At 38.2% G+C, this 72,089-nt stretch overlaps 2 protein-coding genes and 1 long non-coding RNA gene across 3 annotated transcripts in view; 1 reads left to right on the top strand and 2 right to left on the bottom strand.

The window, feature by feature from the left end:
- Positions 1 to 1,646, bottom strand: part of LOC142520176 (uncharacterized) — a 3,717-nt gene extending 2,071 nt beyond the window's left edge. Inside the window, exons 1-3 of the mRNA XM_075623176.1 lie at positions 1,514 to 1,646; positions 500 to 1,366; positions 165 to 304 (exon numbers count right to left, since the gene is read on the bottom strand). Of these exons, the coding sequence (XP_075479291.1) occupies positions 165 to 304; positions 500 to 1,366; positions 1,514 to 1,646 (1,140 nt within the window). The remainder of the gene's footprint in view (positions 1 to 164; positions 305 to 499; positions 1,367 to 1,513) is intronic.
- Positions 1,647 to 11,587: 9,941 nt separating this feature from the next.
- On the top strand, positions 11,588 to 12,136 carry LOC142520175 (uncharacterized). The gene has a single exon (XM_075623175.1). It carries the CDS (start codon positions 11,588 to 11,590, stop codon positions 12,134 to 12,136), a length of 549 nt encoding a protein of 182 aa, XP_075479290.1.
- A 27,457-nt stretch (positions 12,137 to 39,593) lies between these two features.
- LOC142520482 (uncharacterized) lies at positions 39,594 to 60,559 on the bottom strand. The gene is made up of 3 exons (XR_012813930.1): positions 60,463 to 60,559; positions 60,330 to 60,372; positions 39,594 to 39,734 (listed from the first exon to the last, which is right to left on the bottom strand). It is a non-coding gene; the product is annotated as an uncharacterized LOC142520482 (long non-coding RNA).
- Between the last annotated feature and the right edge of the window lie 11,530 nt (positions 60,560 to 72,089).

The following is a 72,089-nucleotide window of genomic DNA, read 5'->3' as shown; positions in this document are numbered from 1 at the left end:
AAACAGTAATGACAATAACCAGCAAGTCTATCAAGAATTTGATCAATAAAAGGCAGTTGAAAATGATCTTTACGTGTGGCATTGTTTAACTTACTATAATCAATACATACTCGCCAGCCAGTTACAGTACGAGTAGATATTAGTTCATCATTTTCATTTCTAACCACAGTTATTCCACCTTTTTTGGATACAACTTGCACAGGAGACACCCAACTACTGTCAGAAATAGCACAAATTAAACCAGCATTTAACAATTTCAATACCTCATTTTTCACAACGTCCTTCACGCTGGATTTAACCTCCTCTGATGATCCACATAAGGAGTATAAGACTCCTCCATCAAAATTTTATGCATGTATATAGTGGGAGTAATTCCCCTAATATCAGAAATTGACCATCCTAAAATCAGTTTTAAATTTCCTCAATACTCTCAATAATTTATCTTTTTCATTACAAGTGAGAGAGGAAGAGATGATTACCGGATATGTCGACTCTTCACCTAAAAATGCATAGAAAAGGTGGCTTGGCAGCTCCTTCAAATCAGGGAAAGGAGGTATTACCTTTGTTTTCTCATGTACCTCCGATTTTTCAAGCGGTGCATCTGTTTTTCTCTCTTTCTTTGATTCATCAAGAGCCACAAGTTGCTCTTTCACTTCCCAATCATCTTCATCAACAGTGCATGCAGCACCTATCAAACAGCTCTCCAAAGGGTCCCTAGTTCCTGCACAATCAAGAGACATACATGAGTTTATAGCATCGATGCTTTTACAAGTACTTACCTCATTTGAGCTCTTCATGACATGATAGATGTTAAAAATGACAGCTTCTCTACCAACTCTCAAGGTGAGTTCACCCTTATGCACATCTATCAATGCCCTTCCAGTCGCCAGGAAAGGTCTCCCAAAGATTAATGGGGTATCATGATCCTCCATATCTAAAATCACAAAATCAGCAGGAAAAATAAATTTATCCACTTTTACCAGTACATCTTCCACAATCCCACGTGGATATGTGAGACTTCTGTCTGCAAGCTGTAGTGTGATAGTGGTTGGTTTAGCCTCTCCTAGCTCCAATTCCCTGTAAATAGAAAATAGTATAAAATTAATACTTGCTCCCAAATCACATAAAGTTCTACTACATTTAGAACCACCAATAAAGCAAGTAATATCAAAACTCACTGGATCTTTTAATTTTTGTGGTAGCTTCTTTTGCAGAACGATGCTACACTCTTCAGTCAGCTTCACAGTATCTAACTCCTGCAGCTTCCTCTTCTTAGACATCACATCTTTAATAAAATTTGCATAATTCGGCATTTGCTCTAAAGCGTCAGCAAATGGTATGTTGACGTGTATCTTCTTAAAAATCTCTAAGAATTTTGCAAACTGATCATTCAAATTCTTCTTTTTGAACCTCTGGGGGTATGGAAGGGTCGGCTTAAATACTGGAGGTTGTTCAACTTCAACTTCGACCTTGGACTCCTCAGTTTTATTTTCTTTTCTATCCTAAAACTCACCCTCTTCAACAGTCTTCTTCTTGTCTATTTTCTCCGTGGACTTTTGCACCTCCAGTTCTTTTTCACTTCTCAAAGTGACTGCCTTGCACTGCTCTTTCGGATTAATTTCTGTGTTACTAGGAAATTGACCCATGTTCTAAACCCTCAAAGCGTTGGCCAACTGTCCAATTTGCATTTCCAAAGATTTCATCATCGCACTAATATTTCCCATGTGAGTCTCCATATTGTCAAGACAATACTCAGTCCTTGCCATCCTTTTTCCAGATTCAGCAACAAATGTTCCAACTAAATCCTCAAATGAAGGCTTTCCTTCCCCTTTTGATGTATTGAACCCCGGTGGAGGATTCAACACATTTTTATTATTCGCATATGAAAAGTTTTCATGATTTCTTAAACCAGGATGATAAGTGTTAGGGGGAGGGTTACCTCGATATCCTTCAAAGCCACCAAAGTTTCTGTTGTTGATGTACAATGCTTCTTCAGGAAGAGCTGGTTCTTCAGCAACAGACAATGGACTCTCAGTCTCTGATATGCTCACCTTATTCATAGCTGCAATTTGAATGGTCAATGCAGATACCTGAACAGTGAGTGACGTAATAGGATCCACAACATAAACTCCAGCTGTCCTCTTTACTCCCACCCTTACAGACGGCCACTAGTAGCTATTTATCGTCATCTGTTCAAGCAAGTCATAAGCTTGCTCGGGAGATTTAGCAAAGATCGTGCCACCAGCTGCTGCATCCATTGTTCCTCTTGTTTGCCCATTCAGACCGTTGTAGAATAATTCAATTTGCACTCAGTCTTCAAAACCATGGTTCAGGCACTTTCTCAACAATTCCTTGTATCTTTCCCATGCCTTGTACAATTGTTCAAAATCGGTCTGCCTGAAAGTGCTAATCTCAATCTTCAACTGTGCAGACTTTGCAGGGGGAAAGTATTTTGCTAGAATTTTTTTCGCCAACTCCTACCATGTCGTGATACTTCCCAAGGGAAGCGATTGAAGCCATCCTCTTGCTTGGTCCTTGAGAGAAAACGAAAACAAACGCAATCTAATAATATCATCAGGAACATTATTAATTTTTACCGTATCCGTTATCTCCAAGAAAGTCCTCAAATGAACGTGAGGATCAGCAGTAGCAGTTCCTGCAAATTGGTTCGGTTGGACCATATTTGTCAGTGCAGGCTTCAACTCAAAATTGTTGGCGTTTATAGTCCTTCGAGCAATGCCAGAATAATGTGCATTGATCAAAATTGTTTTGTCTGTCATTCTCTCTGTTTTCAGCCATTGCTTGGATCTCTTCTCCTTTTGCTTTTCTCAATCTTCTCGCAGTTCTTTCGATCTCCGGATAAAAAATAAGCAAGTCAGAGTTTTGCGATCTTAGCATGCATTGTCAAGCAGAAAAAAATGAAAAACTCAATCAATATAAAATAATAAAAAAAACTCTAAATTAAAATTTAGACTAATTGGTAACAATACTGATATAAATTCAAATTTTGACACTCCCCGACAACGGCGCCAAAAACTTGTTGCGTGTTTTCTTGATTGCTCGCAAGCGCACGACGTCAAGTTATAGTAAAATGTATTTTTGAGTACGAGTGTAGAACCCGTAAGTCAGTAGACGTATAAGCCGTGCATAATTCTAGATTTTTAAATTTAATTGACTTCATTGCATGATTATTTTAAATGCATTTATTTGAAGTTAATTATTTTATTATTTCAGTTCAGTAGGTTGATTTTTAGCATTTCAGTTATTTCAGTGAGGCCGGACCGGAGTTGGAGTTTTGAGATAGAATTTAAGATTCGAGAAATATTTCCAGAAGTTAATTTAGCTAGCAACCAAGTTCATTTAAGTTAGAAAGGGAGGTTTGAGGATTTAATTTAATTATTTGAGGTGATTAAGAAATGAACTCATTTAAGTTATTAAATTAAGGGGTTAGCTCACTAAAATTATTTAAATGGATTAGTAAGGCTTTCAAGGATTATTAGTTGACTAGATAACCAACATTTCCCCTTTATTTTATTATGCATTTTTCGGCCACCCTTAGTTGCTAGAAGATTCATTTTCGACCAATTCTTTGCATGTAATTAGTAGGATAATTCTAGGATTTTTGGGAGCACAATTTAATTAATTAATGGACATATCCTAGACTAGAAAACAAGCTAATATTCGGCCACCTCATCCCCAAGTAGACTTGATATCAAACAACAATTCAAATTTCAAAGGAGAGTGGACTTAGTCTTGATTCATTCCTTATATCTTGCACCCTTTCTCCTCACCTTCCTAACCATTTTTCCCCCTCTCTTTTCTTTCGAAATCTGAGTGAAATTTTAAGCTGAGAACCGTGGGAATCCAGTAGGAAAATAAGGGAGAGAAATCGAGAGCAAGAAAGGTAGACAAGAAGCGCTCCACCTCCTCCGTGCCGCGTCGTCGTCGTTTCGTTCGTTTTCTTTCGAAACGAAACCAGGCATGTCTAGATCTCTTTCAAACCTCAATCAAGTCATATTATTAATTATTTTTCAGTACATGATCAGATTTTATCATTTCAAAAACCGAAATTTTCAGCAAAACAAGAAAGAAAATTCTGCACAGATTTTTATCGACTTCCATGCTTCACGATTGGTATGTTTTGTTTCGATTTCAGGGATGGATCGTTCCAGGGGCTCGAGGCTTCTTATAGACATGTACTAGGACATGTTAGGGCCATGATAGATCGTGAGTTTCAGTTCCATACATGCTGGAACGAGCACATGACAGCAACCTCCCCATTAGTGCAGAATGTTGTTCGAAAAATTCAGTTTCTTGTCATGGAGGAAGGATCTGATCTTGGCTGCCCCAAGGGCCTATAGCCATGGTTGGATCACTTCCCTAGCATGTCTAAGACGTGACTAAGTTGCCCTTTTGGTGGCTTGGTCCATGGTTCATCGGTTTTTAATAAAAACGTCAAAACAGCCCCTATACCCCTTCGGCTTCTTCATTTGTTCAGCTTTTGGTTCGTTCTTTTGTTGCTTGGTATGGATCTTGGTTGGCCTATGGCCCTTAGCCACGGTTCATATCATGCTCCTAGATGTCTAGATCGTGCCATGGTCAATCAAATGGCCACTGGAATGACGCAAGACATCGATCATAGCATAAACACTACACACGCATTCAAGATGCTCTCGGTTGGACCCTTCGGTTGAGTTATGGTGTGATGCGGATTGTGGCTGGCCTAGGGCCCTTAGCCATGGTTCAAATCATTCCTTGGGATGTTCTCTGGTTGGTGGTTCACTCCCCTAATGGCCGATAGTCTCGAAACCAACGCAAGTCTTGTAGTTGCGCAGCTGCTGGAAATTACAGCAAGTTGCTGTGTCGGTTCAGAGGCTCGTTCGAGTTCTTGGTTGGCTTTTAGCCCATGGCCTTAGACTGGACAGTGCCTCATTGAGTTAGGAAGGTCATGTTTTTGACCGTTTGTCATTTGGATCATTTTTGAGGTCGTACGAGAATTTACGGTGCAATGTGCCAAATTGACTCTCGAAAGAGCATTTCGTGTTTTGGCCTCCATTCCACCTAGATTTCGACCCTATCATTTTAGGAACATTATTTTATGATTTTTCAGCGTATTTTAATCATGACTATACGTCGGTTCAGTGTCGGTTCAGGTTGGCTCGGAGTCATGATTAAATGCGAAGTCATTAGGCGTCATAGTCGCATCTTTTGAACGTAAATTGCATAGTTGGTCAAGCTTAAACTATTGCATAATTTTCATGGCACATTTAGGTTGCAGCGAGCCTGGGAACGATCCAATCCAATCCAGTTGGTAAAATTACGGGACATTTTCAATATGCCAGTTAATTATTTTACGTGCATTAAATAGAAAATGATTATTTTTGAGATTTATGCGATATGGCTTGTGGTTCATTCACTATGTGGGAGTGTTATTTTATACGGTCGCCAGTGACCGATCAGTTCAGTATGGTACCACCCGGTCGCCAGTGACCGGCCAGCTCAGTTCAGTTTCAGCCTCCCCGGTAGCCAGTTACCGATCAGTTCAGCTTAGTGCAGTGGCCACAGGCGTAAAACATAATCTCAACAGAAAATTTTACCAGATATTTCAGTACAGGCTCCAAGGAGCAAATATTTTTACAGTGATTTCCAGTTCAATTATGCACGTATTATAATTGCTCAGTACAGATTATTTTCAGTATGCCTCAGGACAGGATATGTTAACTCATGCATATTTTAATTCAGATTTTTTACTCGTTACCTGTGATATATGCATGCTGAGTCTTTAGGCTCACTAGACTTGATTGTTGTAGGTACTGATGAGGCCAGGGCCGAGGGCGGGGACCAGTGAGCCAGCTTAGGTCGGCAGTAGTGGCACCCGAGGACCTCAGAGCAGCAGTTGTTATTTTTTTTTTTCCGCAAACAATTTTATCAGTCGTTGGATATTTTTAAATCGTTGTTGTTGGCAAAACTTTAATTTTCTTCCGCTGCAATATTTTGAAATATTGAACTTGATTCACCAGTGATTTTATGAATGAGGCCATTTAAGTTCTTTTAAAAAGAAAATTTTAAATTTTCCGCAAATTTTCAAGAAAGGAGTTTTAGGCCCTTCACAACGAGTGTCGAATCCAACGAGGAGTGTGTATATAAACGTAAATCAGTGCTTGTAATTAAAATGGTCTCGACTTTATCTAGAAAAATCAACGGAAGTTTGGTTTGTTTAAATCAATTCAAATTCAAATAAATAAATAATCTAATCACCGAGTTGAGAAATAACAATGAGAGAAAATATCTAGAGAAATGATTTCACTAAATTTCTACGACTATTATTCACAGTTAAATTTATGTTCATGAATTCCAATTATTAAAAGGCCAAGAACACTTGATTATTATATTCCCCTTTTTCAAGTGACGAATAAACTGTATCATTCAAACCTCAATTCAAATATTCCTAATAAGAATCTAAGTTTAAATAATAAATGCAAACGATGTTCTTGTCTAAGCCTCGCTAAAGTTATATGCCTTCCGAACGATATAAATATTAAACGAACTGTCTCTAATGATCTATAATCCTAGTTCCTCTCCCGAGTTGTTGAATTAATCAGACAACGCACAATTTATGGCCAGTAAATTGCAGTGAAATAAACACAGAGAACACGATTAAACAAAAGTGGAATTCAATCGAATAAATCACTTTGTCAAACCATCGTTTTAACAAAGCTACGTCATTCTCTATATTAGAAAATAAGTTCATGACGGAATCTAAATAAAAACAACGCACGTACAAAGATTTAGACATCGAAACAATAGAAAATCAAGATGGAGGAATCAGATAACAAATTCGAAGTGGCGTCTCCGTCCCCAGATCCGTCGTTCTTCGTCTTTTTTATCGTTCTTCGCACTCTGGATCTTCGTCTCTTGTTCGTGCTTGCTCTCCTGTCAGATTTGTCTCAAAACGGCATCCCTTAACTCTGAACCCTTGTTTTCTTTTTATCCCCGGCGTCGGGCCGTGAGTTGAAGCCCATTTAATCGTGTTTCGCCGCCATTGGCGCCGCGGCGCTGCGTAAGTTGCGCTAGGCGCTCGTGCTTTGCTCCTGTAGGTGCCGCGACGCTTGTTGTTAGCGCCTAAGCGCTTGTTGTTCGGAAATTAGGCGCTGCGGCGCTTGTCCTTCACACAAATGAGTGCTGCGGCACTGCGGCACTCCGGCTCTCGTATATCGCAGTTTCACGCTCAAAAATACCTCTGATTGCTCAAAACCTTCAACTAGTTGTTTATCCCCTGCACGACATAAAAACAACAAAAACCAAGCATAATTCTGTTCGAAACCAACATAGATCATATGGATTAGCATATAAATTAAGTGCAATTCTTGCACTTATCAGTTATCCATTTTTCCAGATTCTTCGGAAAGCACAACAGTTTGAGTGGGACGAGAAGTGTGAATAGGCTTTCCAAGATCTTAACAGCCATCTGGCCGAGCTCCCTGTAAAGGCCCGAAACTCGTATTTGAAAATTTGCGGAATAATTTAAAATTTTCTCTTTAAATAAATAAATTGCCTCATTCATAAAATATACTGATAAATGATTCAATGTTTAAAGTAGCAGCGGAATAAATATTTGTTTCAAAGCAACAAATTAAAATAATTCATCGCGATAAAATGAGTTCGCATAAAATAATAAATAAACTGATAAATGAGATCCTCGGGTTCCTACTACTGCCGACCCAAGCTAGCTCACTGGTCCCCGCCCTCGGTCCCGACCTCATCAGTACCTACAACAATCAAGTCTAGTGAGTCTAAAGAATCAGCATGCATATATCGTAGATAACAAGTAAATATATCATAAAATTTCATGCCGTGTAAAGATATCATATCGTAAAGCATAACGTGAAAGTATCTTGTCATGAGTAATTATAAATACGTTCATAACTGAACTGAAAATCGTAAGTGAAATGTTTGCTCGATAGAGCCCTGTCATGAAATAGCATATAATAATTTTCTGTTGAGAATATGTTCTACGCAAGTGGCCCATAACATGAACTGAATCGTCTGATCAGACTAAACCACAGTATACTGGGCGGTAGAGATCATCACAGCCCTTGGACTGGATATCCGTACCAATACATGAACATGAACCGGTCAGTGACCACCGGATGAAGTAATAATCCCATGATAAGCTGCAATCCCATGAATGTGAGGTGACCACAAACAATATCGCATATATCTCAAAAATGAACATTTTATATTTTTATGCACGTAATATAATTAAATGTCTTGTTTTATTTTACCGAAGGGGTTGGATCGTTCCTAGGCTCGCTGCGACCTAATTCTAACATGAAAAATATGCAACTAAACTTAACTTGACTAACACTTCAAAATCGACCCAAAAACTAGACAATTACGCCCAACTAACTTAGTATTCAACCATGGCTTCGTACCAACCCGAACCAACATCGAACCATCGTTTAGCCATTGTTAAAATACTCTTAAAATACTAAAAAACATAACCATAGGGCTGTAATATACGAAAATTGCGCAATGGAGGCCAAAATCATGAAACGCTCTTTCGAGAGTCACTTTGGCACATTGCACCGTAAATCTTCGTATGACCTCTAAACTTAACCGAATCACAAACGGCCAAAAACATGACCTTCCTAACTCAATGAGGTACTGTCCAGTCCAATACCATAGGTTAAAAGCCAACCGAGAACTCAAACGAGCCTCTGAACCGAAGCACCAACCTGCTGTACAGAAAATTACAGCAGTAGCGCTTGCGCTTGCATGCGTTCTTTGCGAGGCTAATGGCCATTGGGGCTTGAACCACCAACCAGAGCCTCTTACCAACATCCTAAGGTGTGGCTTGAACCATGGCTAAGGGCCCTAGGCCAGCCACAATCCAAGCAACACCCGAACCATCACCACGCTTCCAACTGAGAACAAAACTGCACGCATGGGACGTCTCGTTTGTTCTTGCTGTCAAGGAAGGATCCAATGGTTATGAGGTTAACAATGGTCCATGCTAGACATGCTAAGGTGTCGTATGAGTCATGGCTAAGGACTATAAGCCAGCCACAACCCACTTGACACCCTAAAACCGAAGGACAACTCACGCAACCAAAACCAGAAAAATGAGACCGATGGGGACTGTTCTTGTTTATTTTTAAAACCGATGGGAACATGAACCAAGCCATGAAAGGGCATCTTGGTCACGTCCTAGACATGTCAAGGAAGGGTTCCAACCATGGTTACAGGCCCAAGAGCCAACCACGATTCGAACCTCCTTGTACAAACCGAAAACAAGAAATTTCGAGACACCAAATGACATGCTTGGAGAGTTGCTGTCAAACGTGATGCAAGGGGGGAAAGGGGGCTGAAACCAGTGAACATCTCCCTTCCTAACCCTCCCTAAATCATTTCTAAAAGCAGCCTTGAGCCCCTGGAAATCTAACCAACCCTGAAACAACAAAACAAGCCAAAACCGTGAGGTGCACAAGTGAAGAGCCAAAAATCTGTACATGCTTTCGAAAGTAATATTTTCTTGATTTCGGTTTTGCCATAAAATCATGATCATGTAATGTTTAAAAATGTTATTATAACTTGATTGAAGAGCAAAGAAAGATATAGACATGCCTTGGATTTGTTTGAAACGAAAACAAATCGATTACGACGACACGGCGCGGAGGAGACGGAGTTGCTTTGCTTTTCTACTTTTCTCTATTGATTTTCCTTGGACTCTCACGATTTATCTCTACTGAAATGCTCTGAAATTTTTGAAATTATGGAGAGGGAAAATGGCTAGGAGAAATGAAGGGAAGTCTACTAATTAAATGGGGATAGAATGGCAAGGTCAAATCTTTCTATCCTAGAGTTTGAGAGATAAGGGAATTGATTTGATTTGAGAGAGATACAATGAGGTGGTGACCGATTTCTTGCTTACAAATATGGGTAGAAATATTGCTTAATTAATAATTATTGAATTTAAATGGTTAGGAAGTTATCTCCCAAGAAAAGATAAGGAAATGAATTAAAGATGGAGGGTTGCCAAATATTTTAAATGCCATCCAAGGAGTGGCCGATTTCTACAAAAAAATGAAGGGAAAATATTACTTAAATCATTAATTATTGTTGATTAAAAATGAAGGGATTATCTACCAAGGATGGATAAGGAAAGAATCAAAGTTTGTGAGTTGCCAACTAAATTCAAATCTTCTACAAAGGGGTGACCGAAAATCTTATAAATTTGGGCGTAATTGTCTAGTTTTTGGGTCGATTTTGAAGTGTTAGTCAAGATAAGTTTAGTTGCATATTTTTCATGTTAGAATTAGGTCGCAGCGAGCCTGGGAACGATCCAACCTCTTCGGTAAAATAAAACAGGAAATTTAATTATATTACGTGCATAAAAATATAAAATGTTCATTTTCGAGATATATGCGATATTGTTTGTGGCCACCTCACGTTCATGGGATTGCAGCTTATCATGGGATTATTACTTCATCCGGTGGTCACTGACCGGTTCATGTTCATGTATTGGTACGGATATCCAGTCCAAGGGCTGTGATGATCTCTACCGCCCAGTATACTATGGTTTAGTCTGATCAGACAATTCAGTTCATGTTATGGGCCACTTGCGTAGAACATATTCTCAACAAAAAATTATTATATGCTATTTCATGAAAGGGCTCTATCGAGCAAACATTTCACTTACGATTTTCAGTTCAGTTATGCACGTATTTATAATTACTCATGACAAGATACTTTCAGGTTATGCTTTACGACACGATATCTTTACACGGCATGAAATTTTTATGATATATTTAATTGTTATCTACGATATATGCATGCTGAGTCTTTAGACTCACTAGACTTGATTGTTGTAGGTACTGATGAGGTCGGGACCGAGGGCGGGGACCAGTGAGCCATCTTGGGTCGGCAGTAGTAGGAACCCGAAGACCTCATTTACCAGTTTATTTATTATTTTATGCAAACTCATTTTTATCATGATGAATTATTTTAAGTTGTTGTTTTGAAACAGATATTTACTTCCGCTGCTATTTCCACATTTAAAATTTTTATTCCGCTGTTACATTAAACTTCAAAACTTTTATTTAGTTATTTTATGAATGAGGCATTTTATTTATATAAAGAGAAAATTTTAAATTTTTCCGCAAATTTTCAAGTACGAATTTCGGGCCTCTACACTCCCTGTCCTGGTAAAGCCAGAGCCCGGGGAAAAATTATTCATCTATCTTTCTACTGCAGAGTATGCTGTCAGTTCGGTATTGATAAATAATGAAGGCTCTGAGCAGAGGCATGTCTATTATGTTAGTCATGCTCTAAGAGGCCCCGTGCTACGATACAGCGAAGTAGAAAAGATAGCTCTGGCCTTGGTTATCACCGCCGGAAACTGCAAGCTTTTTTTCTTTCGCATCAAATTATTGTTCGTACTAATAGTCATCTCGGGAGGATTATGACTCATACGGAAGTATCCGGGCTGATGATCAAGTAGGCAGTGGAGTTAGGAGAATATGATATTGAGTATAAGCCCCGGGTTGCCATAAAAGCATAGGCCTTATCAGATTTTTTATCCGAGATGGTTCATCCCGAGGAAGAGGAAGTGTGGAGAGTTTTTGTGGATGGGGCATCTACCCTTGCTGGATGTGGAGTAGGGGTGGTAATAATATCTCCCTCGGGAGAAAAGATTAAGCTGGCCTTTAGAATTGACTCCCGGGTAACTAATAATGAGGCAGAGTATGAAGCTGTTCTTGCTGGTATCCGAGCTAACCGGGAGGTTAGAGCTTCCCGGATTATTTTGTACTCTGATTCACAGTTAATTACCCAGCAGATAAAAGGTGTTTATGAAGCTAAGGATGACAGGATGCTTAAATATCTCAAGCTCATAAAAGCCCAGTCAAAAAATTTTGTGGATTGGAGTAGTGAACAAATACACTGGGAAGAGGATGAGGAAGCAGACGCTTTGGCGAAGATGGCTGTTTCTCTATCAAAAGTTAGCACTCGAGAAATACTGCATGTGTCCCGGCTAATCCTCTCTAATGAAGAAGAAACATTGCCAATACCTGAGGATTCCTGGATGACACCCCTGATCAAATTCATTGCAAGAAATGAGATGCCTGAAGATTAATCCCGAGCTCAGAAGATCAAGAGACAAGCTCCTAGATTTGTTCTCTTAAATAAATTCTTATATAGGAGATCATTTCAGGGACATCTATTATAATGCTTACCCGCGGGGGAGGTGGATTATGTCCTACGGGAAATTCACGAAGGGTGTTGTGGCGAGCATTTAGGAGGAGTAGCATTGAACCGAAAAACAATGCTTGCCGGATTCTGGTGGCTTATTATTAACCAGGATTCTGCTCAAGTTGTTCGGGCTTGTGAAGGTTGTCAACATCATTCAAATTTCCAGCACAGCCCGGCTACTCCTATGAAGCATATCTGGGCTTTTTATCCCTTTGATCAATGGGGCATGGACTTCGTGGGTCCCTTTCCTGTTTCCCGAGCTCAAAAGAAGTTTCTCTTGGTGGCTGTAGATTATTTTTCTAAGTTGGTAGAAGTCGAGCCCTTGGCCAAGATCACTGAGCAGAAAGTTTTAAAGTTTCTATGGAAGAATATTGTGTACCGATTTGGAGTCCCCAGGAGACTAATCTCAGACAATGGAAAACAGTTTCAGGGAAAGAAGATTACAACTTGGTGCCATGAAATGAAGATCACCCAGTCATTCACCTCTGTTGCTTATCCTCAGGCCAATGGACAGACAGAGGTGGTAAACAGAATTATTGTGCAAGCCTTGAAAACCAGGCTACAAGGTAAGAGAAAAGACTATGTGGAGGAATTGCCTAGTGTTTTCTAGACGCATTTTAGAGCGCAACAGAGAGGAGGAGCCTCGCCGAGAAGACAGGGAGGAGCGTGGACCAGAGGGAGACCTACCACCTCCTCCACCGCCCCCACCGGACATGAGTGCCCAGATGTTAGCTGGGATGGCACAGTTCTTCGCACAGTTTGCGGGGGGCAATGCCGCAGCCGTAGCCGCAGCCGCAGCCAGGCCGACAGGGCCCGAGGCTGTGTATGAGCGATTCATGAAGATGCGCCCGAAGGAGTTCTCTGGGGCATCTGACCCCATGGTTGTCGAGGGATGGATCAAATCCCTCGAGGTTATCTTCGATTTTATGGAGCTGGAGGACGCAGACCGAGTCCGATGTGCCACCTACCTGTTCATTGGAGACGCCCGCTTATGGTGGGAAGGAGCTTCGGTAGCCCTGACATTGGCTACACTTTCTTGGACCCGCTTTACGGAGGTTTTCTACTCCAAGTATTTTGCTGAGGAGGTTCGCACCAGGCTAACCACCGAGTTCATGAGCCTGAGACAGGGGGATATGTCGGTTACGGAGTTCATCTGTAAGTTCGAGAGGGGCTGTCACTTTGTGCCCCTGATAGCAAATGATGCCAGAGCCAAGCTGATGCACTTCCTGGTGGGTTTACGGCCGATCTTGCGCCGGGATGTTAGGGTATCTGACCCTGCTACTTATGAGGTTGTCGTCTCCAAGGCCTTAGCCGCAGAGCAGGATCTGCGGGATATCGAGAGGGATCGCCAGGGCAAGCGCCCAGTCCAGGCACCGCACCGCCCTCCTCCTCATCAGCATCAGCAGCAGAATAAGAGGCCTTTTCATGGACCGCCCAGGAACCGAGGCCAGCAGCAGCAGCAGCAGCAGCAGCGGGGACGCCCAGCCCCGAGGACTCAGGAGCACCCAGTTTGTCCCAGGTGCTCACGTCGCCATCCTGGAGCATGTATGGCTGGCTCAGGAAAGTGTTTTAAGTGTGGCAGTCCAGACCACATGTTGCTGCAGTGTCCTCAGAGGAATCTGCCTACCCAAGGCAGAGTTTTTGCTCTCCATGCCGCGGAAACCAACCCGGAGACTATGTTGTTGACAGGTACCTTTAAACTTTAAGTTATTCTTCGAATTTCCGCGTTTTGGGAATCGGGATTTAGATTTTGAACTTAGAACTGTTATAGGATTGCATGCTCTACTCAGATTTATTTCGGGGAAATTAAGCTAGAGGAACCTAGACCTTTGCATGTCTATAAGTTTAGATCTTGTAGTGGGATTCAACTTAGAGCTCCGCTCTTTCAGGGAGAATTTTTATATCTGGTTCCGCTACCAAGGCCTTGATAGATTCAGGGGCCACTCACTCGTTTATTTCGGAGATCTTTGCAAACTTTCTCAAGATCCAGACCATTGGGCTAGATACAGCCTTTTCAGTAGTGTTGCCGTCAGGCGAGGAGATGGCAGCTACCAATGTTATCCGAGATATAGACCTTGAGCTGCACGGTAATCTTGTTTATGCGGATCTGATTGTGCTACCGATGCCGGAATTTGACATCATCCTAGGGATGGACTGGCTATTGAGGAACAGAGTGTTGATAGACTTCCAGCGGAGATCCGTTCTTGTCCGACCGCCTGGAATGGAGCAGTTCTTATTTGAGCCGGACAAGTACTTTCCTTTACCGCGCATTATTCCTTATGTTCAGGCTAGGAAGCTCATGCATAGAGGGTGTCGGGCATTTCTAGCAACCTTTTTATCTGTCCCCGAGGAACCCAGCCAGTCAGCCTCAGATGTTCCGATTGTCAGAGATTTTTTAGACGTTTTTCCCGAAGACGTCTCTGGTATGCCACCCGAGAGAGAGGTGGAGTTTTCCATTGAATCCAATTGGGAACGATCCAATACCTGAAACTCACAAACCATTGGGAACGATCCCAATACCTGAAACTCACAAACCAAAAGAAACCGTGAAGCTTGCCAAGGAATTCGAAAATTCTGCATGTGTGGTTTCAAAATATTTTGACATGGATCTCGATTTTTACTTGAATAAACATGATCATGTACTGAAAAATAAATGATAATATGACTTGATTGAGGTTTGAAAGAAATCTAGACATGCCTGGTTTCGTTTCGAAAGAAAACGAACGAAACAACGACGACGCGGCACGGAGGAGGTGGAGCGCTTCTTGTCTACTTTTCTTGCTCTCGATTTCTCTCCCTTATTTTCCTACTAGATTCCCACGGTTCTCAGCTTAAAATTTCACAGATTTCAAAAGAAAAAAGAGGGGGAAAAATGGTTAGGAAGGTGAGGAGAAAGGGTGCAAGATATAAGGAATGAATCAAGACTAAGTCCACTCTCCTTTGAATTTTAAATTTTGAATTGATATCAAATGAGTTGGTGGATGCTTCTAGGAGGTAGTGGCCGAAATTTTGCTTATTTTCTAGTCTAGGATATGTCCAGTAATTTAATTAAATTGTGCTCTCAAAAATCCTAAAATTATCCTACAACTTACATGCAAAGAAATGGTCAAAAGGTTGATGAGTTGGCAATTAAATTTTCTAGCAACTATGGGGGCCGAAAAATGCATGATAAAATAAAGGGAAATGTTGATTATCTAGTCAACTAATAATCCTTGAAAGCCTTACTAATCCTTTAAATAATTTTAGTGAGCTAACCCCTTAATTTAATAACTTAAATGAGTTCATTTCTTAATCACCTCAATTAATTAAATTAAATCCTCAAACCTCCCTTTCTAACTTAAATGAACTTGGTTGCTAGCTAAATTAACTTCTGGAAATATTTCTCGAAATCTTAAATTCTATCTCAATACTCCGACTCCGGTCCGGCCTCACTGAAATAACTGAAATGCTAAAAAATCAAACTACTGAACTGAAATAATAAAATAATTAACTTCAAACAAATGCATTTAAAATAATCATGCAATGAAGTCAATTAAATTTAAAAATCTAGAATTATGCATGGCTTATACGTCTACTGACTTACGGGTTCTACAATCCTTCCCCCCTTAAATAAATTTCGTCCTCGAAATTAGAACTCACCGAATAACTCAGGGTATCGACTTCTCATCTCCGGCTCAGACTCCCACGTAGCTTCCTCCTCTGAATGGTTGAGCCATTTGACTTTGACTCGCTTAACCAACTTGTTCCGAAGTTTCTTCTCCTGTCTGTCTAGGATCTGCACGGGTCTCTCCTCATAAGATAAGTTCGGAGTAAGCTGCAACGGCTCGAAATTCAGCATATGCGAAGGATTTGCCATATACTTCCTCAGCATGGAGACGTGAAAGACATTGTGTACTCTGGCCAGATTCGGCGGAAGAGCCACACGATAAGCAAGCGTCCCAACTCTGTCAAGGATCTCAAACGGTCCAATGAATCTCGGACTGAGCTTCCCTTTCTTGCCAAATCTCATGACACCCTTCATAGGTGCCACTTTCACGAAGACATGATCGCCCACTGCAAACTCTAAGTCTCTCCTCCGCTGATCGGCATAACTCTTCTGTCGGCTCTGAGCAGTCCTCATCCTATCACGGATCTTGACTACTACATCTGCTGCCTGCTGAACAATCTCTGGACCCAACTCTGCTCTTTCTCCTACTTCATCCCAATGAACAGGAGATCTACACTTGCGGCCATACAGTGCTTCATACGGAGCCATAACTATAGACGACTGGAAACTGTTGTTATAGGTAAACTCTACCAATGGTAAGTTCGACTCCCAACTCCCAGAGAAATCAATGACGCAAGCACGGAGAAGATCCTCTAAGATCTGAATAACTCGCTCCGACTGTCCATCTGTCTGCGGATGGAAAGCTGTGCTAAACAGCAACTTCGTACCCAAAGTCGAATGCAAACTCTTCCAAAACGAGGAAGTGAATCTGGGATCTCTGTCGGATACGATAGAAACTGGAATACCGTGGAGTCGGACTATCTCTCGGATATACAGCTCTGCATACTGAACCATGGTGAAAGTCGTCTTAATAGGCAAGAAGTGCGCTGATTTGGTAAGACGATCTACAATCACCCAGATGGCATTCGATCCTCTGGCTGACCTCGGCAATCCGGTCACAAAGTCCATGGTAACATTCTCCCACTTCCACTCGGGAATAGGGAGAGGCTTGAGCAAACCTGCTGGTCTCTGATGCTCGGCCTTCACTAACTGGCAAGTCAGGCACTCGGATACAAAACGCCTGATGTCCTTCTTCATTCCTGGCCACCAATACAATAGCTGCAGATCTTTGTACATCTTCGTACTCCCAGGGTGAATGGAGTACGGGGACGTATGGGCCTCTGATAAGATGTCTGCTCGGATAGAATCACTGCTAGGAACCCATATCCTATCTCGGTATCTCACAATACCGTCGCTGACTGAATACAAAACACTGCCCTTGGCTTCATCTCTCTTCTTCCACTGTGCCAACTGCTCATCTGCTGCCTGACCGCTGCGAATACGGTCAATAAGAGAGGACTGGATAGTCAAGGTAGATAAACGAGGAACTCTACCTCGAGGGTAAGTCTCAAGATCAAACCTCTGCATCTCAATCTGAAGAGGTTTCTGCATCGTCAAATGAGCCATCACTGCGAATTTCCTGCTCAAAGCATCTGCAACTACATTAGCTTTACCCGGGTGGTAGCTAATGTCACAATCGTAGTCTTTCACAAGCTCCAACCAACGCCTCTGACGCATGTTCAGCTCCTTCTGCGTAAAGAAATACTTGAGGCTCTTATGGTCGGTAAAGATCTGACACTTCTCTCCATACAGATAGTGCCTCCAAATCTTCAAAGCAAAAACTACGGCCGCTAACTCCAGATCATGGGTAGGGTAATTCTTCTCATGGATTTTCAGCTGTCGTGAAGCATACGCTATCACTCTCCCATGCTGCATCAAAACTGCACCTAAACCAAGCTTCGAAGCATCGGTATAAAGGACAAACTCGTCGGGCCCTGATGGCATGGCCAAAACTGGTGCTGAAATAAGAGCTTGCTTCAAAGTATCGAAGCTCTTCTGACACTCCTCGCTCCACACAAACTTCACATTTTTCTTTGTCAGTGCTGTGAGTGGAACGGCGATAGAGGAGAATCCCTGGATGAATTTTCTGTAATATCCTGCTAGCCCAAGGAAACTGCGGATCTCGGATGCATTCTGAGGCACAACCCAATCTCTGACTGCTACAACTTTTGCGGGGTCTACCTCAATACCACTGCTAGAAACAATGTGGCCCAAGAACGCCACCTTTTCTAACTAGAATTCGCACTTACTGAACTTTGCGAATAGTTTGTGCTTCTGCAATGTCTGCAACACTGTGGTCAGATGCCTGCTGTGCTCCTCCCGATTCTTGGAGTAGACGAGAATGTCATCTATGAACACTATCACAAACTGGTCGAGGTACGGCTGAAATACGCGATTCATGAGATCCATGAAGATCGCTGGCGCATTCGTCAGACCGAACGGCATCACAAGGAACTCGTAGTGACCATAACGAGTCCTGAAAGCTGTCTTCGAAATATCAGCACCTCTCACCCTCAACTGGTGATAACCAGAACGCAGATCTATCTTGGAGAAAATCGAAGCTCCCTGCAACTGGTCAAACAGATCCTCAATCCTCGGCAGTGGGTATTTATTCTTCACAGTTGGTATCAGAGCGGTGGTTCTGTATAGGGTTTCACTACTACTGACCGCGAGAAGCTCACGAAGCAGTCCTTCCAGTCGAGATTGGACAAACTTCTTCCCGGGTAGAATCTTACCCGGGTGATAATGATCAATGTCAGGCAATGGAATTGGATTTAGTGGAAGAAAAGAGAGAGCGGGCTCTGATTCGAATGGAAGCTTACCGAGACCAGGTCATGAAATCATATAACAAGAGAGCCCGACTCCGAGACTTCCAAGTAGGAGATTTGGTTATGAAAAAAGTTTACCCAGCTGGAGATGTGGGAAAATTGGAAGCTCGTTGGGAATGACCTTTCAAAGTAACCCGAAAAGTCAGCTCTATAGCTTTTTATCTGGAAGATGTTCAAGGACGTTCTCTCAAAAGACCCTGGAATGTATTTCATTTAAAGGAATATTTTTCTTGAAAGATGTAATTATTTGTTTGGAGATATAATGAAAAATCTGTTCTTCTCAGAAAGTGTATGAGTGTGAATTTTATATCTTAACACGGGAGGTATAAGACCTCGGTTTATTAATAAGCCCAAGGCACTACACCCTGGCTCAGGGCACCACACCTCGACCATTTCCAAGTCCCGGGACATGCTCCCCGGCCCAAGGCTCCTTACCTTGGTTATTAATAAACCCAGGGTACTACACCCTGGCTCAGGGCACCACACCTCGACCATTCCCAAGTCTCGGGACATGATCCCCGGTCCAAGGCTCCATACCTTGGTTATTTATAAGCCCAGGGCATTACACCCTGGTTCGGGGCACCATACCTCGACCATTCCCATGTCCCAGGACATGCTCCCCGGCCCAAGGCTCCTTACCTTGGTTATTAACAAGCCCAGGGCACTACACCTTGGCTCGGGGCACCACACCTCGACCATTCCAAGTCCCGGGACATGATCCTCGGCCCAGGGTTCCGCACTCTTGTTATTCATACAATACAAGGATTATTATTCGTGTCCAGGGTAAATCATCCCGGTTACTCGCTAAGGTTCCCGGTTAATTCTCAACACTTGGAAATTTTTGTGATCGTTTGTACACAAGAAGTTCTATTATCCGGGTTTTGAAGATGTATTAAACCATTATCGAAGGCACAATTGATGAAATGAATAAAATTTCATTAAAAGCCCGAAGGCAGAAATTACAATGAAAAAAAAAAAAAAACAATCCAACTCTAAGTCTATTGGATCGGACCCTGGCTGTTCTTCTTCGTTTGGGGAGTCTGTCTTCTCCTCTTCTACATCTTTTGGGAGAGATGCAATGGCCCGGCGAAGTCTGGAAAGTCTTTCTTATCCTGGGGCAAGATCCCGGCCTCTTCAAATTATTCCCGGCATTCGTTAAAACCGGTCTTGAAAAGGTGGTATGCCTTGTCTACCACGGCCGCCTTGAATTCTGGAGAAAAAAGGAAGGTGGTTTGCAGTTGCTCCCTATTCTGTTCAGCTTTAGCCAGGGCCCTCTCAAGAGTGTCGGCCCGGGACATTTGTTCTTCCATACCCTCCATCATGGATTTGTTCTTTCCTTCAAGGACGGAGAAGTGTCCCTGAAGGATCTCCTCCCTGATGAGGCCCTCGTTGATAGCCTCCCGAGACTTCTCTAGCTCTTTTTTGGCCTTATCAAGGTCAACACGCAAGCCAGCCACTTCAACTGCATGAAGGGCTCGAGCCCGTGACAATTCTTCTTCAAGTCACTCTTGGATATCTTGGAATTGTCGGGCTCAGTTATTGGTAACAGTGACTGTGGTGGCTACCTCTTCAAAGGCCAAGATCATCAGCTGGACGCCCTGTGCAAGGGAAGTGAGTAAAAAAAAAGGAAGAGACAAGGCAAAACAACTTACTGCCAAGATCTTGTTGGAACCTTCGAAGAGTTTTGGTGTAGCCCTTGAGCTCCTTAGGTGCGCCTCCTCATCAGGGATAAGGATTTGCTTAAAAACATTGAGCCTGATTGGAGTAGCTCCCTCCAAAAAGATGTTGGCCTGGGGGGAGGAGTAGAAGTAAGAGGCCCTTGGGAGGGCTCTGAGATAGGCTGTTGGAGGGGAGGGGTGGTCGATTGGCTTGCTCGGGAGGATCCTTGGTCTCCTTCCCGGTCACCCTCAACCAGAATCAGCTCGGGGCTTGTTACAGCCTTTCGCTTCCTCTGGACGAGAGGAACGTGGTCTTCAAAGTCTGGGGATTCCTCCCGGGGTACCTCCCTTTCTTGTTCAGTATTTTCCCGAGCTGTTTCCCTTGCCTGGGCCGCCTCTTCCTCGGCCTGCCTTTTCTTTTCAGCAGCCGCCTTTTGGGTTGCTGGCTTCTTCTCCTTGGCTCCCTTTTCAGCCGCCCATTTCTTGGCAAAGGCCTCTTGCATTTTTGAGTTATCTCCACAGAAAGGAGAAAGAAGAGGTCAGTAAAAATTACAAATAAGAGATAAAATGATAAAGTAAGAGACAGGAAAGAGAAGAATTACCGGGTTGAGAGCCCGAGCCAACCACCTCATCGATTACCCGGTCTGTTGGGTCTTCAGCCCTGGCACTCAACTCATAGGCAATTAAATTTTCCTCTGAGATGAGGGTGGAGGAGGAGTATTTTTTACCCTCCACCAAGTCTTGGCTTCGGGTGTAAAAATCCTCAAATTTGTAAGATTTTTGGAGGGAAGGTTGAGTAGGGAGGGAAGAAAGGAAATCGGTTAGACAAGAGAGAGGGGCCGGGAGTTGAATATAGAAATATCGTCCTTTCCATCCCTTCTGGCAGAATAGATGTCATCAAGGAACCGGGAATTCAATCTGGCAGACAGGGAGAAGGCATTGTCTCCCAGTCTGCAAACAAAAAGTAATGAAGGACGAGGGGGTTAATGACAAGATTGTGCATCTTAAAGAGAACATAGGCCGAAGCCATAATACGGAATGAGCTAGGATGAAGTTGATTGATAGGCACACCAAAAAACTTGAAGACCTCGATATAGAAGGGGGGGATAGGAAACCGGAGACCATTTCTAACTTGGTCCCGGAAGAAGGTGGTAAAGCCAATGGGAGACTGATCGGCCCTATCGAAAGGACCGGGAATCAAAATAGAAACGGTGGAGGGAATCGAGCCAGGACTCGGAGTTCCTCGTCCGCCCCTGAACGCAAGGTGCTGCTCATTGAGGAGAATCAAGGAACCCCCGGGGTCTCGGTAGCAGTAGGGTCAGAAGCTACCCTTGTTTTTTTAGAGTTTGGGAGAGGCCCGAGGAAAAGGGTTTTGAAGAGGAGGGTTTGGTTTGATGGGATGTGGGTTTTTTAGAAAAGGGGGTAGGAAGACGGCGTGGAGGAGGGGAAAGAGATGAATCAGAGCGCAGCGCGGTGGACTCATAACTAGATGAGCCTCGCGCATTGGCTCCTGAGTTAGAGGTGGTAGAATCAGACATTTTAGAAAAAGAAAACTTACAAGTTTTTGAGGAAGAAGGTGGTGGCTGTGCATGCGGATTATGCGACTAAAGAGGCTGCAGTGGTGGAAGATCGCGGAGTTGGAGGAGTTTGCACATCGGAGAGTTGAGAGAAAAATTTACAAGAGCTTGGGCAAGATTTTGAATTTTTAAGTGATTTAAAAAATCTGGTGAGCTATTATGTATAGGGGGGAGAGTTAATCTCCACCATTGATCTGAAAGAATCGGATAGTCAAGATTGATCTTGGAAGTTGTGCATGAATATGAAAGGATAGGTACGGTTATCGAGACGTCAGGCTAATTATTATCTCGGAATACAGAACGCTTCGGACTGTTGGAATGCTAGGGCATACGTCATCATGACATCAGCCCTATTACCCAAAGAATACTAAACGATAAAATATTTTAAGCCCAGGAGACATGAGGGCCCGACATTTTATTTCATGTCCGGGAAATATGAGGCCCCTGGCATCTTATTCTAAGTCCGGGTGATACCAGGCCCCGGCATGTCATCCCATATATGGGATATTTGAAGCCCCCGAGGCTTTGACGAATTCTGGATTATTTTTCTATTGGAGTTCAGGCATTACTGATCGGGACAACAAGTAAGACTGTAGCCCGACTATTTAAGGGATGAGTGGTGAATACCCCCATAATGACCCGGGTCAAGAATGACCCGAGAAACTAATTGGATAGGCCAAATCAGAGCCAAGATGCCGGGAACTATCCTCGTCATCCGGGCACATATTCTCTTCCCAGGCAAGCAAGAGCCCGGGTTCTCATACAAGCTCCTGGGAACTTCCTATCCAGGCTACCTCGAGAATTGCACAACACTCGAGTGTGATTGATATGGGCAATCTTATCTATCATAACAACATGGGTTTGGCATGTGAGAAAAGTCATCAGAAAGTATAGGCAGCCGTCTTACCATATTTAGCAGGTGGCATTGAAAACAATGTAATGATGGGATTTACTCCTATAAATAGCAGGTACATTTCTCATTTACAGATTCTGGATTTTTAAACTCTCAAGAATACACATATATTCTGGCATATATCACTTGTTTTCTTCATCTTCAACCTGCTGACTTAAGCATCGGAGTGGCTACGCCGGACACCCCTCCAGCGCCCATTCACGAGTTCCTCTATTTGTTTGCAGGTTACAGTCGAAGCCATTATCTTCACTCATTTTCCTAAACACAAATCATCCTCAATATCTGGTGGATCGCCAACTTATATCTAACACGATTCATACGGATAACATCAGGGGATATACTCTTTTATTCAGGGAGAGACATTCTTTTGCTCATGGGGAGCTACAGTAAATGCGAAGATGAACATTTGTGTCGTTTTTGGAATGTTGTGTCCAGAAATGCAAAAAATGAGAGATTTAAAGGAATATTTTATTCCTAATTAATCTTTGTCCTTTATTTAAATTGAAAAAAAAAATAAGAGTTTTGCATTTCTAGACTAATTTGACTTGATCTAATAATGAGATTTATTCCTTGACTTGGTTGACCTAATCTAATCTTTGTATTTATCCCCTATGAATTGTTTTTTGTATTTATCCCTAAGATATAATATCTTAGATTTGAATATAGTCTTATTCTTAATAAACTCTTGTTTCCATATTTGTACGATTTTGCTCTTATGAAAAAATAATTAGGTCAAGATATATAGATCTATATATACAGAATACTGAGAGAAGAACAATGACGACTTCTAGAGGATTTTTACGCAGCTGCTAGAATTTTGCTCTGAACTACCCGAAGTTCAGAGTTGAAGATTTTTATGTTGAATAATTTGAGTGATTGATTCACGTTTATGCCGTGTTTCTGATTAGTGTTGAAGACACGTGAAAACAACACTGACGCAGAGTATTGATCCAATAGTGTTCTTCTGTTATTTGTTTTAAGCAACTTCGTTTTATGCATTTAGTTTTTAGTTTTATTTATTTTGATACATTTTAATTTTTTCGAATGTCAATAAATTTGTTTTTGTTATTTTCACTAGTATTGTTTTGTGTAAAAGTTTTAAATATTTTCATAGTGAATTTTGTCATGAGACATTGCACAAGTATTCGTGTTTGTGCATAATTTAAATATGGCCTCTATTTCTTAAAGTTATATTTGTGTGTCAATAATTAATTTTCGTTGCATGTTGTGAGCCGGTGTGGACAACAACTGAGCACAACACTAACATCTGATACACATATAATAACTTATTTCCTATACGTTCATGATCAACGGCCCTTTCAGAAGAATTACATAATCAACAATGCATATAAGAAGGTTATCGAATTCGAAAGCATTAACTCCTATTATAGCCTTGATTGGGTTAATCATAGTCTTAACTGTGTTCAAACTCAAATTTTTCTTCGCAAAATATTTCTTCAATTTTTCCTAAGCTCGTTTTAACCCAATTAAGGCTACGATTAACCCAATTAAGGCTATAATAGGAGTAAATGCTTTCGAATTTGATAACCTTTATGTAATTTTTTTTATAGAAGCATCTACAAATTTATATTTTCAAACAATTTGGGTTAATCATTAAATATTTCAATACATTTTGGTTGAGCTTTTTGATCTGCTCTATGGTCTACGAGCATAAAATATTTTGTATTTACTTCTTTGTAAAAATATATTTTATTTTTCTCCCATCGCTGATATCCTCATTTCTAAAATAGTATTACATGCATCGATTTTCATATACTAAATACAGCTTTTTATTTCATAATTATAAATAATATACTAATAAATCTGATGTAATTTATAGAATTCATAACTAAAACAAGTAATTTAAAATATAAACATTTTATGCATTCATACATAACATTGATTTATTATAGTACACGGATAACGCATGTGTCCTGATTGCTAGCTAGTATAATGCAACCCAACAACATTATAATATATTAATAAAACTTATTTATATGACTATTATTATTGTTATACCATATGAAATTTGTGATAAAATCAACGAACAATATTAAAACCTCAAATAAATGAAAATTGTTATAAAAATATTACAAAAACAAAATAATTTCAATATTTAAAAAAATATAATAAATAATTACACGTAAATTAAAAAAAAAAGCAAACTACGAAGGAAAAAGAAATTCTGAAACCGTGAGAATTTAGAAGATGCTTGTTGCTTGAATAAATGCTAAAACAATTTTCCCCGTAGTTCAAATTGCATATCACTATATTTAAAAAAAACAAATATTTTAAAATATTATACTAATAAATCTGATATGATTTTGTAGAATTCATAACTAAAACAAGTAGTTTAAAATATAAATATTTTATTCATTCAATACATAACATGATTTATTGTAGTACATGCATAACACGTGTGCTCGATGGCTAATATAAAAGAAAAGTCGGCCTCTTCTTTCCAAATGTAATCAAACTAGATTATATGTGTGTGTGTGATGAATGATATATGTTGAATGAACTTAATTTGTGATCTTCGTCGAGATCTAGTTTGACTACATCTGGAAAGAAGAGGTCCGATATTCCATGTCTTAATATGTTGGTGTCTGTTGGTATATGTATCACGAGAAAAAACGTCGAAGAATCATTAGATTAAATTATTTGGGGTCTCCGTGCTCAAAAAAGATCTCGGTTGTCACCTACTAATAGTAATAGAACTACGTGCGAAGTTTTTTTTCGTGATATGAGTTACTACTTTTGATCATTTATACCATCCGAAACATCTAACTATTTTTTTAACTGTATGAATGAAAATTTATGAGATCGTATTATAAAACACTATCTGTTTGTATTGGTCTTTCGTAATTTATTCATACTATGGATGTCATACACATTGCATATATAATATATGTTTATTTGTTTATGTACAATATATGTTTATTTTTCAAATAATTTTTTAAAATATAATTTTTTTAAACGTAGTCAAACTAGACTTCTCTTGAAAAAAGGAAGAGTTGGCCGACAATTTTGAAAGAAGGAAAAATCACTTTAATATGAGATCGACTATCTCTCTCACTCTCATTTTCTTTTCCAACAATACATCATTTCATATATCAATGGTAGAAATTTGTCCTTCTCGCGGAACTGTTCGGTGATCAACCCATAATCTTCTGCTCAGTTTGGGATGCAATCTTGAGCTGGAGTCTCCGGCCTAGACATCTGAGGTCCGATATTCCAGCGAGCAGCCTACAGCTGCTCGTCTACATTCATCAGCGAGCTGCTCATCTGCGGGCGCAACAGCTTGTGCACAACAACGAGATGCTCATCTTGCGCACAACAATGAGCTTCTTGCATGCACTCTCAACAACTTGCGCATAGCGGCAGAGCCGTACCTGTGTTGAATGAGGCCTGAAACGAAAATTGAAAAACCGTCCTCTTGTTGCAATAATAAATATAAAATTCAATTTTAAAATAACAAATATACTAATAAATACATAAATATACCAAAATCAATATATTACATCAATAACAGTTCAATAAATATTTAAAATAACTACACAAATAATACTCATCTAGCAGTTTTAGAGGCGAAAATATTTATTAAATATGTGTAATCCAATTGTCGGACCATTTCTTTCTCAATCAACAGCATAGCTAGCTCATTTAGTCTATTTTGCGATATTATTGATCGAAGATAATTCTTGATTAACTTCAACTTCGAGAAGCTTTTTTCTACTGATGCAACTGTTACTGGTATGGTTAATAAAATCTTATAAGAAATACAAGTATTTGAAAATAAACTATGCAGTTTCGCCAAACAATGCATCATATCAATTGCTCTTTTTTCATTTGTTATATAACATCTCATGACCATAAACTCCGAAAACAACTCATCATCATTAATGTCTAAATATTCACCGTGACTCAGAAATTGTTGAAGCTCCATATAAGATTTCATCAAGCTATTTAAAGGCTAATTCTTTAATTTGTTCAAATTCAATAAAAACCCAAAAGACTTTTGATATTGTTTAAATTGTTCGAACCGAACTTTAAGAGAAGATCGAGCTTGATCAATTAGAAACATAAAATACTAACTCTAAAAGCCTCTTCACCTGATTGTGTCACATTATCACTGTTGCTTTCATCAAATTTTTTTTCTTCGAATGAGGTGTTTTTCTCTAAATTTAGGTTTGATCCCCATTTTACTTGCCATTTGTGTAGCTTCATCTATGGCACTAGCAAACCCCTGTTCTCTAAACTCGTAAAGAAATTGAACAAGCCCTTATAAAATATCGATCGCAATATCAATATCTATTTTTTCAGATTGAATAAACTTACTCACATTATTTATTGCATGTAACAAGTTATACCAGATTATCATTCCAAGGTAGAACTCAAAACTCTCAAAATCATATAGTGTCAAGGTCTCGGCATCACTAATTCCTCTCTTTCTGTTGTGCCAGTTCTAATAACAATCCTCATCAGATTGTACCGGATTCAACAATTTTTTATTTATTAAATTTTAAATATTATTTTTTAATTTTAAAAAAGTAAAGGAATTTTTTGAATCTGGGACAGACTGCAAACTACCACGAATTTCACTCTGTCCCGGATTCATCTTCCGTGTGTGCTATAAATAGCGGAGCTTAATTCTTTGCGTTGAAATAATTTACGTTGCTCTTTTGAAGAAACAACGTTGGGGAGCTTAATTTGTTGCAATGAAGAAGCAGTGTTGGTTCTTTTTAGTTCTAATTTACGTGTATGCAGTAATTATATAATTTTCTTATTATCAAAATAATTTTATTTAAAATATTTGTTTTTTTTAATATTGTGATATGTAATTCAAAACTACATGATTTTTTTTTATCATTTCTTCAAGCAACAAACATCTTTTAAATTCTCACAGTTTCAACATTTATATTTCCTTCGTTATTTGTTTTTTCTAATTTACATGTAAGATACTTATTATATTTTTTTGAATATTGAAATTATTATTTTTGTAATATTTTTGGTAATAATTTTCATTTATTTCAAGTTTTAATATTATTCGATGATTTTATCACAAATTTCATATGACCACTTTTAAATTCAGTAATTATTTTTTTGTAATTATATTATTTGTAATTATGGTATTACAATAATAATAGTTATATAAATAATAATTGTATTAATAGAATTATAATGTTGTTGGCTTGCATTATACTAATAACTATAATTTTGTTAAATATTATACTTTTAATAATAATCATGATAGAACAATAATATTAGTAATAATAATAAGACAACTAATAATAAATAGAAGTTTGTGATTTTTAAAATATTTTTCAGTGTTATTATTTAAATATAATTATATTATTTTAATATACAAAATTGTATTTAATATGTCAGATTAGTTAATACATATGAAACATTAAAATATTTAATCACTTTGTAAAAAAAAATTTACAAGTGTTTAGTAAGAAATAGTATATAATTACGGTATAAATTTGGTCAATTTAATATAACTTATAATATTCTAAATTATGTTCATGTTCCTACAAAATAATATAAAGAAAGTAAAAAATGCTAATTAACATATTTTAATGCAAGGATATGTTTCGAATTTAACATACTTAGAAAGCTAATTTAATTAACTAACTTATTTTTCCAGGACAAATTTGATAATGGGGTTCTATAAAAAAGGCTATTTTAAAAAATATCTCTTTATATTGTAAATTGAAAATGTTTGGCCATTCATTTTGTTTTATTTGTTTAGTAAATTTATTAATACTTTTAATTCTTAAAATAATTAATAGAAAAATTTTAATATCTGTAGAAATTATATTACACAAGTTAAAAATATTAATTTTATAGTGTTAGTCATAATATATATTTATTATTATAAATACAAATATAGTTTTTATTTAAAATAAATTAATTTATTAAAATTATTTGAAATTACTTATTATAAATATAAGATTTTTTAAAGTAAAGTATATCACAATTCGAACCATCAAATATCACAATACACTTTTGTCAAAACTGGAAATTTATATTGAATAAAATATTCATTTTCTAGAAGATCTTACTTAGTAAACACAGAATAATCACGGCTTATGGAAAAACAAACAATAAAGTTATATTGTGACACATTTTGGGAAAATGCGTACCATTAATTTGAAATATCTTCACCAAATCGCTTTCGCGATAAAAATATATTTATTTACAACGTGATAATAATAATTTTACTTAGCCCACCAATTTTGATCTTGCAACCCAATTTGATGAATTGATGCAAATTCATTTTAATGATGATGATGGAATCCATAGTAGTTACTTCTTGGTGCACATTAGGTAAACATGTAACGATCTGATACTTCAAATAATATTACTTTAATATTTTTGAAAATTTAATTTTTTTTCTTATTATATAAGTTATTACAAGCATAACTCTTAAAATAAAATATTGGTTACCAGACATTGAAAAAAATATAGTTAATAATAAAACTCCAACACTCAAATACCACAATCATAATATTCTTAAGTTAAAAACGACTAATTTAATTTGGAAAGTTTGTTGAATATGATGATAGCAATAACTCATCTATATGGCGAAATTTTATGAGAATTCGAGTTACCGTTGATGTACGGGAGCCATTGAAACGTTTTAAAAAGATTAGGAAACAAGGAGGAGATTGGGTGATTGTTAACTTCAAGTATGAAAGATTGACATAGTTCTGTTTCATTTGTGGATTACTTGGCCATATGGATCGGTTCTGTGACATGCTTTTCACCACTCCTGAAGCGGATATTACAAAAGAGTGGGGAGCATGGCTTCGTGCACCAACAAGGAAAAACACAAATACAGAGGGAAGTCGATGGCTTCGGGATGTTGTTTCCGCCGGTGAATCAACCAATCAAAGTGCTGGATTACGTCCAAGCCATAACACCGGTTGCAATGTGAATGACATGGTAAAATTTGGAAACAAACCTTATTGAAGCGTCGAATGCACAAAGATTGGGGAGTTTGAATTTAAATCACCGAACAATCAGGGCGGATAACAAGGAGGATTTCCAGGGAAATTCAAAAGGAGGTTCAAATCAAAGTACACGGTATGATTCGGAAGTGTGTATTATGGAAATAAATGAGGAGCGAAAAAGAAGACGTGGAATTGAGCATATCACGGATTTACAGGAAAATATGGAAATGGGTATCGATATGCAAAGAAATGAGGCCCACCAGAGTATACAGACTAATGATAGCAACCCAAAAAACTTCTTATCGGCAGGTTCTGGATCCCAGGCCTGCCAAAACCTATGATCATTTTAAGTTGGAACTGCCGAGGTTTGGGCAACCCTAGGGCAGTTCCTGTCTTACGTGAGTTAATCAAAACTCACAATCCTGATATTATTTTCTTATTTGAAACTCTTGTCCATGCCCAAAAGTTAGAAGACATGCGTATAAAAATTGGTTATGAAGGTTGTTTTGCTGTAAACCGAGACGGACGCAGCGGGGAAATTGGCGTATTTTGGAGACGCTCTTCTACCTGCCATATGCTTACTTTCTCTAATAATCATGTGGATATGGAAGTTGTGAATAATGCTGCAGACCGCTGGCGATTGACTGGCTTTTATGGCTATCCAGAGAGACATAGACGAAGAGAATCATGGCGCCTGCTTCACACCATTGCTGCTGCATCTACCTTGCCATGGTGTGTTAATGGAGATTTCAATGATTTGCTGCAAACTGAGGATAAAAGAGGATTGGTGGACCACCCAGAATGGTTATTCAGAGGGTTTTGAGACACTATCGATGAGTGTGCGCTTCAAGAACTTAAACTACAGGGGTATTCTTTCACATGGTCTAGATGCAAGGGTAAGCCAAATGCCATTGAAAATTGTCTTGATCGTGCGTTTGGTAATTCAGAGTGGATGACTCTATTCCCAGAGGCCCAACTAATTAACCTTGTTGCACCTATTTCGGATCATTAACCATTACAACTCAAAACTGCACCTCCTGAAATCGTTCATCGTGCAAGAAGGTTTCGGTTTGAAAACAAATGGTTGAGGGAACCAGGATTTCAGGACTTGGTCTGTGGGAACCCGAACCTAATTCATCTTCTTAATCATTATTAGGATCATTTAATTAATCTGGGTCTAAATTTTTTTTTTAAATACATAAGTGCGGAACATAATGAAATCTATCTGATATACATATCAACATAAAGTACAAGTCTTGTACAACATATGTTTATCTAAACTCAAATTCAGCCACTACATCAAGTACTGAAAATCAATATACTCTAAGTCCGGATCTCCACGCTAATCTTGAATCTCTCACCTTCTTCGTGACCCTGATCCTGTCCCACCTGTTGTCATGCACACATACAAACACAACAACAGCCGGATAACTCCGGTGAGAATATAATCCCAGTATAAACAATGTATACAAGCAATCATATAAACAGATATAAAAGCATGAAACAAATATCAATAACATGTATCAAAATCTGAAAGACATGAATCGATATAAAGCTGTAAATAAACTCTTGACTCGTCATCTCAGAATCGACTCATCACTAATCTAGGGATCCCGGTTCTTGGACATTGGTACATATATCGAATCTCAGCGATATGAATGAATCAACTCCTAAGAAAAATCGATATAAATCACACATCCAGTGTCTTGGCGACTCAGCCGAAGACTTGGCACATCAGCAAAAGACTAGGCACATCAGCCCATGACTCAATATATGCTGTATTATAAATCAATAAACTAAGCATATCAATTTCATAAATTGCAAATATCAATGCAATAAAGTAAAGTATGTGGTTTTTGGGAAACTCAAGTCAAATCAGACTCGAGTCGTATCTTCCCGGTTCGACATTGATTTATACCTTTCTTTCGTTGGGGTTCGGCTCTGATCTGTCTTCGAAACCTTCGATATCAATCTGGAATGGCATATTCGAGGAATACAATATCAACGTATATTTCCACTCATCAGCCATCTCAGGTCTGAATCTCACAATCTTCTGGAAACAATCAACGGTAGCTTTGTACTTGGTCAGCATATCAATATCGATAATACAGTCAAAATCAGACAACCCAAGTACGATACAGTCTAACTCAATCTCATGACCGTCATACTGTAGTACACAATGTTTAACAGAATTCACTGAAATCAAACATGTTCCTAACGGAGAAGAGACAGATACTACAGCAGATAAAGACTCAACAGGCAATGCATGAATCAATGCAAATCGCTCAGAAATAAAAGTATGGGATGCACCCATATCAATCAACATGTAAGCATGATAACCACATAAGGAACAGTTACCTGCAACAACATCATCTGGTGCTTCCTGTGCCTGTTCTTCAGTCAAAGAAAATACTCTGGCCTGCTGTCTAGGAGGCTGGCTCACAGTCTGGCTTCCTCCTGGCCTCTGCTGTGACTGAGGAGTAGTCGGTGGTGGCTGAAAAGAGTGAACAGCTGATGATCGTCTATCAGTCTGAGCCGCTGATACAGATGATTCTGCTCCTTGGGATCTTTGAGAACTTCTCTGTGGACATACTCTCGCAAAATTTCCATGTTGTCTGCAGATGTGACAACTACCAAATACTCCTTGGCATTGCTCTGTGGGATGTCTCCCTCTGCAAGTTCTGCAATAGACCCTGTACTACTCTGACTCTGTCGGGAACCACCGGAGCTAGATGAACTGCTCCTTGACTTCTTGAATTGTTTTACTCGGGCTTTCAAGAAATCTTTCTTCCCACCACTGCTACTGTCACTCTCAAATCTGGGAGGGGGTTGTTGGAATTGAGTAGAAGGTGGTTGTTGTGGTCTCGGTGCTGGAGGAACATACGAAGCTCTTTTCTGTCTCATCAGACCTGCTTCTGCTCCTTTTGCTCTATTCAGGGCATCAGCAAAATTATTCGATCGCCCGGTGTTTACCAATGTAAAGATCTCAGGATTCAGCCCATTGATGAACTGATCAGCAACAGCTTCATCATTGTCGGCAACATGTGGAGCAAAACGCAACAAAGTAGAGAACTTGGCCACATACTCTTCAATGTTCAACTGACCCTGTCTCAGATTTGCAAACTCTGCACCCTTGTCTTTTCTGTACAATACTGGGAAAAATCTTTGATAAAATTCATTCTTAAAGATGTTCCAAGTAATAGTCGTACCTCGATGCTCCAAAGCCCTCTTAGTCGTGATCCACCAATTCTTTGCAACATCATGCAATTGGTGTCCAATCAGTCTGACCCGGCGCTCATCTGTGTAATCCAATGAATCAAATAGCATCTCAATGTCATCGAGCCAACTCTCACACTCAATAGAATTCTCTGTACCGTTCAAAGTCGGCGGTTTGAACGACTGAAATCTCTTCAGTAGGATTTCCATCATAGTTGCTATAATATCCATCGGATTGGCTGAGGTACTGCCCTGTTCTGGGATTCTTCGAGGAGGCATATCTTATTATCAAAACGGTTAGTAACCAGATACAACAAACCTGTTTCAGTCCTCCTCTGATCATCTTACTGCTGATCAAGAATCGGTTCTGATTCATTCTCAATAACACATGTTTCCAATCAAATCAGATAATTAAGTAAACATGTATTTCAAAGCAGTAACACATGCTAGCAATCAAAAGCAAGGAAAGAAAACTCATTCTACCCCGCTCACTAGCTCCTATCTCCGTCTAAGGAACCTACTGCTCTGATACCACCTGATGTGGGGACCCGAACCTAATTCATCTTCTTAATCATTATTAGGATCATTTAATTAATGTGGGTCTAAATTTTTTTTAAAAAATACATAAGTGCGGAACATAATGAAATCCATCTGATATACATATCAACATAAAGTACAAGTCTTGCACAACATATGTTTATCTAAACTCAAATTCAGCCACTACATCAAGTACTGAAAATCAATCTACTCTAAGTCCGGATCTCCACGCTAATCTTGACTCTCTCACCCTCTTCGTGGCCCTGATCCTATCCCACCTGTTGTCATGCACACATACAAACACAACAACAGTCGGATAACTCCGGTGAGAATATAATCCCAGTATAAACAACGTATACATGCAATCATATAAACAGATATAAAAGTATGAAATAAATATCAATAACATGTATCAAAATCTGAAAGACATGAATCGATATAAAGCTGTAAATAAACTCTTGACTCGTCATCTCAGACTCAACTCATCTCTAATCTAGGGATCCCGGTTCCTGGACATTGGCACATATATCGAATCTCAGCGATAGGAATGAATCAACTCCTAAGCAACATCGATATAAATCACACATCCAGTGTCTTGGCGACTCAGCCGAAGACTTGGCACATCAGCCAAAGACTAGGCACATCAGTCCATGACTCAATATATGCTCTATTATAAATCAATAAACTAAGCATATCAATTTCATAAATTGCAAATATCAATGCAATAAAGTAAAGTATGTGGTTTTTGGGAAACTCAAGTCAAATCAGACTCGAGTCGTATCTTCACGGTTCGACATTGATTTATACCTTTCTTTCGTTGGGGTTCGGCTCTGATCTGTCTTCGAAACCTTCGATATCAATTTGGAATGGCATATTCGAGGAATACAATATCAATGTATATTCCAATCAATACCAGATATAATCAAACTCACTCTAATTCGGTTCCAATGGCATAACGGCATAATCTCAATATACCCAGCAATACAATATCAATCAAATATCAATTCCCAATACTCAGAATCGATAACAATACAAATCTGATATCCAATGTCAATCAAATCCATTCTGAAAATCATAAAAATTTCATATGATATCCGTTCTTCGATCTGATTTCAATTATACGATGTCTAATATCTCAAAAACACCATATATCAGTCATATAAAGATTTCTTCAATACCATATTTCAAAGCATAACCAAAACATAAGAAACTTACGTCCAGTTGAAGCTCTTCTCGATATAAACTGTACTGAAATCGGATTGAAAATCGGACGGACGGATTTTGCGTAAATCACAAATTCCTTGTTTGAAGAAACTTAAGCTTTTTCTCAGACTTCTCTCGTTTTTCTTTCTGAAAGTTGAGGAAATGAATACATTTTCATCTTAAATTGCATGTTCAAGCCATGTGGCTAAATCTTTGCATTGCACGTCTCGCGCATATGCGCGACTTCCCTCGGTGCATATGCGCGAGACACTATGTCTCGGCGCGTATCTTCACGGCAGCTCGCGCATATGCGCGCCCTCACCCGGCGCATATGCGCGAGGTTCTCTGCCAATCTCGCGCATATGCGCGGGTCCTGGTCACGCATATGCGCGAGGTTCTCTGCCTACTCCGCGCATATGCGCCGGGCTTGGTCGCGCATATGTGTGAGGTTCATTCCTCGCGCATAATTCAAATCTTCTTTTTGTCTTCCCGGTCCGATCCTTTCCGTCTAAAATCACATCATTTATCAACAAATCATTTTAAATTACAATAACACAATTCTCGGGCATTACATGGTCCAAGATAGTTTGGAGATAGGAGTAAGCCAAGATCTGCTACCGAGACTTCAATTATGCTCTAAATTATTATCCTCTTGGGGGAGACAGAATCTGGCAGCGTTCAAAGGAAGCATAACAAGATATAAACAAAAGTTGGAACGACTTCGAAGTTGTCATGATCAAGAGTCAGTGGAGGAATACAATATAATAAGAAACAAGATGACTGATCTCTTAGTGGAAGAAGAAGATCATTGGCGCCAGCGAGCTAAGGCTTATTGGCTGAGTGAAGGGGATCTGAACACAAAGTTCTTTCACTCACACGCAAATGCAAGGAGAAGGATGAATAAAATCAGCAGATTGCAGGATGAAGATGGCATCTGGTATGAGGATTTGACAAACTTATCTCAGATTACAAAGAAGTATTTTGTTGATCTTTACTCAGCTAGTAATGGCCACTATGATCCCGTATTGAATGTGGTCAACAATACTATCTCAGTAGCCGATAATGCCTCATTAGTTGCACAATAGACTCTCGAAGAATTCAAAGAAGCTATGTTTCAAATGCATCCTGATAAATCCCCCGGACCAGATGGCTTTAACCCGAATTTCTATCAAAAATTTTGGCATTTGGTGGGTCACACAACAAGAAAAATGCCATACGACAACGGTTTTTAACTGTTGTCGTAGGCATTTTAAAAATGTTGTTAAAGCCAGTGTTATTAAATGGTTCGCTCAAAGACAACGGTTTTTCACCGTTGTCGTAGCTATAATTTGCGACGGTTTTTAAAACCGTCACAAATGAAAAACCGTTGTGGTAGCTACAATTTGCGACGGTTTTGATAACCGTCGCAAATGATATTTGCGATGGATAGCATATATTAACCGTCGCTAATTAGCGACTGTTCGTTACGCTGTAGCTAAATTTAGCGACGGTTTAATAAGAACCGTCGCTAAATTAGCGACGGTGTTCATGTGCAAAACCGTCTCTACTTAGCGACGGTTATACAATTCCGTCGCTAATATTTTAGGTAAAATAAAAAAAATTAAGAATTTAATAAATCTGTGTTTTGAATTGGTACAATCGTTTAAGAGATAAAAAAATTTAAGTGTCGTGAAGCGATAAAATCGTGTAAGAGATAAAAATTTTAATTGTTTTGAAATGGTAAAAAAATCGTGTAAGAGATAAAAAATTTAATTGTTTTGAAGTAGTAAAAAAATCGTGTAAGAGATAAAAATTTTAAATGTTGTGAAGTGGTAAAATCGTGTGAGAGATAAAAATTTTAAGTGTTATGAAGTTGTAAAATCGTGTAAGTGAGAAAAATTTTAAGTGTTGTGAAGTGAAGTGGAAGAAAATGGAGCGAATTTGCAGGTATTTATAGAGAGTGGTGGAAGAAAATGGAGGGGAGTTTAGGCGGGATCAAATTTTTTTGAAATTGGCGACGGTTTTACGTAAACCGTTGCGAAATTATAAATCGGCGACGGTTTAAGCTAAACTGTCGCTAGATTTAGCGACAGTTTGTATGAAACTGTCGTCATATTTAGCGACGGTTGTGGAAAAACCGTCGCTAGTTTTAAACATGCGACAGTTTTTCTTTAACTATCGCTAAATTTAGCGACGGTTTAATCTAAACCGTAACATCGATGAAAGACTTCCGCCCAATTTCTCTCTGTAATGTACTTTACAGAATTATAGCAAAAGTGCTTGCCAATAGATTAAAGAGAGTTCTCCCAAAAGCAATATCCCTACATCAATCGGCTTTTATGAAAGGAAGGGCTATAACAGATAATATCCTTGTTGCTTTTGAGATTCTGCACCATATGAAGCGGAAAACGAAAGGTAAGTTGGGTGGTGTGGCACTGAAAGTGGATATCAGTAAAGCATATGATAGAGTAGATTGGGGATATCTTAAAGGCATGCTGATCAAAATGGGGTTTTAAACGCAATGGGTTCAGCTTATTATGGCGTGTATAACCTCTGTTCGCTACTCTGTTTCGCTGAATAATCAAGATATTGGCCCTATCCAACCCCAGCATGGTCTTCGACAAGGTGATCCACTATCGCCTTACTTATTTATTTTATGTGCTGAGGGACTTTCGGCTTTGATTTGCCAGGCAGAAAGACAGGGAATGCTTCATGGCTATAAGATATGTCGAGGAGTGCCAACGAAGTCTCACCTTCTATTTGCAGATGATAGCTTCTTTTTCATTCCATCCACAATTGATGAAGCTCGAACAATGACGAATATACTTACTGCATACCAAGAGGCATCTAGGCAAGCCATAAACTTTGGTAAATCAGGTATCTTCTACAGTGGCAATGTTCACCTTGATGTAAAAAATGCTATTTCATCAATTCTTAAGGTGACATCCACGCTAGATACTGGAAAATATCTTGGATTGCCATCACTGATTGGCCGAAGGAAAAAAGTGATATTCAGCTACCTAAAGGAGAGGATTTGGTCACGCATTCAATTTTGGAGGGGCAAACCACTAACCAAAGCAGGGCGTGAAATACTTATAAAGTCTGTGGCACAAGCTATACCATCGTATTGCATGAGTGTGCTTCTGCTGCCAGTGTCATTAGTAGAGGAAATCCAGAGGATGTTAAACTCGTTCTGGTGGGGCTCTAAGAGAACAAACCAAAGATGCATAAATTGGCTATCATGGGATAGATTGAGTGTCAGGAAAGAGAAAGGTGGTATTGGTTTCAGAAATCTCCACGGCTTGAATCTGGCAATGATAGGGAGTCAAGGCTGGTCCTTTATTTCCAGCCCAGATACGCTCGCCAGTAGAATCTTCAAAGCTAGATATTTCCCTATAGGGGATTTTCTTTCAGCCCAACTGGGCCATAATCCAAGTTTTGTATGGAAAAGTATCTGGAGTTCTCAATCATTGATGAGGATAGGGTGCCGACGGAAGATAGGAAATGGAACCAATATTAATGTCTGGAATGATCCTTGGCTACGAGATGATGCAAATTTCAGAATACAAACGCCTATAATCCCGAACATGGAAGTGCTGAGAGTATCGGATTTGATGAGTTCAGACCATCAACAATGGGATATTGGATTATTATGTGAATTGTTTAATGATCGAGATGTCAAAGCAATATTGCAAATTCCGTTGCAGGATACCAACAATCCAGATTCTTGGGTATGGCATTATAGCAAGTCTGGGAAGTATACTGTTAAGTCGGGATATTGGGTTGGCTTGGAGAATAGCTCTTTGAGTGAGGAAAATGGAGTGGCAGGAGAATGGGGAAAGATTTGGAATTTACAAGTTCCACCTAAAGTAAAACACTTTTTATGGAGGGCAACCAGAAACTGTCTCCCGGTCCGAGAAAGTCTTCAACAGAAAGGTATTCAAGTTCCTCTTACATGCGTTCAGTGTGAATGTGATATTGAGAATACCTGGCATATATTCATTACCTGCCCAGTTGCCCAAAACTGTTGGAGTGAAACCCAATTTGTGTCAAGAATAAACTCCTGCTCATCTCAAGCTGAAAGCTTTGTAGAATTCATATTTATGATGCTGAACTCGCTAACTACAAATAGAATGGGCAAGGTTGTTATGATTTTATGGAGCTTATGAAGACAACAGAATGAAAAACTGTGGAATAATCAACCGAACACACCTACACAGGTGGTACATTTTGCACTGCAGAATTTATATGATTGGTTGCAAGCACAGGGAAAAAAGAAAGTAATGCATCTCAACTCCAACAGTGTTGATACCAGCTGCAAGACATGGCATAAACCTCCTGCTTCCTTCCTAAAGTGCAATACAGATGTTGCGTTGTTCACTTCAAGCAACAGGTTTGGACTTAGTGGGGTGCTGCGTGACGAAAATGGAGAGTTTATAGCATGTCGAATGCAACATAACGCCGTAAATCCTGCTATCAAGGAATGCGAAGCTCTTGCGCTACTCCAAGCTATTACCTGGATCAAGGAAATGGAGCTTGCAAATGTGATTTTCGAGCTTGACGCGAAAAATATTGTCGATGCCATAAAAAATCCAATAGATGATGATACGGATTTTGGATCTATTGTGCGCCAATGCAAATCTCTTCTAAATCAAGGAGAATCGCTCTCGGTTCAATTTGTTTATAGACAAGCAAATGCAGTAGCTCATGCTCTGGCCCGAGCGGCTCATTTAAAGGCTAGTCCTTCTACTTATTTTGAGATTCCGAATTGTTTGATTGAACATTTGGATGAGGGTTGTAGTTCTTTACATGCTTAATGAAATTTCCTTCAAAAAAAAAAAGTTTCAACATACTAGTCACCAATACTAAGACATAAAAATCAGAGTAAATAGTTTTAAAACGTGAAAAAGTAAAATATCATGATCTACAAGGTCCTCGGGTTTGTACTATCACTGGTCCGATTTTGCTCATTAGTCACCGCTTCATGTCTTCTCATCCAAATTATCTGCATCGATGAAGTCTAGTGAGTCTAAAGACTCAACATGCATAAACCGTGAATAACAAGTAATACGTAATAAAAATTCATGCAATTTAAACGTAGCTCGTATATAGCGTAATATGAACATAACTATGTATGATGGATCGGTTTGGGCACCTGTGAGGGTGCTTCAAACACAATATTCTTAATGATCTACAATAGCTCGTGTTCTAAGAATGTATACACCGATGAATTAAATCGAGTTTGGTTTCAAATCAAGTGGAAAACACTCGAACTAATCCTTCGTTAAGAAAAACTGAAAGATTTTAAAGTCTAATGACTTGTATAAACTGATCGACTGAAATACGGAGAATCAATTCTGGCTTCTATCAGTTCAACTATGGACTTAACTGAACTGATCAAATCGTTTTAAAACATAGTTAAACAGTTAATACACAAGATATGTTTATGGATATTCGGAGACTTCAACTGCTCCTACGTCACCCCTTCTACCACCTCGGGTAGCATCCACTAGAAAACTTTAATTTATAAAACATCTTGTACAAACCCACCCAGCTTAGGACTTACCCACTGCCTAACTGAACTCCTAGTCTAGACTGAAGGCATCACTTTCCAGCCAACACTTGTTTAATGTCTGTGTGTCAAAGACTACATACACGAGTTTTACGTCTTTGTGCAAGACAGTATTTGCGTGGTGGTGTGTGTGTGTGTATGAACTGATCTCTGAAAACAACCTGAAAGGTGTTCTCACACACTGAGAGAAATAAGCTTCTATACTAAGCTGATATAACTTGAATTGTTCCTTCGACTGGGCTGATTGATTCTTTACAAGCTGATATGCAATAAGCGTGCCATTTCTTTTGTTTTTCCACACTTCTAGTTGTTGATGGTCTTGCTCTGTATTTATAGTAGTAATGCGACCATACATCAAGACTCATCACATGTGATCGTTGCAGTTTGAATGAGTTCTTTGAAATATGTGTCTCGACTTTTCCGACAGCCATTCTGGAACATTTTGTCTTTAAGCTTTGTCGCAACGTCCATTATTGTACTATTGATAATACAATTGCTTTTCCTTAATGTGCGTAGCTGGATTCTACTTTTGATAAGCTTGTCGTGTTCTGCAAACTGATTGATTCCAGACTGATGCTTTCAACTGGTCAGTTGAACTAGTGAGGTGAAATCAGTTGACTCGTCAGTTGAACTGATTTCACTGATTCATTTGAATTGGTCAGTTGGGCTCTGCATCAGTCGAACACTTCATCAGCTGGCCAGCCTTCTAAAGGTCTTCTGTTGTACCACCTATAAACTGGACAATCAGTTAAACTGCTCTTCATACTTCAGTTGAACTGGTTCAGTTTGAGCGATCAGTTGGCGCTTTCAGTTTGCGTCTCGATAGCTTCAGTTTTGGCTTGGTAACTGATTAGTTCAAAGCCTGATCAATGTCAGTTTCTTGTGCACTTAGGTAAGTTATTAGTAAAAAGATAACAAGTTTCGTTAACATCAAAATCAAGATTGCGAACATGAAATGTTCCAACAGTGTATAACACGACTTTCTTGCATAAACATTTTCATAAAATCATATTTTAATTCTCGTTATACATGATCGTAATCGTAAATCAAGTTCTGTTCAATGAAAGTGACCCATAACATAAATCATTTGATCAAATTAACCACAGTACTAGACCGGTAGGGATCACCACAACACTTGGACTAGATGTTCTGTAAGGGCCTCGTATCGTATTATCGTCAATCATATTTTGATTTTCGATAATTCTTGAAATTTTCATATTATTAAGTGTAAGAAGTATGTCATTGACAATGAAATTGAGAAAATATGTTATGATAATGAAAGATTGTAGTAGTAATTGCTTTGTGTTTGATGGTGTGCTGAACCGCAATAGAGAAGTGACACATGTTACTGTTTTCAGCATAATTATCTGAGTATTAGTTCAAATGAAATGAAATCAATTTCATTAGAAATCTAATATATAGTATTAAAACTTTCATGTTTCGAGTTTGTCCAAATCCATTTGGAAATAGGGCAAAATCATCCCGAAGTGTATCATGTGCATTGAAGTTCCTACACTGACACATTTTGGGATAATGATCATAACTCTCGCGTCCTATATCCAAATTGAGTGAGGTTGGTAGAAAATTAAAGCCAAGACATAGATCTACAACTTTCATGTTGACCACTTTTGCTAATTCAAAACTAAAATAACGTTTCAGACAGCACAAGGCGCGCACTCGCGCAGGCTCTCGTGTGCCCGCACACGCCAAGCTTGTTAAAAACACTTTCGGATAGAACCAGGTGCGTGGCTGTGCCAATTCTTGCGCCCCTGCGCGCATACCTTGGCTGCACAACATTTAATGTTGATAAGAATGAGTTTGCCGATAAGCTTCTTCTCATTTCCTCTGAAATTTTGAAGGAAAATTTTGGAATTCATGTGCTATCGTTCGAATATACCTCGAAACGTTGTCGAAACTCGAAACAAATTATATATTCTGAATCTTGTTGTTGAGAGCGTTTTTTTGAGGTAATTTTCTTCTCGATTCAGAACTTTTATTTATAGATCGCTGGAATAGCATGTGTTTGAATTCGAGATCAATATATGCGATAGAATAACCGACGAAAAACTAACTTTCAAATTCAGAATTGAATTATGTTATGATTTCAATTTTATATGAATTTTCGAAGTTCCAAAACAATTTTGAAACTTGAAATTCAATGACATATTATCATTTATAATGCGATATAATTATCTTAATAACGTAAAGGTTAAACTGAATAGCGTAGAATGAATTGATACATTCAAATACGTTATTAGTGTTGCATTTGAATTAATTTATTTATTGAAATAAATGACTAATTGGTTGAGTTGATGTGGCATATACGAATTCATGATTGGTAGATCGATGTATAAAATAAATATTTTGTTAACACATATCATTTTATAAATACATCGATACATGACATGCACGTTGAGCTATGACCCTTGGATATCTTTATATCATTGGATTACGATTCTGGGGTTTGGAGCATGATGCTATGTCTGGCATTTTGTGGCCCTTGAAAACATAGTCATCCGTGGTCCCTATGATTGATTGGTTGAGATTTGGGATTTGATGGTGCTTTGCCGACGCTATCATATGGATATTCCCTTATACTTGATTAAGGTCGGCGTGCCAGATCGAGCATTGATTTGATAGTGATTCGATTAATTCTGATATTTGCTCAGTGGATGAGAATTTGACATGATATCTCCACGACATGCATGCATTGCATATCATATATCATTGTATAGATATATGTTGTATATATTATGGTTGTTCCATACGGAGCGTTGGTTAACCCCTCAAGGGGGGCTATTGTTATCTTTGTGAGTGTACAACGGCAAATACTCCAGGATATCAGGAGACCGGAGAAGGTACTTCTGGAAGGAGTCACATCTAAGTTGATGTTGAGTTGTCTATCCCAGTATATATATGTATCTATATACCGGAGCATGTCCCGAGGATATGAGTTGTTTGTATGTAGTTGATGTCAGTCATGTGTGGGATTTTTATATACTATTTTTAGTATTTTAATTATAGTTGACACATTTTGGGCTCATTGTAAATAAATTTTTTTTCTCGTTTTCCACTATGTCAGGATCAATTAGGGGGATCATCGTTGAGCTACAATTGCTCGATTCTTGAAATATTAAACACCGATGAATTAAATCGAGTTTGGTTTTCAAACCAAGCGGAAGACACTCGAAATAATCCTTCGTAAAAACCGATTAAACATTTTGTAAATCATTTAAAATATATATGCAAGTTGAATAAGTAAAAATATTTTGGTTGAAGCATTTTATGAAACACTTTGTATGAAATATTTTGGTATTTGAAGAACACATAAAATGCTTCAACAATGCATCTTTAAAAACAATGAAAATGATAACTAAAGCAATAAACGAATAGACACGAATTTGTTTATGGATGTTCGGAGACTTCAAATGCTCCTACGTCAACCCTTTTTCCCTTTGGGAAGGATCCACTAGAAGACTTTTTATAAAACACCTTGTACAAACCCATTTCAACTTAGGACTTATCTCTTGCCTAATTGAAACTCCTAGCACTCAAGATTGTAGGTAGTACCTCTCAATCAGCATATTGTTTAATGTCTCATATGCAAAGACTACATACACAAGTTTATTGTCTTTGTGCAAGACTCACTCAACTAATCTTTGAAGTTCAACTCTCTTGTATATGTGTGAGTGATTGTGTGTGAGAAATTTATCCTTTACTTTGTACATCTCAAATGTATCCTCACACAAGGGGTTGTGCTCTCAAATAGCTGATTTTTTCATACTAACTGCTCATGCTTTGAATCATCTTCAAAAGCTCTTGTTTGATCTTCTAGATGTTGTATTTATAAGCCCCAACAATGATTTATACATACGTTAGACACAATAATATGACCGTTTGGAAAGTTTTTGTACTGTTTCTGATATTGCAACGGTCAAATTCGTCTTACTGGACTTTTTCCTGACTGGTCAACTCAACTGGTCGTTCTGTTCAACTGGTCAGCAGCTGGTTCAGTTCAGTTCAGTTCAGTTGGTCAGCTGCTGGTTCGCTTCAGTTCAGCTGGTTCAATTGTCTGGTTCAGTTCAACTAGTTCAGTTCAGTTTCAGCTGGTTTGGTTCAGTTTCAGCTGGTCTACTGAAATCAGCCTAGCTGATTTCATTTTGTGCAGAACCAGTAGCTTCATTGTCATTTATCACCATCTTATGCTTCGATTCAGACTTTGACTTCTCAAGATGATTTGTAGATCATCTTCTTATCTTTCCAACGCATACTGAATCTCTTCATTTCAATAACTGAGCTGAGAGATATGACCAAATAACCGCAGCTGCTTAAACCCAACTGATTGTTGTCTTGGTGTGATCAGTTACGATCAGTTTGGCCTATATAACATCTGATTTTTCCCAACTGACGTGAAATACAACTTGTTTCAAATTGAGTTTTCTGATCAAACAAGTTGGCGGATTGGCATTTGTATCATCCAGTTGAGAGATATCATCAAAATACCGAAGCTTGCCAGAAATTCAGTTTCAGATTTTTTCTTGTTTCAATAACTTCACACTTGAGTAAATATGTTAGAAACACAATAAAAAGTTTTGTTAACATCAAAATAAAGATTGCGAACATGAAATGTTCCAACACACTGTAATTAATTAACTCTAATAAAATTGCATTTTAATAACGATTAAGAGTTAAGATCCCCACATGTTCACTCCCTAACGTAACATTATTCTCCCGAAGAGGTTAGAAAGGTCCCCAGACACTTTCTCCGGCTTCCAAACCCATAAACATAATTGTCCACAAGACAAATTGCATACCTCAAAAATAATTATTTTGCACGTCATACATACTTACGAACATCGTAGATCTCGTTGGATCGTCCTCGGACATGCTGCCACAACATCCTAAAATAATAACCAAAACAGCCCCTAAAGGTGCATTCGGACACGTACGATTCCCGAATTAAATAGAACTGCTTAGAACATACCAATCGACTCGGGACTCGACCCATGCGTGAACCACATCCCAGCCTACTGTCAAAGGCTCTAAACCGACCCCTAACCCCTTAAACCATGCACAACCAACCATAGAACACAAGCTGCCCAAAGAATGACACTTTAACAAATATGTGTCCGTACAACTCCCTTCCGATTCCAGCCCGAACAAAGCACTATACTCGACCCTTAGACATAATTTAAGACTCTGGTTCGACCCTTTCCAGCCCATGACACACAAACCCGCATGGAACCACACAAGCCGTGCACAGCCCCCATGCGCGACACCACACCAGCGCATGCGGCGCAAATCGACTCCAGCCCCCTTGCTGTCCAACCAGACCCTAATCGACCCACACCAGGCTTACCCTGGGACCCTAAGACCCTGCCTAGACCCTAGCCATGAGCCCTAGTCCAGCCATGCATCAAAATGCACGCACCAAGCCGCGATCACCCTACGTGGAGCTATTATGCTTCTTACGATTTCCATTGTACCAGCGGCTTATCTGCCCATCTCGGACAACTTACTAACACCTAAACACACCCCATAACCCAACCAAATGCAGCAGCATGCCTTTGGATAGGTCCAGTGAAGCATGCGATCCAAAAACTCAAGAAAACGTGGAAGTTCATACGTATTATGTATAAAAAATGATAACGGTAACGTTCTATCATTCATATGATCAAACAAAAAAAAGTTTCGTGCATTTTTCATATCAACATACAGTATATAACATGATCAAAATACAAGTATATAGAGGGATGACCATCGGCGGAATGTGAGTTTATATAATAAAACGGGGAAATAGAGATCTTAGTTTTGTAAGATTAATTTTTTTGGAATTTAGCTATGTAACTTGTCAAAGTTTGGCTTTCATCTAATAAATTTTTTTTAGTACTTTCTCCGAAAGCCACTAAACTTCTCGAATATTACTTGTTTGACACCGATTATCTCTTATATATATGTATATGTTTAATTATAGTACCATGAGTCACGTATGAGAGTATCAATGTCAAATAAGAAATATTAACTTGATTTAGTGATTCCAAATTTTATTTACTTATTTTTATTGTGTCGGGTCAAATTTTATTATTTTTACAACAAATTATCCTTTTAAGTGATGTAAATTGGTTAATTAGGAAATAATTTTATAATTTGGTTTCACATAATCGGATTTTGTAATTTTCTTTTTTATTTTGCATAAATTTTACAACCTATATTAAAATTCATTCATTTTCTTTTAAAATAAGTAAATTATGTTATCTAATTCTTTTAAAAAATAATGTACTTGATCATCATGGTTTTTGTTTTTTCAAACTAATATATATATGGTTTAAAATAAATATATAGTTTTAAAAAAATGATAAAAAAAACTTTACAGTAATCTCATTTTTCATCACTAAATCAATATTGTATAAATCTTTTATAATTTTTTATGAAAATAAAACTCAAAATTGTTATCTTTTCTCGATATGTGTGGACTAGTGAAACGTAATCCTTCCACATCATGAACAGTAGTCTCGAATGAGCCTTTCAGTTTCGTACTTCTTGAGAGTTCATCAACTAAAAACTAATTTAGAGATTATAGTCACTTAGAAATGTGTTTCATGATTACCAATAATTGTATTAATCATTTCTCATTGACTATAGTAAACTCAAGGTCTTTATATTAATGCAAATGCATGAGTATAAATATAAAAAATATATATCAGACAAATAACCATTTATTAAATAAAGAATGTTTCACAAATTAATTTAATTAAAACCACAACCACAAATTGACTTGTTGGACACTAACATGTTTGTCAAAATATCGTCTACTTTACTAACTTGAACACACGAGAAACGACTTTTATAACAACTTGTGTTATTATTTTTAAAAAAACTAAAGTTGGCAAGTGTTTGTTTGTTAGCCTATTATGTCTGGATTTTTTCTTTAAATAATATAAAAAGAAAACAATTTGAAAACATTTATGAATCTATAACATCCGGTATAATTTGTATCGAATTATAAAAATCTATGTCAGATTATACTGAATTAAATTTTTTTTTACTTATTAAATTTTAAATATATTTTTTATTTTTTAAAAAAGTAAAAGGAATCTTTTGAATCCGAGACACACTGCAAACTGCCACGGATTGTACTCTGTCTCGAATTCAGATTTTGTGCGTGCTATAAATGTTGGAGCTTAATTCGTTGCATTGAAGTAATTTATGTTGCTCTTTAATTTGATGAAGCAGCATTAGGGATCTTAATTTGTTGCATTGAGGAAGCAACGTTGGTTCTTTTTTGTTCTAGTTTACTTGTAAGCGGGTAATTATATATTTTTCATATTATTTTTAATATTGTGATATGTAATTCAGAACTACTTGGAAAATTGTTTTAGCATTTCTTCAAACAACAAGCATCTTCTAAATTCTCACGGTTTCAGCATATCTTTTTCCTTCGTAGTTTGCTTTTTCTAATTTACGTGTAATTTTTTTTAATATTATGATAATGATTTTCATTTATTTCAAGTTTTAATATTACTCGTTGATTTTATCACAAATTTCATACGATCAATTTTGAAAAGATAATTTCATAAATTATTTTTTGTAATTGTATTATTTGTAATTATGGTATAAAAATAATAATAGATATATAAATAAATTTTTATTAATATAATTATAATGTTGTTGGCTTGCATTATACTAACAAGTGATAAAGGCACACGCGTTGCACATGTAATATAATAAATCAATGTTATGTATTGAATGCATAAAATGACTACTTGTTTTAGTTATGAATTATATAAAATCACATCAGATTTATTAGCCTAATATTTTATAATTATGAAATAAAAAACAGTATTTAATTAGTATATGAAAATTGATGCATGTAAAATAATTTTGTATTTACTTCTTTGTAAATATCGTCTACTTTACTAACTTGAACACACGAGAAACGACTTTTATAACAACTTGTGTTATTATTTTTAAAAAAACTAAAGTTGGCAAGTGTTTGTTTGTTAGCCTATTATGTCTGGATTTTTTCTTTAAATAATATAAAAAGAAAACAATTTGAAAACATTTATGAATCTATAACATCCGGTATAATTTGTATCGAATTATAAAAATCTATGTCAGATTATACTGAATTAAATTTTTTTTTACTTATTAAATTTTAAATATATTTTTTATTTTTTAAAAAAGTAAAAGGAATCTTTTGAATCCGAGACACACTGCAAACTGCCACGGATTGTACTCTGTCTCGAATTCAGCTTTTGTGCGTGCTATAAATGTTGGAGCTTAATTCGTTGCATTGAAGTAATTTATGTTGCTCTTTAATTTGATGAAGCAGCATTAGGGATCTTAATTTGTTGCATTGAGGAAGCAACGTTGGTTCTTTTTTGTTCTAGTTTACTTGTAAGCGGGTAATTATATATTTTTCATATTATTTTTAATATTGTGATATGTAATTCAGAACTACTTGGAAAATTGTTTTAGCATTTCTTCAAACAACAAGCATCTTCTAAATTCTCACGGTTTCAGCATATCTTTTTCCTTCGTAGTTTGCTTTTTCTAATTTACGTGTAATTTTTTTTAATATTATGATAATGATTTTCATTTATTTCAAGTTTTAATATTACTCGTTGATTTTATCACAAATTTCATACGATCAATTTTGAAAAGATAATTTCATAAATTATTTTTTGTAATTGTATTATTTGTAATTATGGTATAAAAATAATAATAGATATATAAATAAATTTTTATTAATATAATTATAATGTTGTTGGCTTGCATTATACTAACAAGTGATAAAGGCACACGCGTTGCACATGTAATATAATAAATCAATGTTATGTATTGAATGCATAAAATGACTACTTGTTTTAGTTATGAATTATATAAAATCACATCAGATTTATTAGCCTAATATTTTATAATTATGAAATAAAAAACAGTATTTAATTAGTATATGAAAATTGATGCATGTAATACTATTTTGTATTTACAAAGAAGTAAATACAAAATATTTTATGCTCGTAGGCCATAAAGCAGATCAGAAAGCTCAACCAAAATGTATTGAAATAGTTAATGGTTCAATCGAAGGAAAATTATTTGAAAATATAAATTTGTAGCCTTAATTGGTTTAACGTGAGCATAAGAAAAGTCGAAATATTTTGCGAAGAAAATTTTGAGTTTGAGTAAATACTGATACCTCTCATAGTAGTCCGAATCATGGATGACCAGAGAAGCTAAATGGATAGCTCAAAGTAGAATCAATAGCAGATCACTTTCTTCCGCAGCCGAGCGTGTGATTACCCGGGATATTTTCCCTTGGGCAATCAAGAGTCGGGCTCTCATACAAGCTCCCAGGAACTTTCTACCCGGACTACACCTCGAGAAGCGTGCCACACTCGAGTATACCAGTATGGGCTACCTTATACTTGGCAATCATTTTTGTCAGAACAACATGGGTTTGGCGTGTCAGATAAGTCATCAGAAGCAGGGTATGGGCAGCCGCCTTAGCATACTTAGCAGGTGGGCACTGAAAAAAAGGTAATCATGAGATTTCTTCCTATAAATAGCAGGTATCAATCTCATTTATAGATTCTGAAATTTTGAATTCTCAAGCATTCACATATATTCTCACATATATTGCCACTTGTCTTCATCTTCAACCTGCTGACTTAAGTATTGGAGTGGCCACGCCGGACACCCCTCCGACGCCCATTCACGAGTTCATTTCATTGTTTCAGGTCGGTAGAAGCCCAAGATTACAGAGATATATTTTTCTCACAAGATATATCATTTTCTTACTCATTTTCCTTAAACACTACTATCACTATCCAGTAGATTGCCCTGACTTTTGCCTACCCGATTTACCCGGATAGACATTATTGGCGCCGTCTGTGGGAAATTGATTTTAATACGGGTTCCAGGAGATGATGCGCTTGTCTCAAGAAAAGGTGGTCTTCCGCCCCAGGACCTCCACCTATTATTACCTTGTCCCCGGAGGAGTTGGCTCGGATTATATCCCATGTGGTGGAAAAATCCGTAGCCCGGAGAGATGCTTCTCATCATGCTAAACAGGCAGACGGAGAGCAGAAGAGAGAGCAAGAGGCAGGGGAGGAGGAAGCGAGGATGGAAGAGAGAGAATCAAGTGCTGGGTCCAAGTCCCCGACTGTGATAGAAGAGTTGCAAGAGTTGAGACAGAAGATGAGGGTGTTGGAGGGACAGATGGAGGGTAGAATTCATTCCCAGGTAGTCATTAAGGGTTGCCCGTTTTCTGAAGCTATTGTCCGGGAACCTCTTCCCGCGAACTTTAAGTCTGCCAAAGTTAAAGATTATTATGGAAATGCAGACCCCGAGGAACATCTGGCCAGATTCGAGAATATGGCCATGTTGCACTGTTATGCTGACAGGATCAAGTGCAAAGTGTTTTTGACCACTCTAGTTGACTCTGCGTAGAGGTGGTTTGAGGGATTGGCCCCTCAGAGCATCCGTTCTTTTGAGAACTTTCAGAAGGTGTTTATACAACATGTTAGTAGTAGTAAGAAATACAAAAAGACTGCATTTAGTTTTTTTGAGTTTAAACAAAGCCCGGAGGAGAGTTTGAGGGCTTATATTTTAATATTTAACAGAGTGGCTTTGAAAGTCCTTTCTTGTGCCTCCGATATTAAGACAAATGCATTCACCTAGGGGTTGAGGGAGGGTGAATTTTTCTGGTCACTGACAAAGAAGACGCCAGGGGACTTTGAAGATTTGTTGGCCCGGGCAGAAAAATATATAAATATAGAGGAGGCCTAGAAGGAGAAGAGGGAGTCGGTAAAGATAGAGAGAGGAGATCGGGTATCTAGGTCCGAGGACAGGGGGTCGAGAAGGAGTAACCCGGGATATTTTTCTAATCATGTGCCCTTGAAAATTATCCGAGACCGGGGAGGTCCAAGAGTGTAGCAAGGACTTGCCACCATCTCAACAATGTACAAGGCCTGAGAAGAAGGTATTATGTACTCTTCGCAGAGTGTGTTATCACAACACAGAGGACTGCAAAACACTGAAGAGAAAATACGTGCCACCAGCTGTCCAAGGACATAAGCAACCAAACAAAAATCCGAGATTGCCACCTTGGGCAGCTCGACAGTCCGGTCCAATGCCAGGGAAGATTCAAGAGATGCCCCGAGGGGGAGGAGAGATTCAGTGCCCGAGAGGAAGAAATCTTCACCCCTGTTTTGGGGGTGATAAAAATGATATCTGGAGGATCTACTGACGGTGATCATAATCGGGCTGGTAAGTCGAGAAGCATAAGAGATTGTGTGGAGGTGGAAGGGGTGAGGAGGAATGAGACAGTGATTAGTTTTGGCCCGGAAGATTTGAAGGGTGTCAATCTTCCCCACAACGATACCCTGGTAATTCAAGCCCGGGTAGCAAATTATCACATTATGAGGGTTTTCGTGGATTCGGGCAGTTCTGTTAATGTTATTTTCAAGGAGGCCCTCGTACAAATGGATTTTCAGGGATATCAGCTGGAGACTATAGACACATCACTTTTTGGCTTTGATGGCCATGCTGCTTATCCAGAGGGGGAGACTGTCCTGCCCTTAACTTTGGGTACCAAAGAGCCGAAGAAGACGATGATGACTACTTTCACTATGGTGGATGTCCCCTCATCATATAATATCATCTTGGGGCGGCCGGCCATGAATGAGCTAAGGGCCGTAGCATCCACCTACTACCAAAAGATTAAGTTCCTAGTGGGAAGCCCAGTAGATGAAGTTCGGAGAGATCATCCTTCTTCCGGAAGTGTTATGTAGAAGCGGTCCGAGTGGACCAGAAGAGGGCGAGGAAGGGAGGGAAGAAATTTCAGAGTTGTGGGGAGATGGAGAGGGTAGTGGAGAATGGAGAAGTTCAGTTTGTGGCAGAGAAAGAGCAGTAGGTGGTGGAGATTTGGCTAGGCAAGGAAATCCGGGTGGCCCGAGACCTTGACTTATCCACCCGGGTTAGTTTGATAAATTTTTTAAAAACTAATCTTAATGTTTTTGCCTGGTCCCAGCAGAAGTTGATAGGGATCTCACCCCTGATAGCAGAGCATCACTTGAACATCCTCCCAAGATCTCAACCTGTGAAGCAAAAGAACAGACACTTCGGTCCTGAGAAGGAAAAAGTAATTGATGTACATGTTAGAGATTTGCTGAAAGCCGACCGCATTCGGGAAATACAATTTCCTACCTGACTCTCGAATGTGGTGTTAGTGCAAAAATCTACTGGGAAGTGGAGGATATGTGTGGACTTCAGGGATCTCAATAAAACTTGCTCCATAGACCATTATTCGCTACCCAGAATTGACCAGTTGGTGGATTCCACCTCTGGATATGAGCTGCTCAGTTTCATGGATGCTTACCAGGGGTATCATCAAATTCTCCTGGCCAAGAATGATCGAGACAAGGCCAACTTCATCACCTCGGGAGGCACATTCTGTTATGTTGTCAAGCCTTTCGGATTAAAGAACGCATGTGCCACCTATCAGCGTCTCATGAACAAAGTCTTTGAGAAGCAGTTGGGCAGGAATGTAGAGGTATATGTGGATGATATCTTGGGCAAGTCCAAGAAGGTTGCTTGTTTTATTTCTGATTTGGAAGAGACTTTTGCCACTCTTATGCAGTATGAAATTAAGCTCAATCCGGCCAAGTGTATCTTTGGCTTAAAGAGTGGTAAATTTTTGGCTTTTGTGGTTACTGACCGGGGGATCGAGGTGAATAAGGAGAAAATCAAGTTCGTTCTGAATATGTCATCTCCTCGATCTGTCCGAGAAGTTCAGAAGCTGACCGAGAGAATTGCTTCTCTTTCCCAGTTTATATCCCGGTCAGCGCATTGGAGTTATTCATTTTTTCAGGTTCTTAGAAAGGCACAGAAGTTTGGGTGGGATGAAAAGTGTGAGCAGGACTTCCAAGACCTTAAAAGACATCTGGCCGAGCTTCCTGTCTTAGTGAATCCAGAGCCCGGGGAGAAATTATTTATCTATCTGTCCACCACGGAGTATGCTGTCAGCTCGGTACTTGTGAAGGAAGAAGGCTCTGATCAAAAGCTTGTCTATTATGTCAGTCATGCTCTTTAGGGCCCCGAACTTTGATACAGTGAAGTGGAGAAGATAGCTCTCGCTCTCGTTATGACTGCCCGGAAACTGCGACCTTATTTTATGTCACATCAAATTATTGTGTTAACCAATAGTTCTCTGGGGAGAATTATGACTCATTCAAAATTTTTCGGGAGAATGATTAAATGGACAGTTGAGTTGGGAGAGTATGACATTGAGTATAAGCCCCGGGTTGCAATCAAAGCGCATGCCGTATCAGATTTCTTGTCAGAGATGGTTCAGCCTACTGAAGAGGAGGTCTGGAGGGTATTTGTGGATGGGACGTCTAGCCTTTCGGGATGTGGTGTAGGAGTTGTGATAATAGCTCCCCCGGGAGAAAAGATTAAACTGGCAATGATAATTGACTCTCGGGTGACTAACAATGAGGCAGAGCACGAGGCTGTTCTCGCCGGTATCCGAGCCACCCGGGAAATTGGAGCTTCCCGGATGATTTTGTATTCTGATTCGTAATTGATCACTCAGCAGATAAATGACATTTATGAGGCTAAGGATGACATGATACATAAATATCTCAAGCTCATTCAAGCCCAGGCAGAAGTTTTTGTGGATTGGAGTAATGAGCAGATACCCTGGGACGAGAATGGAGAACCAGATGGTTTGGCAAAGATGGCCTCCTATTTATCAGAAATCAGTTCCCGAGAAGTATTGCATGTTTCCCGGCTAATCATCTCCACAGAGGAAGAGACATTGCCAGCACCAGAGGATTCTTGAATGACACCCCTGATAAAATTCATTGTAAACAATGAATTGCCTGAAGATAAAGCTCAATATCAAAAGATCAAGAGACAATCTCTCATGTTTGTTCTCTTAAATAATATCTTGTACAGGAGATCATTTCAGGGACCTCTACTAAAGTGCTTATCTATGAGAGAGCTTATCTATGAGAGAGGTGGATTATGTCCTCCGGAAGATTCACGAAAGGTCTCGCGGAGAGCATCTCGAAGGAATAGAATTGGCCCGGAAAACAATGCTTGTCGGATTTTGGTGGCCCACTATTAATCAAGACTCTGCCCGAGTGGTCCGGGCTTGTGAAGGTTGTCAACATCATTCAAATTTTCAACACAGCCCGATCACCCTCATGAAGCCTATCTCGGCATCTTGTCCCTTTGATCAATGGAGCATGGATATTGTTGGTCCTTTTCCAATAGCCCGGGCTCAGAAGAAATTTCTGTTGGTGGCTGTTGATTATTTTTCTAAATGGGTAGAAGCCGAGCCCCTAGCAAATATTACTGAGCAGGAAGTTTTGAAATTTCTGTGGAAGAATATTCTATGCTGATTTGGAGTCCCTGGGAGACTAATCTAAGACAATGGGAGGCAATTTCATGGAAAGGAGATCACAGCGTGGTGCCAGGAAATGAAAATCATTCAGTCTTTCACTCATGTTGCTTATCCTTAAGCCAATGGTTAAACAGAGGTTGTTAACATAATTATTGTGCAAGCTTTGAAAATCAGGCTACAGGGCAAAGGAAAAGATTGGGTGGAAGAATTACCTAGTGTTCTCTGGGCGTACAGAACTACTCCTCGGGCATCTACTCAAGATACTCCTTTTAATATGGTGTATGGTTCTGAAGCAGTTCTTCCGGTTGAAATCGGACAATCTTCTGCCCAGGTAGAATCTTACCCAGATGATAATGATCAAAGCCGGTCAATGAAATTGGAATTGGTGGAAGAAAAGAGAGAGCGGACTCTGATTCGAATGGAAGCTTACCGAGGCCGGGTTATGAAATCATATAACAAACGTGTCTGAATCCGAGACATTCAAGTAGGAGATATAATCATGAAGAAAGTTAATCCATCTAGAGACGTTGGAAAATTGGAAGATCGTTGGGAAAGACCTTTTAAAATAACCCGGAAGGTTAGCTCGAGAGCTTATTATCTAGAGGATACCCAAGGACGCTCTCTCAAGCGACCATGGAATGTATTTCATTTAAAGAAATATTTTGCTTTAAAGATGTAATTATATGTTTGAAGACATAATGAAAGTTCTTTGCTTCTCAGAAAATTTATGAATGCTATATCTAAATATCGGGAAGTACAGAGCCCTCGTTAATCTATAAGCCCATGGCTCTACACCCTGACTTGGGGCACCACACCTCGACCATTTCCAAGTCCCGAGACATAATCCCCGGCCCAAGGCTCCATACCTTAATTATTAATAAGCCCAGGGCTCTACACCCTTGCTCGGGGCACTACACCTTGACCATTTCCAATTAATAAACCCAGAGCTCTACACCCTGGCTCAGGGGCACCACACCTCGACCATTCCCATGTCTCGGGACATGATCCCCGGCCAAAGGCTCCGTAACTTGGTTATTAATAAGTCCAGGGCTCTACACCCTGGCTAGGGGCACCACACCTCGACCATTCCTAAGTCCCGAGACATGATCTCCGGCCCAAGGCTCCGTACCTTGGTTATTAATAAGCCCAAGGCTCTACATTCTGGCTCGGGGCATCACAACTCGATCATTCCCAAGTCTCGGGACATGATCCACGGCCCAAGGCTCCGTACCTTGGTTATTAATAAGCTCAGGGCTCTACACCCTGGCTCGGGGCACCACACCTCGACCATTCCCAAGTCCCGGAACATGATCCCCAACCCAGGGTTCCGTACTCTGGTTATTGAAAAAATCCAGGGCTCTGTACCCTGACTTAGAGGTTTTTCACCTCGATAATTTTACTAAGTACAGGGATTTTATTCAGCCCAGGGCTCAACATCTCGATTACTTATCAGAAGTTACCGGTTATTCTCCAACACTTAGAAAATTTTTGAGTTTCATCATTCACAAACAATGTTGGATTAACTCTTCAAAAGTCGGTTAGTTGTATGATGTTTATGCATTTGTGGAAGCAAAATAAGTAAAGGGAAAAATTATATTTCATTCATGAAAAGCCCGAAGGATGAAATTACAAGAAAATGAAAATTACAAACCTAATATTTATCTACATGGTCTGACCCCGACTACTCTTCTTCTTGTGGCTCTTCCTTCTCCTCTTCACCATCCTTGGGAAGGGATGCTATGGCTCATCCAAAGTCAGGGAAGCCTTCCCTATCCTCAAGCAGTAGCTCGGCCTCTTCAAATTGCACCAGTCATTTGTCAAAACCGATCTTGAAGAGAGGATAGGCCCGATCCTCGACGGCCACCTTGAATTCAGGATATTGGAGGAAAGAGTCCTGCCATTTATCCTTATTATACTCAGCAATAGCCAGGGTCCTCTCCGCAGCTTCCGCCCGAGATTGTTGTACCTCTACCTGCTCGGATAAAGATTTAATCCTTGATTCCAAGACAGATATGGTACCTTGCAGAGTTTCTTCCCGGACAAGGCCCTCACTGATGATATCTCGAGACTTATCTCCTGATCTGCTCAGGTCGATTCGACAGTAGCCCGGAGATTGGCCATCTCTCCCTCGTGGGTTGATTGAGCCCAGGAAATCTCCCCTCGCAATTGCTCTTGAAGCTCTTGGAAGGACCGGGCTCTATTATTAGCAGTGGTGGCCGCCGCCGCCACCTCTTCAAAGGTGGAGATCAGCATTTGAACACCCTGTTCACAGAGGGTTAGTATGTGTATAAATAAAAAAGGGAAGAGAGGAAGGATCGAAGAACTTACGGATAAGATCCGGTTGGACCCCTCAAAAAGTTTTGGGGTAGGGAGGGAACTCTTCAAATGCGCCTCCTCAACTGGAAGCAGCATCTGTTTCAGTAACAAGAGTCCAGTTGGAGTGGCTCCCTCTATGAAGATGTTGGCCCGGGGACGTATATTGGGCTGCAGAGATTCTTGGAGTGGCCGGCTATGGAGAGGAGGGGTGGATCGTGTTGCTCTGGAGGTGATGCCCTGACTTTCTCCCTGAGTACTTTCAATTAATACCAGTTCCGGGCCTGTGGTGGCCTTTCTTTTCATCTGGACGAAGGGAACATGATCTTCAGACTCTTCTTGTGAGGCCGCCCGAGTTGCCTCCTGATGCTGTTGGGTTTCTACTTGGGCAGATTTATTCAGCCAGGCCGCCTCCTCCTCGGCCACTCTCTTTTTCTCAGCAGCCGCTCTCCGGGCTGTGAGCTTTTCCTATTTGGCCGCCTTTTCAGCTGCCCACTTCCTAGCTAAGGTCTCTTACATCTCTGTATTATATGCACAAGGAAAAAGAAGGTTAGTGTGATTCTAGAATAAAGAACAAAAGGAATAAACTCAAAAGTTTGAAGAATAGAGTTACTGGGTTGAGTACCCGGGCCAGCAACTTCTTCAATGACCCGGTATAATGGATTTTCTACCTTGGCACTCAACCTGTATGCTACCAAGTTCTCCTCAAAGATAAGGGTAGAAGAGGAGAATTTTTGACCCTCCACCAACTCTTGGCTTCGGGTGTATGGTTCCTCAAATTTGTAGGATTTGGGGAGGGAAGGTTGTGCAGGAAGAGAAGGGAGAAACCCGGTCAGACAAGGAATGGGACCCGGGAGTTGGATAAAGAAGAATCGTCCTTTCCACCCCTTCTGGGAAGAAGGGATATCATCAAGGAACCGGGCATTTAGTTGGGCAGACAGGGAGAAGGCATTATCCCCCAGTCTGCAAACGAAAAAATAATGAAGGACGAGGGGGGTGATAAGAATATTGTTCATTTTAAAAATAACATAGGCCGAGGCCATAATACGGAAGAAATTGGGATGGAGTTAGTTAATAGACACATCAAAAAATTTGGCGAACTCGATGTAGAAATGGGGGATGGAGAACCGGAGACCATATCTAACTTGGTCCCGGAAGAAAGTGGTGTAGCCGGGAGGAGGGCTGTCTGCCCTATCAGAGGGACTAGGTATTAAAATAGAAAAGTTAGAAGGGATGGATCCTAGTACGCGGAGCTCCTCGTCAGCCCCCGAGCGCAGTTTGCTTCTCATTGAGGTGAACCAAGGAGCTCCTGGGGTCTCCAATGAAGGTGGCGATGAAGCTCATGCTTTACCCTTACCCTTGCTCTTTTTCGGAGCTCGGGAAGGGCCCGAGGAGGAAGGTTTGGACCTTTGGGTTTTGAGTTTTTTAGAGATTTGAGAAGGAAAACGTTGCTGGGGAGGAGAAAGGATTGATTCAGAGCGCATCGCGGTGGACTCGTTGCTAAGCGAGCCTCGCACATTCGCTCCAGAGGTAGAAGATGTGGAATTATACATTTCTGATATAAAGAGGAAACTTACGAGTTTTTAGGTAGAAGGTGGTGACTGTACGAGCGAAGAGGTGGCAGTAGTTGAAGATCGCCGGAAGTGGGGAAGCACTGCGCCGCGGAGGAAGGGGGAAGATTTGAGAGAATTCAAGTTTGGTAAAGTGACAAAAGAAGGGGGTGTGTTGTTATATATAGGTGGAGGAAATTGATCTCAACCATTGATCTAAAGTTGAATCGGACGGCTAAGATGAATCTTGGAAATTGTGCAGACATATGAAAGGACGTGCATCGATATCGAAGTGTCAGACTTATCAGATTCTCGGAATACGAAGCGTTTCTGACCATTGTAATTCTGGGTCATGTGGCATCACGACATTATCCTAACTACCCGAGAATACTAAACGACAAAAATATTTAAAGTCCGAGATAAATGAGGCCCCAACATCTTATTTAAAGTTCGGGAGACATGAGGCCCTGGCACCTCATCTCATCTATGGGATATTTGAAGCCCCCGATGCTTTTATAATCTAGAGTTGGTAATCTTTCTATTGGAGCCCAAGCATGACTGATCGGGACAGCGAGTAAGACTCTAGCCCAACTACTTAAGGGATAGGTGGTGATACCCCCATAGGAGCCCGGATTATGGATGACCCGAGAAACTAAATGGATAGCCCAAAGCAGAATCAATACACATCACTTTCTTCAGCAGCCGAGCATGGGATTACCCGAGATATTTTCTCCCCGGGCAATCAAGAGCCCGGGCTCTCATACAAGCTCCCGGGAACTTTCTACCCGGGCTACCTCGAGAAGTGTGTCACACTCGAGTATATCAGTATGAGCTACCTTATGCTTGGCAATCATTTCTGTCAGAACAACATGGGTTTGGCGTGTCAGATAAGTCATCAGAAGCAGGGTATGGGCAGCCGTCTTACCATACTTAGCAAGTGGGCACTGAAAACAAGGTAATCATGGGATTTCCTCCTATAAATAGCAGGTATCAATCTCATTTACAGATTCTGGAATTTTGAATTCTCAACCATTCACATATATTCTCACATATATTGCCCCTTGTCATCATCTTCAACCTGCTGACTTAAGTATCGGAGTAGCCATGCCGGACACTCCTCCAACACCCATTCACGAGTTCATTTCATTGTTTGCAGGTCACGATAGAAGCCCAAGATTACAGATATATATTTTTCTCACAAGATATATCATTTCCTTACTCATTTTCCTTAAACACTACTATCATTTTCTGGTTGATTGCCCCGACTTTTGCCTACCCGATTTACCCGGATAGACATCAAATACCATCCATAATTAAGGCTGCGATTAACCCAATTAAGGCTATAAGAGGAGTCAATGCTTTCAAATTTGATAACCTTCTTATATGCATTGTTGATTATGTAATTATTCAAGCAAAAATTGATAACAAAACGAATGAATGAGAAATTAATTATGTTAATAAATAATTGTTTTATATTCTTGAAGTCATACTCTTAATGACTTCGATACAAACAGTAGAGAACATGCAACTATGGCTTTTGTAAATAGTCATCCAATATTTTAAGTTTAATATGTTCTTTCTCACATTTCATCGAGCATGTCGAGAGCAATTTTATGAGCAACTATGAAAAGCAAAATTGGAGAATTAAAACATAAATTTATGCAATAATCTGATAAGTATACATCTTAGAGAGAAAAGTAGAATGCAAAATTACTAATTTATATATTAAAAAGAACCGTATTTAAAAGATTAAACCTTGGCTGCTTCAGAGTTGAGTCGACGACCATTTGTACGTGGACTGAAATTTCAAAAATAGAATAGAGGAGAATATACGAAGGTTAGTGCTGATATTGAGAAAGGGAGAATGAGAAAATGAAATATAAATTACCGAAATTGGGAGAGGAAAGTTGTTCTTCATTGTACAATCTCCGGTTTGCAATACCTCAAATGATTTATATGATATTTAAAAGGGTTTAGAAAACGTGCATTTGCATGATTAAATTTTGTATATTATTTTAATATATAAAATTTTATTTAATATGACAGATAAATTAATATTAGCGTACTTAATACATATGAAATATTATAATATTTAATCTCTTTTGTAAAAAAAAATTATAAGTGTTTAATAAAAAATAGTGTATAGTTACGCTATAAATTTGGCAATTTAACGTAACCTATAATATTCTAATTTATGTTTATGTTCATGCAAAATAATATAAAGAAAGTAAAAATGCTGATTAACATATTTTTTATGCAAGGATATGTTTTGAATTTAACATACTCACAAGGTTAATTTAATTAATTAACTTATTTTTTAAGGTCAAATTTGATTGTGGGATTCTATATAAGGCTATGTTAAAAATATATATTTATATTGTAAATTGACAATGTTTGTCCATTCATTATGTTATTTCTTTGAAAATTTTAAACTCTTGTAACGTCTTAGGTGCAAAACCTTTATCATTACACAGGGAAGTATGGAAAAGTTGAGTCCTAAAAGGAACTTAATATGGTTTTAACTATTCAAGCGGTCAACCACACCGTAGTCTTGAACATGTTAACACACAACCACATGCTCAACAAAAAAAAATCGCAACCATGACATAATTGAACGCAAACATACATGACACACAAATGCTCAACGAGCCAAAACTGAAGCTATTGAGATGTAAATTGAAAACACCGACTGATCGACCAAACTGAATCAGTTCAACTGATTGTACAGATGATTGGTGGTTCAACAGAAGACCTTCAGAAGCCCGGCCAGCTAATGAAGAGTCCAACTGATGAAGAACTCATCTGACCAGTTCAACTGAAAAAGTTAAATCAGTTCAACTAACGAGTCAACTGATTTCACCAGCCCAACTGAAGAGCAGTTAGGAACATCAGTTAAAAATTAATCAGTTGCAGATTAAGACAAGCTTACCCAAATGGATTCCAGCTACGCACAAAGATACAAAAGCATATGTACGATCAAAGGTACAATAATGGACGTTGCAGCAAAGAATAAAGCCGAGAGATTATTGGAGGCATGTCAGAAAAGTCGAGACATATATATCAAGGAACGCATTCAAGCTGCAACGATCACATGTGATGAGTCTTGGAGTACAGTCTCAATGCCTCTATAAATACAAGCTCAAGACCATCAGCAAACAACACGAACATACAAGAGTGTGTGAAGATATACATAAAAAAGGCACGCTTATTTGCTTATCAGCTTTCTAGAAGCAATTTGCCCAGAGGGAATACTCAAGTCATATCAGATTAGTTTCGAATCTTACTTCCTTCAGTGTGTGAGAACACGTTCGTGGTGCATTCCTTGTTCAGTTCTCACACACACACACACACCACCACCAAATACAATCGTGCAAAAAGACGTTAAACTTGTGTATGTAGTCTTTGACACACAGATGTTAAACAAGTGTTGACTGGAAGGTGCTGCCTTCAGTCTAGTCTAGAAGTTCATTTAGGCAGTTGGCTAAGTCCTAAGTTGGGTGGGTTATTACACTTGTTGTAATTAATTAAAGTCTTCTAGTGTATCCTACTTAAGGAGGTAGAAGGGGTGACATAGGAGCAGTTGAAGACTTCGAACATCCATAAACATATCTTGTGTATTTAATTGTTTAATTATTGTTTTCAAACTGATTTGATTAGTAAGAGCATCCGTCGGTTCAGTTTTTCATCATAACTGAACTGATATATGTCACAACCGGTTCCTGTTATTTTCAGTTATTCAGTTACACATGATATAAAATATATCAGTGTTTCTTAACGAAGGATTACTTCGAGTGTTTTCGGCTTGGTTTAATACTAAACTCGATCTAATTCATTAGTGTAAACATTCTTAGAACACGAGCTATTGCAGTTTTTGGAGAATATTTTGTTTGAAGCACCTCAAGATGCCCAGCAATTGATCCTTCATCATACTTAGGATTTGGAATTCATTTTGCACAAACATGTATATTGTGTGGAACATTTAGTTTTTTGCACAATACAAACCCAGTAGCTACCTTGAATGTCTCAACTAAAACTTCATACACTTACCGAATTCTCATAATTGTAGAACATATTTGGTGCCCTGGAAAGAGCCTGGGTCATCCTTGGACTCGGGCGGGGAAGAAAAACCAAGAGCCCGGGGCTGGTCCTGAGAAGCAAAGAGGAGACCGAGTTAGAATTATCTCAAATAAAGTGAGTGTCTACCCTACGTCGAACACCATCTTCACCACTACAAGAAACTACTCAAGAAACAGGATAGATCACTAAATGCTCATAAAAGCCCAGGCTCATATTCTTGGTTAGGCTATATGGAAAGACTAGGTCAACAGATCGTGGAGCATCCACTATCCAGGTGCTAGGTTGATTTCTTGACATCAACTGTGCTCTTTTTTTCTACAAACACAAGATTTATTAATTGGTAACCAATTTATTTGGTATCTGAATTTGATTAGTCTCTTAGGAACCCACATTTGTACTATCCTAAATGGTCTTGTACTTTGGGCGATCTATGAGGTGTGTTCAACAGAAAATCTAAGTGCATTTGAACAAAGTTTACTCTATCATGTTGTCTTCCCCATGTTGTACATGTATACTATCCTATATCTCTTCTAAACAAGTTTGAAATTGTAGAATCGGTAGTGTCTTACCTTCACCGAGGTCTGTGCTATTGAACTTGATCTGCTACTGGATCCATTTTTCCAATAGCCTTTCCTCCCAGCCTGACCATGTTGTTCATATATTGTACTGGATTTAACAAAGTAAATGTATTTATCTTTGCATATATTAATCTGCGGTTGGGTCCTGGTTTCATAAGTGCTTTCATGACTATTGAATCTGAGACCAGTTATTTCTCCAGATTTCTTATGTAGTTCTCGCATCTTCTCTAATGAAAAAGAACAATTAGTCCATGAATTTACCAGAAAAAATAACTTTGTATTTTCAATCAACATTCTCTGGTAATTAGCATGCATTATTTCATTCTCAGTCTTTAACTTACTCACCTTGGATTCAAGATAATTGCAACAGTCCTCTTAAAATATATATTTTAAGATAATTATTTGTAATAAACTCATTAAAAATATTTTATGATTGTATGACATTATATCTTAGTTTTCTCACTAGACATGAATACAGTGAGGGCCTTAATCTACGTAGGTGACTAAGTCATTATTGAAGATGGGAGGGTTAGATATAGCATCCCCGCAACTAGGCCCATGAAAATCCCATTGTCTATTACATTTTCCCAATTGGTGAATTATGTGTATCGCATACTATGGATCGACCCATCAAAATTCTGCATCAAATTGTCAACAAAATATTCTTATAGTGTGTTGTCTTGTTACATAAGAGCATGTATATATTAGATGATGATAGTCTACAATTTATGTTTGATTTTTCCATACCGGATTGCTTGTACTTGTATGTTGAATCATCGCCAGTGTCACAAAACATAAGTGATTATGATTTTGAGGCAGTCATGCTAGTAATTGCAGGACTTTCTATATATCACGTTGACGAACATTCAACTCAGATATATTTTGGGATCCACACTGGGCCTTGGGATCACCAGATCGCGTCTCCCATAGAAGAAGATTATGCATGGGGGACAAATAGAACACGATAATGTGATTTTACTTCAGGGGGTTGAGATCATCATCTAACGCTTCCCTCAAAATTTGATGTTTCATGGGTCAAATATAAGACAACAATGAGATTTAAATTCACAGGGTCATGAAAAAATACCACAAATGTTGGACCTTTTGATAGTTCTACTAGGGCCGCAAATATTTCCGCTATAATTATAGAACACTTGCCTGAGCAAGAGGATTTGTTTGGGGGCAATTCTCGTCATGTTATGAGTAGCGATGATGATTTGGATGCTCCATCGATTGATATAGAAGATGATTAACATGTTGACAAATCAAATGAAGGCACATCGTCGCATGTCCCGATCTCTGGATAAACACTTACACAGAACTTTTCTAATACACCAGAGCAACAGTTACGTGAAATTACCCAATTTTCAACTAAGTATATGAGGAAAAGATTCCAGATCAATTTGGTCTTCCTACTGCATCACGAACAAATTTTTACAATCATTACATGCCAGAGCTCGCTGTGAAAATTGTTTTTAAGAGAAAAAATGATTTAATAGCATCCATGAAGGGTTTTTCTGTTCGAGATTTGAGACTTGAATATATCGTTGTCCAAAGTTCTCAAACAATTTGGAAGGTCAAATGCAAGAACTGGTCTGAAGGTGGAAATTGTAGGTAGGGACTTCGAGCATCATTGAAACAAAAATCAGGCTATTTTATGATCAAAAAGTATGGTGAGGATCACACGTGCATATCTAGCGAAGTGAGTATAGATAACCACAACCTTGACGTCAACATGATAGCCAACACACTTTTGGGAATCGTGCGTTGTGTTCATGTATACGAAAACAATATGTGCAAGAGAGCATTAAATCAAAATATGGGTATGATATATTGTATACTGAATCATGGAAGAGTTTGAATCATGCAGTGGAGATCGTTTATGGCATATCAGAAAGATCTATATCTTTGCTTTCTAAATATATGGGTGCTCTGTCAAAGTACAATCCAGGAGCTATTATAGAGTTAAAGCACCTTCGATCGTACGAACATTCACTTAAAATTTTGAACTTTGTATATTAGGCCTTCAAACGATGTATAGATGTTTTTGACATTGTGCAACATAATCAGTGTAGATGATACCCATATGTACACTAAGTATAAGCACAAGCCACTCATAGGAGTAACTTTAGATGTCAATAATCATGTTTTGCCTCTAGCATTTGCGCTTGGTGATGAATAAAATTAAGAGTCTCGGCATTGGTTCCTAGGTAATGTTGCACGACATGTTACAAGAGGTCGCAGAGGTGTGTGCCTTATATCTGATAGACATGCGGAAATAACAAGTACAGTGCAAGATCTCCATAACTTCAAACCTCCTCACGGTATCCATCATTTTTGTTTGAGGAATGTGTGCTCTAATTTCAACATTAAGTTCAAAAACATTCATTTGAAGGATTTATGTTAGGAAGTAGAGATGCAACACCAAATTGGAAAATTTAATGCCATAATAAAAGCAATTAAAACAAAAAATGGAGCAGCTTTCACTTATTAGACAAACATCGAAAAATAAAAATGGCCATTGGCTCATGATGATAGATGGAGACGAGGGATAATGAAGACGAACATGTATGAATGTATTAATAGTGTGTTGAAAGGGGCTCAACGTGTCTCTATAATTGTAATAGTGAAGTTGACCTTACAACGATACATGCACTATTTGATTCAATGCCGAACAAGAAGTCAAAAAATGATGAAAAAAATCAACCATGGACTGAATACGCTTACTCAAAATTTGATACGTGGTCAAAAAAGTCAATTGAACATCGATAGTAAAATTTGACTAAAGGGATCAAACAACATCCATTGCCACATGAGCAAGACCAGTTCGCCAACATCATATACAAGCTGTTAACATTTCTAAACGTGATTGCACACGTGCAAATTGACAATATTTGGAATTCCTTGATCACATGTTATATGTGCAGCAAAATGATTTGGATTAGATCTTGCGTAGCTTATACAATCATGGTTTATACTAAGCGAATATGTGAACACATATGATGGAAGATTCTACCATGTTCATGATGGACAATATTGCGATGAACTTGCATTCCAATTACAACACCACGCCATTCATCAAGAAAGGAGGCAGGCTGGTAGAGATCTCAGGACACGCATAAGAAATGAGATGGACTAAGCATCATCAAGGGGAGACAACGTGGAAGATAAAAATCTACAATGGCGTATTGTACAATGTTTTTACTTAATAAAATTTGAAATGATTAACGTAATTATAATATTTTTTTAAAAAAAATTATATAGTTCTTAATAATTGTTCTCCATTGCATGTATAGGTGAAAACGCGAGAAGATCGAGTTATGTTGACAAATACATATGTTGGTAATGTTGGTGTCATATTTTGATAGAAGTATAAAATAAATGTTATTTTCTCGTGAGATTCAGTTTTGTATTATTTTAAATTTGTTTGAATATCAAGTCTTTTAACTTATTTTATTGAACAAGTGTTGTATTATTCAAAATTTGTTTGATGTGAAGTGTTTTGACTTAATTTATTGATTATAGTTATATTTTTCATTATTAGAACTATGATCACGATTAAAATATAAAGTGTGACTAAAAAATATCGATTTTGTTGAAAAATATGTTTTGAATGTTGAAGAATAATAATTGAATATTTGAATGTTGAAAATAAGAGTTGTAAATATTGAAAATTAATGTGTGATGATGTATGTAATGATAAATTTATTTTTGGATTATTTGTAAAGAAATTCTATAAATAGATATCTCATTTGTGAAGAAAATCACAATTGAGTTGAGAGAAAAATATTTAAAGTGTATAGTTTGATAATTTTGAGAGTTTGATATTTTTACTTTTTTTACCATAAATTTTTACCTTTTCATAACACGTTATCAGCACGAAGCTCTAAAAGCCCTCCATATTTTTCCAAACTCCAAAACTGAAGAAAAATGTAACAAAAGTAATAATATTTATTTTACTGTTTATTTAATTATTGTATATATATTTAATATATAATATAATGTTACTATATAATAAAGATCAGAAATAATAAAAATAAATTTTTCAAAAAACTTGTTATAAATCCTGGGAGGATGTTAAGACGACATCCCACACTCCCGGTAAGGGATACGACAAGTATAAAAGCTTATAAAGTTTTTTTAAACAAAATACCTTATGAAACCTCATTATAATAATATGATATGATATACATAATTATTTAAACTTGACTAATATTATATACATCATATTATTATCATAAAATTATACAAATATATACATTTATTTTTTTGTACACCAACGGTCATAAACGGTAACAAAACGGCTAGTTTTTGCCCTATAAATATGATATCACAAACACATTCAATCACTCCAACTTTCTCTTCTTCTCTAAAAATTATTCTTCATCAAATTTTTTAAGAAAAAAGAAGATGGCTTTCTCAAGGTTATTTTTAATTATTTTGGTTATAATACTCACAAATCTTGTATATATCGGAGAATATCCTCCTCGTGTGTTTTCTTTATTTTTACAAATGCTTGTACTTGTTGTTTATCCATTACTTTGTATTGCAATATTCATTAACTAATAAAATGCATCATAATTTTTTTTAGTATCACCATGTCAAACTTGGCAAAGCTCGAATTCATTGCTCTTGATATTACGGGAAAAAATTATATGCCATGGACTCTCGATGTAGAAATTCATCTTGAGTCATTGGGTCTAAATGAGACCATAAAAGAAAATGGCATATCCACATCACAAGAAAAGACAAAAACCATGATATTATTGCGTCGACATCTTGACGAGGGATTAAAATGTGAATATCTAATTGAAAAAGATTACATGGCTTTGTGGAAGGGATTAAAAGAAAGATTCGAACATATAAGGGAAGTTATACTTCCGACCGCCTGGGATGAAAGGAATACGTTAAGATTCCAAGATTTTAAGAAAGTCAGTGATTACAACTCGGCGATTTATCGAATAATCTCACAATTGAAATTTTGTGGGCACGAGATTACTGAATTGGAAATGCTTGAAAAAATATTTTCCACTTTTCACGCATTGAATATAACTCTACAACAACAATATAGAGTACGTGGATTTTCGAGATATTCTGAACTTATCGCCTGTCTCCTTGTAACAGAAAAGAATAACGAGCTGTTAATGAGAAATCATCATGCACGACCCACTGGTTCAACGGTATTTCCTGAAGTAAATGTCGTAAGCAAAAATGAATTTAAATATGGAAACCAAAATCAAAGTTATGGACAAGATTTTGGTCGAGGACGGAATCAAGGTCATGGTCGTGGACGTGGACATGGACGTGGAAGTGGTTGTGGTTGTGGACGCGGCCGTGGTTTTGAAAATAATCGAGATAGTTACTTCTATAACTCATCTCAAAAGAGCGTCCCAAACCATTCACCGAAAAGGCATCATGAGAATACGAGTGTTAATGAGAATCACTCAAAAAGATTTGAAAATTCTTGTTTTAGATGTGGTACTCTAGGACATTGGTCCCGTATTTGTCGAGCCCCTGAGTACCTTTGTAAACTTTATAAAGAATCAATAAAGGGGAAAGAAAAGGAGACCAACTTTACTGAACACAATGAACATTTGAGTGATTCAACTCATTTTGATGCTGGAGATTTTCTGATTGATTTCTCGGACAATGATCAATTTGCCGGTGGAATAGATATGTAAAATATTTTATTTTTCCATCTACTCGTATGATAATATGTTATCGTGTGTTATATTTTTACATATGTATTGTATTGTATTTTATTTTTATAAATGTATTGTCAGTAATTTTATTTCATTACATATTTTTTTTGAAGTTCAAATATGGAAAATGCTATGAACAAAGCTGAAGTTTGCATACCTGATAGTGGTACAACGCACACTATCCTCCGAGATAAAAGATATTTCTTGGAACTAAAACCAACAAAAACAATAATTAATACAATATCAGGTCATATAGACTTGATTAAAGGTTGTGGTAAAGCACAATTTTTGTTACCTAATGGTACAAATTTTTTTATCAATGATACTTTGTATTCACCACAATCGAAAACAAATTTGTTGAGTTTTGATGATATATATTCTCATGGGTATAATACTCAAACAATGAATGAAGGGAATGAGAAATATATATGTCTTACCACATATAAATCAGGAAAAAAATATGTGATTGAAAAACTACCAATGCTCCCTACTGGATTGCATTATACACATGTAAGTCCCATTGAATCAAACATGATAGTTGATAATTCTTCAATATTAACCAATTGACATTATCGATTAGGACATCCTGGTTCAACAATGATGCGCAAAATTATAGAAAATACACATGGTCATCCGCTGAAAGACCAGAAGATCTTTCAGAATAATAAGTTTCAATATAAAGCATGTTCTCTTGGAAAACTTATTATAAGACCATCACTAGCCAAAATCCAAACTGAATCACCAATGCTTCTTGAATGTATTTAGGGTGATATTTGTGGACCAATTCATCCACCATGTGGACCATTTAGATACTTTATGGTATTGATTGATGCCTCCAGCAGATGGTCACATGTATGTTTATTGTCAACTCGAAATGTTTCATTTGCAAGATTACTTACTCAAATAATAAAATTGAGGAATCAATTTCCCGATTATACAATCAAGAAAATTAGACTTGATAATACTGATGAATTTACTTCCCAAACTTTCAATTATTATTGTATGTCTATGGGAATAACTGTTGAGCATCATGTTGCTCATGTTCATACACAGAATGGATTGACTGAATCATTGATTAAACGTCTGCATCTGTGATTGTTAGACCAATGATTATGAAAACAAATCTACTTATTTCTATATGGGGATATGCAATTTTACATGCTGCTGCATTAATTCGCATCAGACCAAGTGCATATCATAAATACTCCCCATTGCAGCTTGCATTTGGTAAAGAACCAGACATTTCTCATCTGAGAATTTTTGGATGTATGGTGTATGTGCCTATTGTACCACCTCAACGAAAGAAAATGGGACCTCAAAGAAATATTGGAATTTATATCGGTTATGATAGTCCATCAATCATTCGATATCTTGAACCTCAGACAGGCGACGTGTTCACAACACATTTTGCTGATTGTCATTTTAATGAGAAAATTTTCCCAATGTTAGGGGGAGACAAGAAATATACTGAAAAAGAAATTACATGGTATGCATCATCATTGTTACATCTGGATCCAAGAACAAAACAATGTGAAAAATATGTACAACAAATTGTGTACTTGCAAAGAATAGCAAATCAAATACCAGATGCATTTACAGATGCAAAAGGGGTAACTAAATCATGTATACATGCTGTAAATGCTCCTGCTGAAATTCCAAATAAACAAATTGAAAAAACTCATGATATCGTAAAACGCCTGAAGCGTGGAAGGCCAGTCGGTTCCAAGGATAAAAATCCTCGAAAAAGAAAATTCATAGAGAAAAACATCTATCACAAAATAAAGAATAATGTTCCTGAAGAAACACATGATGATGAAAATGTTCTGCCAGAACCACAAACTGACGAGAATCATGAAATATCTATATATTATATTAATAGTAGAAAAATATGGACCCGAAAAAATATAGAAGAAATTGATGATATATTTTCTTATAATGTGGTAATCGACATCATAAATGATAATGAAGATCATGAACCAAAATCTTTTGGTGAATGTAAAAATCGGCAGGATTGGATAAAATGGAAAGATGCCATCCAGGTTGAATTGGATTCGCTAAATAAACGTAATGTTTTTGGACCTATAGTCCTTACACCTGAAGGTGTAAAATCTGTTGAATACAAATGAATTTTTATTCGAAAGCGAAATGAAAAAAATGAAATACTAAGATATAAAGCTCGACTTGTTGCACAAGGTTTTTCTCAAAGGCCTGGAATTAATTATGAAGAAACATATTCTCCCGTAATGGATGCAATTACGTTTCGGTATTTGATTAGCTTGGCGGTATCTGAAAATTTAGAAAAATGTCTTATGGATGTTGTTACAGCTTACTTATATGGATAACTTGATAGTAATATATATATGAAAATCCCTTAAGGATTTAAGATGCCTGAAGCACAAAGTTCAAAACCCAGAGAATATTATTCTGTGAAATTACAAAGATCATTATATGGGTTAAAGCAATCCGGCCGAATGTGGTATAATCGGCTAAGTGATCACTTGATGAAAAAGGGATATGTAAATAATTCAATATGTCCTTGTGTTTTAATTAAGAAAACAACATCCGGATGCGTAATTATTGTTGTATATGTTGATGATTTAAATATCATTGGAACGAATAAGGAAATTCAAGAAGTTGTGTCATACTTGAAGGAAGAATTTGAAATGAAGGATCTTGGAAAAACCAAGTATTGTCTGGGTTTACAAATTGAACAAAAAGAATGTGGAATATTTGTTCACCAGACAAATTATACAGAAAAGATCCTTAAACATTTTAATATGAATAAATCAAATCCTTTAAGTACTCAAATGGTTGTTAGATCATTAAACATAGAAAATGATCCATTCCGTCCATGTGAAGATGATTAAGATATTCTTGGTCCAGAAGTACCATATCTAAGTGCTATAAATGCCTTTATGTATCTGACAAATTGTACAAAGTCTGATATATCGTTTGCTGTAAATTTAACGGAATTAAACATATACTCCGTTATTTACGAGGAACAACACACTTGAGACTTTTGTATTCAAAAGATGCTAATCCAAGTATAATTGGTTATGCCGATGCTGGATACTTATCTGATCCACACAATGCACATTCCCAAACTGGATATGTATTTACTCGTGGAGGAACTGCAATTTCTTGGCGTTCACAGAAAC

Source organism: Primulina tabacum, chromosome 12 (assembly GCF_025594145.1).
Source record: "Primulina tabacum isolate GXHZ01 chromosome 12, ASM2559414v2, whole genome shotgun sequence".
In the NCBI taxonomy this organism is placed as follows: Eukaryota; Viridiplantae; Streptophyta; class Magnoliopsida; order Lamiales; family Gesneriaceae; genus Primulina; species Primulina tabacum.
Note: the sequence above shows the minus strand (reverse complement) of the source record. Positions and strands in the feature narration are given on the sequence as shown.

Bases quoted from the DNA above. Each gene is read 5' to 3' on its own strand.
- LOC142520175 (XM_075623175.1), top strand. From the start codon at position 11,588: ATGGTTCATCCCGAGGAAGAGGAAGTGTGGAGAGTTTTTGTGGATGGG.